At 39.3% G+C, this 72,089-nt stretch overlaps 2 protein-coding genes and 1 long non-coding RNA gene across 3 annotated transcripts; all 3 read left to right on the top strand.

Moving 5' to 3' along the window:
• Positions 1 to 39,029: 39,029 nt before the first annotated feature.
• Positions 39,030 to 45,844, top strand: LOC310872898 (uncharacterized protein; the record flags this gene model as incomplete). The annotated part of the gene is made up of 5 exons (XM_083785081.1): positions 39,030 to 39,295; positions 39,572 to 39,685; positions 44,639 to 44,752; positions 45,153 to 45,162; positions 45,809 to 45,844. The coding sequence occupies 5 exons, from the start codon at positions 39,030 to 39,032 to the stop codon at positions 45,842 to 45,844; spliced, it is 540 nt and encodes a 179-aa protein (XP_083641207.1).
• A 172-nt stretch (positions 45,845 to 46,016) lies between these two features.
• On the top strand, positions 46,017 to 52,932 carry LOC310873193 (protein NLRC3-like; the record flags this gene model as incomplete). Its single annotated transcript, XM_083785515.1, has 4 exons — positions 46,017 to 46,083; positions 47,737 to 49,561; positions 52,085 to 52,261; positions 52,905 to 52,932. The coding sequence occupies 4 exons, from the start codon at positions 46,017 to 46,019 to the stop codon at positions 52,930 to 52,932; spliced, it is 2,097 nt and encodes a 698-aa protein (XP_083641641.1).
• A 557-nt stretch (positions 52,933 to 53,489) lies between these two features.
• On the top strand, positions 53,490 to 55,981 carry LOC310871623. Its single transcript, XR_014570316.1, has 3 exons — positions 53,490 to 53,618; positions 54,620 to 54,669; positions 55,882 to 55,981. It is a non-coding gene; the product is annotated as an uncharacterized lncRNA (long non-coding RNA).
• Positions 55,982 to 72,089: the final 16,108 nt, after the last annotated feature.

The following is a 72,089-nucleotide window of genomic DNA, read 5'->3' on the forward strand; positions in this document are numbered from 1 at the left end:
TGGTATGGGCTATAGCCCATGTTCAAAAATGATGAAAAACGAGGTTATTTTTTTTTCAAAATTTCAAAAAACGATGGGCTATAACCCATGTTTTTTTTGTTTTTTTTCATTTTTTTCAAATCCTCAAAAATGATGAAAAACAGCGTGTTATAGTATGCCGTACGGTATGGGCTATAGCCCATGCTCAAAAATGATGAAAAACGAGGTTATTTTTTTTTTCAAAATTTCAAAAAACGATGGGCTATAACCCATGTTCTTTTTTTTTTTTTTTTTTTTTTCAAATCCTCAAAAATGATGAAAAACAGCGTGTTATAGTATGCCGTACGGTATGGGCTATAGCCCATGCTCAAAAATGATGAAAAACAAGGTTATTTTTTTTTTCAAAATTTCAAAAAACGATGGGCTATAACCCATGTTTTTTTTTTTTTTTTTTTTTTTTCAAATCCTCAAAAATGATGAAAAACAGCATGTTATAGTATGCCGTACGGTATGGGCTATAGCCCATGCTCAAAAATGATGAAAAACAAGGTTATTTTTTTTTTCAAAATTTCAAAAAACGATGGGCTATAACCCATGTTTTTTTTTTTTTTTTTCATTTTTTTCAAATCCTCAAAAATGATGAAAAACAGCGTGTTATAGTATGCCGTACGGTATGGGCTATAGCCCATGCTCAAAAATGATGAAAAACAAGGTTATTTTTTTTTTCAAAATTTCAAAAAACGATGGGCTATAACCCATGTTTTTTTTTCTTTTTTTTTTTTTTCAAATCCTCAAAAATGATGAAAAACAGCATGTTATAGTATGCCGTACGGTATGGGCTATAGCCCATGCTCAAAAATGATGAAAAACAAGGTTTTTTTTTTTTCAAAATTTCAAAAAACGATGGGCTATAACCCATGTTTTTTTTTTTTTTTTTCATTTTTTTCAAATCCTCAAAAATGATGAAAAACAGCGTGTTATAGTATGCCGTATGGTATGGGCTATAGCCCATGTTCAAAAATGATGAAAAACGAGGTTATTTTTTTTTTCAAAATTTCAAAAAACGATGGGCTATAACCCATGTTTTTTTTTTTTTTTTTTCATTTTTTTCAAATCCTCAAAAATGATGAAAAACAGCGTGTTATAGTATGCCGTACGGTATGGGCTATAGCCCATGCTCAAAAATGATGAAAAACGAGGTTATTTTTTTTTTCAAAATTTCAAAAAACGATGGGCTATAACCCATGTTTTTTTTTTTTTTTTTTTTTTTTCAAATCCTCAAAAATGATGAAAAACAGCGTGTTATAGTATGCCGTACGGTATGGGCTATAGCCCATGCTCAAAAATGATGAAAAACAAGGTTAATTTTTTTTTCAAAATTTCAAAAAACGATGGGCTATAACCCATGTTCTTTTTTTTTTTTTTTTTTTTTTCAAATCCTCAAAAATGATGAAAAACAGCGTGTTATAGTATGCCGTACGGTATGGGCTATAGCCCATGCTCAAAAATGATGAAAAACAAGGTTATTTTTTTTTTCAAAATTTCAAAAAACGATGGGCTATAACCCATGTTTTTTTTTTTTTTTTTTTTTTTTCAAATCCTCAAAAATGATGAAAAACAGCATGTTATAGTATGCCGTACGGTATGGGCTATAGCCCATGCTCAAAAATGATGAAAAACAAGGTTATTTTTTTTTTCAAAATTTCAAAAAACGATGGGCTATAACCCATGTTTTTTTTTTTTTTCATTTTTTTCAAATCCTCAAAAATGATGAAAAACAGCATGTTATAGTATGCCGTACGGTATGGGCTATAGCCCATGCTCAAAAATGATGAAAAACAAGGTTATATTTTTTTTCAAAATTTCAAAAAACGATGGGCTATAACCCATGTTTTTTTTTTTTTTTTTCATTTTTTTCAAATCCTCAAAAATGATGAAAAACAGCGTGTTATAGTATGCCGTATGGTATGGGCTATAGCCCATGTTCAAAAATGATGAAAAACGAGGTTATTTTTTTTTTCAAAATTTCAAAAAACGATGGGCTATAACCCATGTTTTTTTTTTTTTTTTTCATTTTTTTCAAATCCTCAAAAATGATGAAAAACAGCGTGTTATAGTATGCCGTACGGTATGGGCTATAGCCCATGCTCAAAAATGATGAAAAACGAGGTTATTTTTTTTTTCAAAATTTCAAAAAACGATGGGCTATAACCCATGTTTTTTTTTTTTTTCTTTTTTTTCAAATCCTCAAAAATGATGAAAAACAGCGTGTTATAGTATGCCGTACGGTATGGGCTATAGCCCATGCTCAAAAATGATGAAAAACAAGGTTAATTTTTTTTTTCAAAATTTCAAAAAACGATGGGCTATAACCCATGTTTTTTTGTTTTTTTTTCATTTTTTTCAAATCCTCAAAAATGATGAAAAACAGCGTGTTATAGTATGCCGTATGGTATGGGCTATAGCCCATGTTCAAAAATGATGAAAAACGAGGTTATTTTTTTTTTCAAAATTTCAAAAAACGATGGGCTATAACCCATGTTTTGTTTTTTTTTTCATTTTTTTCAAATCCTCAAAAATGATGAAAAACAGCGTGTTATAGTATGCCGTACGGTATGGGCTATAGCCCATGCTCAAAAATGATGAAAAACAAGGTTATTTTTTTTTTCAAAATTTCAAAAAACGATGGGCTATAACCCATGTTTTTTTTTTTTTTTTTCATTTTTTTCAAATCCTCAAAAATGATGAAAAACAGCGTGTTATAGTATGCCGTACGGTATGGGCTATAGCCCATGCTCAAAAATGATGAAAAACGAGGTTATTTTTTTTTTCAAAATTTCAAAAAACGATGGGCTATAACCCATGTTTTTTTGTTTTTTTGTTTTTTTTCAAATCCTCAAAAATGATGAAAAACAGCGTGTTATAGTATGCCGTACGGTATGGGCTATAGCCCATGCTCAAAAATGATGAAAAACAAGGTTAATTTTTTTTTTTCAAAATTTCAAAAAACGATGGGCTATAACCCATGTTTTTTTTTTTTTTTCATTTTTTTCAAATCCTCAAAAATGATGAAAAACAGCGTGTTATAGTATGCCGTACGGTATGGGCTATAGCCCATGCTCAAAAATGATGAAAAACAAGGTTATTTTTTTTTTTCAAAATTTCAAAAAACGATGGGCTATAACCCATGTTTTTTTTTTTTTTTTTTCATTTTTTTTAAATCCTCAAAAATGATGAAAAACAGCGTGTTATAGTATGCCGTATGGTATGGGCTATAGCCCATGTTCAAAAATGATGAAAAACGAGGTTATTTTTTTTTTCAAAATTTCAAAAAACGATGGGCTATAACCCATGTTTTTTTTTTTTTTTTTTCATTTTTTTCAAATCCTCAAAAATGATGAAAAACAGCGTGTTTTTGTATGCCGTACGGTATGGGCTATAGCCCATGCTCAAAAATGATGAAAAACGAGGTTATTTTTTTTTTCAAAATTTCAAAAAACGATGGGCTATAACCCATGTTTTTTTTTTTTTTTCTTTTTTTTCAAATCCTCAAAAATGATGAAAAACAGCGTGTTATAGTATGCCGTACGGTATGGGCTATAGCCCATGCTCAAAAATGATGAAAAACAAGGTTAATTTTTTTTTTTCAAAATTTAAAAAAACGATGGGCTATAACCCATGTTTTTTTTTTTTTCATTTTTTTCAAATCCTCAAAAATGATGAAAAACAGCGTGTTATAGTATGCCGTATGGTATGGGCTATAGCCCATGTTCAAAAATGATGAAAAACGAGGTTATTTTTTTTTTTCAAAATTTCAAAAAACGATGGGCTATAACCCATGTTTTTTTTGTTTTTTTTTTTTTTTTTCAAATCCTTAAAAATGATGAAAAACAGCGTGTTATAGTATGCCGTACGATATGGGCTATAGCCCATGCTCAAAAATGATGAAAAACAAGGTTATTTTTTTTTTCAAAATTTCTAAAAACGATGGGCTATAACCCATGTTTTTTTTTTTTTCTTTTTTTTTCAAATCCTCAAAAATGATGAAAAACAGCATGTTATAGTATGCCGTACGGTATGGGCTATAGCCCATGCTCAAAAATGATGAAAAACAAGGTTATTTCTTTTTTTCAAAATTTCAAAAAACGATGGGCTATAACCCATGTTTTTTTTTTTTTTTTTTTTTTTTCAAATCCTCAAAAATGATGAAAAACAGCGTGTTATAGTATGCCGTACGGTATGGGCTATAGCCCATGCTCAAAAATGATGAAAAACGAGGTTATTTCTTTTTTTCAAAATTTCAAAAAACGATGGGCTATAACCCATGTTTTTTTTTTTTTTTCATTTTTTTCAAATCCTCAAAAATGATGAAAAACAGCGTGTTATAGTATGCCGTATGGTATGGGCTATAGCCCATGTTCAAAAATGATGAAAAACGAGGTTATTTCTTTTTTTCAAAATTTCAAAAAACGATGGGCTATAACCCATGTTTTTTTTTTTTTTTCATTTTTTTCAAATCCTCAAAAATGATGAAAAACAGCGTGTTATAGTATGCCGTATGGTATGGGCTATAGCCCATGTTCAAAAATGATGAAAAACGAGGTTATTTTTTTTTTCAAAATTTCAAAAAACGATGGGCTATAACCCATGTTTTTTTGTTTTTTTTTCATTTTTTTCAAATCCTCAAAAATGATGAAAAACAGCGTGTTATAGTATGCCGTACGGTATGGGCTATAGCCCATGCTCAAAAATGATGAAAAACGAGGTTATTTTTTTTTTCAAAATTTCAAAAAACGATGGGCTATAACCCATGTTTTTTTTTTTTTTCATTTTTTTCAAATCCTCAAAAATGATGAAAAACAGCGTGTTATAGTATGCCGTATGGTATGGGCTATAGCCCATGTTCAAAAATGATGAAAAAAGAGGTTATTTTTTTTTTCAAAATTTCAAAAAACGATGGGCTATAACCCATGTTTTGTTTTTTTTTTCATTTTTTTCAAATCCTCAAAAATGATGAAAAACAGCGTGTTATAGTATGCCGTACGGTATGGGCTATAGCCCATGCTAAAAAATGATGAAAAACAAGGTTATTTTTTTTTTCAAAATTTCAAAAAACGATGGGCTATAACCCATGTTTTTTTTTTTTTTTTCATTTTTTTCAAATCCTCAAAAATGATGAAAAACAGCGTGTTATAGTATGCCGTACGGTATGGGCTATAGCCCATGCTCAAAAATGATGAAAAACGAGGTTATTTTTTTTTTCAAAATTTCAAAAAACGATGGGCTATAACCCATGTTTTTTTTTTTTTTTTTTTTTTTCAAATCCTCAAAAATGTTGAAAAACAGCGTGTTATAGTATGCCGTACGGTATGGGCTATAGCCCATGCTCAAAAATGATGAAAAACAAGGTTATTTTTTTTTACAAAATTTCAAAAAACGATGGGCTATAACCCATGTTTTTTTTTTTTTTTCATTTTTTTCAAATCCTCAAAAATGATGAAAAACAGCGTGTTATAGTATGCCGTACGGTATGGGCTATAGCCCATGCTCAAAAATGATGAAAAACACGGTTATTTTTTTTTTCAAAATTTCAAAAAACGATGGGCTATAACCCATGTTTTTTTTTTTTTTTTTTCATTTTTTTCAAATCCTCAAAAATGATGAAAAACAGCGTGTTATAGTATGCCGTATGGTATGGGCTATAGCCCATGTTCAAAAATGATGAAAAACGAGGTTATTTTTTTTTTCAAAATTTCAAAAAACGATGGGCTATAACCCATGTTTTTTTTTTTTTTTTCATTTTTTTCAAATCCTCAAAAATGATGAAAAACAGCGTGTTATAGTATGCCGTACGGTATGGGCTATAGCCCATGCTCAAAAATGATGAAAAACGAGGTTATTTTTTTTTTCAAAATTTCAAAAAACGATGGGCTATAACCCATGTTTTTTTTTGTTTTTTTTTTTTTTTTCAAATCCTTAAAAATGATGAAAAACAGCGTGTTATAGTATGCCGTACGATATGGGCTATAGCCCATGCTCAAAAATGATGAAAAACAAGGTTATTTTCTTTTTCAAAATTTCTAAAAACGATGGGCTATAACCCATGTTTTTTTTTTTTTTTTTTTTTTCAAATCCTCAAAAATGATGAAAAACAGCATGTTATAGTATGCCGTACGGTATGGGCTATAGCCCATGCTCAAAAATGATGAAAAACAAGGTTATTTTTTTTTTCAAAATTTCAAAAAACGATGGGCTATAACCCATGTTTTTTTTTTTTTTTCATTTTTTTCAAATCCTCAAAAATGATGAAAAACAGCGTGTTATAGTATGCCGTACGGTATGGGCTATAGCCCATGCTCAAAAATGATGAAAAACAAGGTTATTTTTTTTTTCAAATTTTCAAAAAACGATGGGCTATAACCCATGTTTTTTTTTTTTTTTTTTCATTTTTTTCAAATCCTCAAAAATGATGAAAAACAGCGTGTTATAGTATGCCGTATGGTATGGGCTATAGCCCATGTTCAAAAATGATGAAAAACGAGGTTATTTTTTTTTTCAAAATTTCAAAAAACGATGGGCTATAACCCATGTTTTTTCATTTTTTTTTCATTTTTTTCAAATCCTCAAAAATGATGAAAAACAGCGTGTTATAGTATGCCGTACGGTATGGGCTATAGCCCATGCTCAAAAATGATGAAAAACGAGGTTTTTTTTTTTTTTTAATTTTCAAAAAACGATGGGCTATAACCCATGTTTTTTTTTTTTTTTTTTTTTCAAATCCTCAAAAATGATGAAAAACAGCGTGTTATAGTATGCCGTACGGTATGGGCTATAGCCCATGCTCAAAAATGATGAAAAACAAGGTTAATTTTTTTTTTCAAAATTTCAAAAAACGATGGGCTATAACCCATGTTTTTTTTTTTTTTCATTTTTTTCAAATCCTCAAAAATGATGAAAAACAGCGTGTTATAGTATGCCGTATGGTATGGGCTATAGCCCATGTTCAAAAATGATGAAAAAAGAGGTTATTTCTTTTTTCAAAATTTCAAAAAACGATGGGCTATAACCCATGTTTTGTTTTTTTTTTCATTTTTTTCAAATCCTCAAAAATGATGAAAAACAGCGTGTTATAGTATGCCGTACGGTATGGGCTATAGCCCATGCTAAAAAATGATGAAAAACAAGGTTATTTTTTTTTTCAAAATTTCAAAAAACGATGGGCTATAACCCATGTTTTTTTTTTTTTTTTCATTTTTTTCAAATCCTCAAAAATGATGAAAAACAGCGTGTTATAGTATGCCGTACGGTATGGGCTATAGCCCATGCTCAAAAATGATGAAAAACGAGGTTATTTTTTTTTTCAAAATTTCAAAAAACGATGGGCTATAACCCATGTTTTTTTTTGTTTTTTTTTTTTTCAAATCCTCAAAAATGTTGAAAAACAGCGTGTTATAGTATGCCGTACGGTATGGGCTATAGCCCATGCTCAAAAATGATGAAAAACAAGGTTATTTTTTTTTTCAAAATTTCAAAAAACGATGGGCTATAACCCATGTTTTTTTTTTTTTTTCATTTTTTTCAAATCCTCAAAAATGATGAAAAACAGCGTGTTATAGTATGCCGTACGGTATGGGCTATAGCCCATGCTCAAAAATGATGAAAAACACGGTTATTTTTTTTTTCAAAATTTCAAAAAACGATGGGCTATAACCCATGTTTTTTTTGTTTTTTTTTCGTTTTTTTCAAATCCTCAAAAATGATGAAAAACAGCGTGTTATAGTATGCCGTATGGTATGGGCTATAGCCCATGTTCAAAAATGATGAAAAACGAGGTTATTTTTTTTTTCAAAATTTCAAAAAACGATGGGCTATAACCCATGTTTTTTTTTTTTTTTTCATTTTTTTCAAATCCTCAAAAATGATGAAAAACAGCGTGTTATAGTATGCCGTACGGTATGGGCTATAGCCCATGCTCAAAAATGATGAAAAACGAGGTTATTTTTTTTTTCAAAATTTCAAAAAACGATGGGCTATAACCCATGTTTTTTTTTTTTTTCTTTTTTTTCAAATCCTCAAAAATGATGAAAAACAGCGCGTTATAGTATGCCGTACGGTATGGGCTATAGCCCATGCTCAAAAATGATGAAAAACAAGGTTAATTTTTTTTTTTCAAAATTTCAAAAAACGATGGGCTATAACCCATGTTTTTTTTTTTTTTCATTTTTTTCAAATCCTCAAAAATGATGAAAAACAGCGTGTTATAGTATGCCGTATGGTATGGGCTATAGCCCATGTTCAAAAATGATGAAAAACGAGGTTATTTTTTTTTTCAAAATTTCAAAAAACGATGGGCTATAACCCATGTTTTGTTTTTTTTTTCATTTTTTTCAAATCCTCAAAAATGATGAAAAACAGCGTGTTATAGTATGCCGTACGGTATGGGCTATAGCCCATGCTCAAAAATGATGAAAAACAAGGTTATTTTTTTTTTTAAATTTCAAAAAACGATGGGCTATAACCCATGTTTTTTTTTTTTTTTTCATTTTTTTCAAATCCTCAAAAATGATGAAAAACAGCGTGTTATAGTATGCCGTACTGTATGGGCTATAGCCCATGCTCAAAAATGATGAAAAACGAGGTTATTTTTTTTTTCAAAATTTCAAAAAACGATGGGCTATAACCCATGTTTTTTTTTTTTTTTTTTTTTTTTTCAAATCCTCAAAAATGATGAAAAACAGCGTGTTATAGTATGCCGTACGGTATGGGCTATAGCCCATGCTCAAAAATGATGAAAAACAAGGTTATTTTTTTTTTCAAAATTTCAAAAAACGATGGGCTATAACCCATGTTTTTTTTTTTTTTTTCATTTTTTTCAAATCCTCAAAAATGATGAAAAACAGCGTGTTATAGTATGCCGTACGGTATGGGCTATAGCCCATGCTCAAAAATGATGAAAAACGAGGTTATTTTTTTTTTCAAAATTTCAAAAAACGATGGGCTATAACCCATGTTTTTTTTTTTTTTCTTTTTTTTCAAATCCTCAAAAATGATGAAAAACAGCGCGTTATAGTATGCCGTACGGTATGGGCTATAGCCCATGCTCAAAAATGATGAAAAACAAGGTTAATTTTTTTTTTTCAAAATTTCAAAAAACGATGGGCTATAACCCATGTTTTTTTTTTTTTTCATTTTTTTCAAATCCTCAAAAATGATGAAAAACAGCGTGTTATAGTATGCCGTATGGTATGGGCTATAGCCCATGTTCAAAAATGATGAAAAACGAGGTTATTTTTTTTTTCAAAATTTCAAAAAACGATGGGCTATAACCCATGTTTTGTTTTTTTTTTCATTTTTTTCAAATCCTCAAAAATGATGAAAAACAGCGTGTTATAGTATGCCGTACGGTATGGGCTATAGCCCATGCTCAAAAATGATGAAAAACAAGGTTATTTTTTTTTTTTAATTTCAAAAAACGATGGGCTATAACCCATGTTTTTTTTTTTTTTTTCATTTTTTTCAAATCCTCAAAAATGATGAAAAACAGCGTGTTATAGTATGCCGTACGGTATGGGCTATAGCCCATGCTCAAAAATGATGAAAAACAAGGTTTTTTTTTTTTCAAAATTTCAAAAAACGATGGGCTATAACCCATGTTTTTTTTTTTTTTTTTTTTTTTCAAATCCTCAAAAATGATGAAAAACAGCATGTTATAGTATGCCGTACGGTATGGGCTATAGCCCATGCTCAAAAATGATGAAAAACAAGGTTATTTTTTTTTCAAAATTTCAAAAAACGATGGGCTATAACCCATGTTTTTTTTTTTTTTTCATTTTTTTCAAATCCTCAAAAATGATGAAAAACAGCGTGTTATAGTATGCCGTACGGTATGGGCTATAGCCCATGCTCAAAAATGATGAAAAACAAGGTTATTTTTTTTTTCAAAATTTCAAAAAACGATGGGCTATAACCCATGTTTTTTTTTTTTTTTTTCATTTTTTTCAAATCCTCAAAAATGATGAAAAACAGCGTGTTATAGTATGCCGTATGGTATGGGCTATAGCCCATGTTCAAAAATGATGAAAAACGAGGTTATTTTTTTTTTTTAAATTTCAAAAAACGATGGGCTATAACCCATGTTTTGTTTTTCAAATCCTCAAAAATGGGCTATAACCCATGTTTGTTTTTGTTTTTTTCATTTTTTTCAAATCCTCAAAAATGATGAAAAACAGCGTGTTATAGTATGCCGTACGGTATGGGCTATAGCCCATGCTCAAAAATGATGAAAAACAAGGTTATTTTTTTTTCAAAATTTCAAAAAACGATGGGCTATAACCCATGTTTTTTTTTTTTTTTTCATTTTTTTCAAATCCTCAAAAATGATGAAAAACAGCGTGTTATAGTATGCCGTATGGTATGGGCTATAGCCCATGTTCAAAAATGATGAAAAACGAGGTTATTTTTTTTTTCAAAATTTCAAAAAACGATGGGCTATAACCCATGTTTTTTTTTTTTTTTTCATTTTTTTCAAATCCTCAAAAATGATGAAAAACAGCGTGTTATAGTATGCCGTACGGTATGGGCTATAGCCCATGCTCAAAAATGATGAAAAACGAGGTTATTTTTTCTTTTTCAAAATTTCAAAAAACGATGGGCTATAACCCATGTTTTTTTTTTTTTTTTTTTTTCAAATCCTCAAAAATGATGAAAAACAGCGTGTTATAGTATGCCGTACAGTATGGGCTATAGCCCATGCTCAAAAATGATGAAAAACGAGGTTATTTTTTTTTTCAAATTTTCAAAAAACGATGGGCTATAACCCATGTTTTTTTTTTTTTTCATTTTTTTCAAATCCTCAAAAATGATTAAAAACAGCGTGTTATAGTATGCCGTACGGTATGGGCTATAGCCCATGCTCAAAAATGATGAAAAACAAGGTTATTTTGTTTTTCAAAATTTCAAAAAACGATGGGCTATAACCCATGTTTTTTTTTTTTTTTCATTTTTTTCAAATCCTCAAAAATGATGAAAAACAGCGTGTTATAGTATGCCGTATGGTATGGGCTATAGCCCATGTTCAAAAATGATGAAAAACGAGGTTATTCTTTTTTTTCAAAATTTAAAAAAACGATGGGCTATAACCCATGTTTTTTTTGTTTTTTTTTTTTTTTTTCAAATCCTCAAAAATGATGAAAAACAGCGTGTTATAGTATGCCGTACGGTATGGGCTATAGCCCATGCTCAAAAATGATGAAAAACAAGGTTATTTTTTTTTTTCAAAATTTCAAAAAACGATGGGCTATAACCCATGTTTTTTTTTTTTTTTTCATTTTTTTCAAATCCTCAAAAATGATGAAAAACAGCGTGTTATAGTATGCCGTATGGTATGGGCTATAGCCCATGTTCAAAAATGATGAAAAACGAGGTTATTTTTTTTTTCAAAATTTCAAAAAACGATGGGCTATAACCCATGTTTTTTTTTTTTTTTTCTTTTTTTTCAAATCCTCAAAAATGATGAAAAACAGCATGTTATAGTATGCCGTACGGTATGGGCTATAGCCCATGCTCAAAAATGATGAAAAACAAGGTTATTTTTTTTTTTCAAAATTTCAAAAAACGATGGGCTATAACCCATGTTTTTGTTTTTTTTTTCATTTTTTTCAAATCCTCAAAAATGATGAAAAACAGCGTGTTATAGTATGCCGTACGGTATGGGCTATAGCCCATGCTCAAAAATGATGAAAAACGAGGTTATTTTTCTTTTCAAAATTTCAAAAAACGATGGGCTATAACCCATGTTTTTTTTTTTTTTCATTTTTTTCAAATCCTCAAAAATGATGAAAAACAGCGTGTTATAGTATGCCGTATGGTATGGGCTATAGCCCATGTTCAAAAATGATGAAAAACGAGGTTATTTTTTTCCAAAATTTCAAAAAACGATGGGCTATAACCCATGTTTTTTTTTCATTTTTTTTCATTTTTTTCAAATCCTCAAAAATGATGAAAAACAGCGTGTTATAGTATGCCGTATGGTATGGGCTATAGCCCATGTTCAAAAATGATGAAAAACGAGGTTATTTTTTTTTTCAAATTTTCAAAAAACGATGGGCTATAACCCATGTTTTTTTTTTTTTTTTTTTTTTTTCAAATCCTCAAAAATGATGAAAAACAGCGTGTTATAGTATGCCGTACGGTATGGGCTATAGCCCATGCTCAAAAATGATGAAAAACGAGGTTATTTTTTTTTTTCAAAATTTCAAAAAACGATGGGCTATAACCCATGTTTTTTTTTTTTTTTTCATTTTTTTCAAATCCTCAAAAATGATGAAAAACAGCGTGTTATAGTATGCCGTACGGTATGGGCTATAGCCCATGCTCAAAAATGATGAAAAACAAGGTTATTTTTTTTTTCAAAATTTCAAAAAACGATGGGCTATAACCCATGTTTTTTTTTTTTTTTTCATTTTTTTCAAATCATCAAAAATGATGAAAAACAGCGTGTTATAGTATGCCGTATGGTATGGGCTATAGCCCATGTTCAAAAAAGATGAAAAACGAGGTTATTTTTTTTTTCAAAATTTCAAAAAACGATGGGCTATAACCCATGTTTTGTTTTTTTTTTCATTTTTTTCAAATCCTCAAAAATGATGAAAAACAGCGTGTTATAGTATGCCGTACGGTATGCTATAACCCATGCTCAAAAATGATGAAAAACAAGGTTATTTTTTTTTTCAAAATTTCAAAAAACGATGGGCTATAACCCATGTTTTTTGTTTTTTTTCATTTTTTTCAAATCCTCAAAAATAGTATGCCGTATGGTATGGGCTATAGCCCATGTTCAAAAATGATGAAAAACGAGGTTATTTTTTTTTTCAAAATTTCAAAAAACTATGGGCTATAACCCATGTTTTGTTTTTTTTTCATTTTTTTCAAATCCTCAAAAATGATGAAAAACAGCGTGTTATAGTATGGCGTACAGTATGGGCTATAGCCCATGCTCAAAAATGATGAAAAACGAGGTTATTTTTTTTTTCAAATTTTCAAAAAACGATGGGCTATAACCCATGTTTTTTTTTTTTTTCGTTTTTTTTCAAATCCTCAAAAATGATGAAAAACAGCGTGTTATAGTATGCCGTACGGTATGGGCTATAGCCCATGCTCAAAAATGATGAAAAACGAGGTTATTTTTTTTTTTCAAAATTTCAAAAAACGATGGGCTATAACCCATGTTTTTTTTTTTTTTTTTCATTTTTTTCAAATCCTCAAAAATGATGAAAAACAGCGTGTTATAGTATGCCGTACGGTATGGGCTATAGCCCATGCTCAAAAATGATGAAAAACAAGGTTATTTTGTTTTTCAAAATTTCAAAAAACGATGGGCTATAACCCATGTTTTTTTTTTTTTTTCATTTTTTTCAAATCCTCAAAAATGATGAAAAACAGCGTGTTATAGTATGCCGTATGGTATGGGCTATAGCCCATGTTCAAAAATGATGAAAAACGAGGTTATTCTTTTTTTTCAAAATTTAAAAAAACGATGGGCTATAACCCATGTTTTTTTTTTTTTTTTTTTTTTTTTTCAAATCCTCAAAAATGATGAAAAACAGCGTGTTATAGTATGCCGTACGGTATGGGCTATAGCCCATGCTCAAAAATGATGAAAAACAAGGTTATTTTTTTTTTTCAAAATTTCAAAAAACGATGGGCTATAACCCATGTTTTTTTTTTTTTTTTCATTTTTTTCAAATCCTCAAAAATGATGAAAAACAGCGTGTTATAGTATGCCGTATGGTATGGGCTATAGCCCATGTTCAAAAATGATGAAAAACGAGGTTATTTTTTTTTTCAAAATTTCAAAAAACGATGGGCTATAACCCATGTTTTTTTTTTTTTTTTCATTTTTTTCAAATCCTCAAAAATGATGAAAAACAGCATGTTATAGTATGCCGTACGGTATGGGCTATAGCCCATGCTCAAAAATGATGAAAAACAAGGTTATTTTTTTTTTCAAAATTTCAAAAAACGATGGGCTATAACCCATGTTTTTGTTTTTTTTTTCATTTTTTTCAAATCCTCAAAAATGATGAAAAACAGCGTGTTATAGTATGCCGTACGGTATGGGCTATAGCCCATGCTCAAAAATGATGAAAAACGAGGTTATTTTTCTTTTCAAAATTTCAAAAAACGATGGGCTATAACCCATGTTTTTTTTTTTTTTCATTTTTTTCAAATCCTCAAAAATGATGAAAAACAGCGTGTTATAGTATGCCGTATGGTATGGGCTATAGCCCATGTTCAAAAATGATGAAAAACGAGGTTATTTTTTTCCAAAATTTCAAAAAACGATGGGCTATAACCCATGTTTTTTTTTCATTTTTTTTCATTTTTTTCAAATCCTCAAAAATGATGAAAAACAGCGTGTTATAGTATGCCGTATGGTATGGGCTATAGCCCATGTTCAAAAATGATGAAAAACGAGGTTATTTTTTTTTTCAAAATTTCAAAAAACGATGGGCTATAACCCATGTTTTTTTTTTTTTTTTTTTTTTTTCAAATCCTCAAAAATGATGAAAAACAGCGTGTTATAGTATGCCGTACGGTATGGGCTATAGCCCATGCTCAAAAATGATGAAAAACGAGGTTATTTTTTTTTTTCAAAATTTCAAAAAACGATGGGCTATAACCCATGTTTTTTTTTTTTTTTTCATTTTTTTCAAATCCTCAAAAATGATGAAAAACAGCGTGTTATAGTATGCCGTACGGTATGGGCTATAGCCCATGCTCAAAAATGATGAAAAACAAGGTTATTTTTTTTTTCAAAATTTCAAAAAACGATGGGCTATAACCCATGTTTTGTTTTTTTTTTCATTTTTTTCAAATCCTCAAAAATGATGAAAAACAGCGTGTTATAGTATGCCGTACGGTATGCTATAACCCATGCTCAAAAATGATGAAAAACAAGGTTATTTTTTTTTTCAAAATTTCAAAAAACGATGGGCTATAACCCATGTTTTTTGTTTTTTTTTCATTTTTTTCAAATCCTCAAAAATAGTATGCCGTATGGTATGGGCTATAGCCCATGTTCAAAAATGATGAAAAACGAGGTTATTTTTTTTTTCAAAATTTCAAAAAACTATGGGCTATAACCCATGTTTTGTTTTTTTTTCATTTTTTTCAAATCCTCAAAAATGATGAAAAACAGCGTGTTATAGTATGGCGTACAGTATGGGCTATAGCCCATGCTCAAAAATGATGAAAAACGAGGTTATTTTTTTTTTCAAATTTTCAAAAAACGATGGGCTATAACCCATGTTTTTTTTTTTTTTCGTTTTTTTTCAAATCCTCAAAAATGATGAAAAACAGCGTGTTATAGTATGCCGTACGGTATGGGCTATAGCCCATGCTCAAAAATGATGAAAAACGAGGTTATTTTTTTTTTTCAAAATTTCAAAAAACGATGGGCTATAACCCATGTTTTTTTTTTTTTTTTTCATTTTTTTCAAATCCTCAAAAATGATGAAAAACAGCGTGTTATAGTATGCCGTATGGTATGGGCTATAGCCCATGCTCAAAAATGATGAAAAACAAGGTTATTTTTTTTTTCAAAATTTCAAAAAACGATGGGCTATAACCCATGTTTTTTTTTTTTTTTTCATTTTTTTCAAATCCTCAAAAATGATGAAAAACAGCGTGTTATAGTATGCCGTATGGTATGGGCTATAGCCCATGTTCAAAAATGATGAAAAACGAGGTTATTTTTTTTTCCAAAATTTCAAAAAACGATGGGCTATAACCCATGTTTTGTTTTTTTTTCATTTTTTTCAAATCCTCAAAAATGATGACAAACAGCGTGTTATAGTATGCCGTACAGTATGGGCTATAGCCCATGCTCAAAAATGATGAAAAACGAGGTTACTCATTTTTTCCAAAAATTCAAAAAACGATGGGCTATAACCCATGTTTTTTGAAATTTTGATTTTTTTTCAAATCCTCAAAAATGATGAAAAACGGCGTGCTATAGTATGCCGAACGGTAGGGGCTATAGCCCATGTTCAAAAATGATGAAAAACTAGGTTATTTTTTTTTTCCAAAATTTCAAAAAACGATGGGCTATAACCCATGTTTTTTGAAATTTTGAAATTTTTTCAAATCCTCAAAAATGATGAAAAACGGCGTGCTATAGTATGCCGAACGGTAGGGGCTATAGCCCATGTTCAAAAATGAAGAAAAACGAGGTTACTCATTTTTTCCAAAAATTCAAAAAACGATGGGCTATAACCCATGTTTTTTGAAATTTTGATTTTTTTTTTAATTCTCAAAAATGATGAAAAACGGCGTGCTATAGTATGCCGAACGGTAGGGGCTATAGCCCATGTTTAAAAATGATGAAAAACGAGGTTAATTTCTTTTTCAAAATTTCAAAAAACGATGGGCTATAACCCATGTTTTTTGAAATTTTGAAATGTTTTCAAATCCTCAAAAATTATGAAAAACGGCGTGTTATAGTATGCCGTACGGTAGGGGCTATAGCCCATGTTTAAAAATGATGAAAAACTAGGTTTAAAAAAAAAATCAACATTTCAAAAAAGTGATGGGCTATAACCCATGTTTTTTGAAATTTTGATTTTTTTTCAAATCCTCAAAAATGATGAAAAACGGCGTGTTATAGTATGCCGTACGGTAGGGGCTATAGCCCATATTCAAAAATGATGAAAAATGAGGTTACTTACTTTTTTCAAAAAATTCAAAAAACAATGGGCTATAACCCATGTTTTTTGAAATTTTGAATTTTTTTTAAATCCTCAAAAATGATGAAAAACGGCGTGTTATAGTATGCCGTATGGTAGGGGCTATAGTCCATATTTAAAAATGATGAAAAACGAGGTTTAAAAAAAAATCAAAATTTTAAAAAAACGATGGGCTATAACCCATGTTTTTTGAAATTTTGAATTTTTTTCAAATCCTCAAAAATGATGAAAAACGGCGTGCTATAGTATGCCGAACGGTAGGGGCTATAGCCCATGTTCAAAAATGATGAAAAACGAGGTTATTTTTTTTTTCAAATTTTCAAAAAACGATGGGCTATAACCCATGTTTTTTGAAATTTTTAATTTTTTTCAAATCCTCAAAAATGATGAAAAACGGCGTGCTATAGTATGCCGAACGGTAGGGGCTATAGCCCATGTTCAAAAATGATGAAAAACCAGGATAACAAATAAATTCAAAATTTAAAAAACGATGGGCCATCGTTTTCGATGGGTTTTTATATCCTCGTTTTTCATCATTTTTGACCATGGGCCATAGCCCATATCGTATGGCATACTATAGCACGCCGTTTTTCATCATTTTTGACCATGGGCTATAGCCCATATCGTACGGCATACTATAGCACACCGTTTTTCATCATTTTTGAGGATTTGAAAAAAAAAAAAAAAAAATCAAAAAGATGGGTTATAGCCCATCGTTTTTTGAATTTTTGAATTTCTTTTTTATCCTCGTTTTTCATCATTTTTGACCATGGGCTATAGCCCATATCGTACGGCATACTATAGCACGCCGTTTTTCATCATTTTTGAGGGTTTGAATTTATTTTTTAAACGATGGGTTATAGCCCATCATTTTTTGAATTTTTGAAAAAAAGAAATTATCCTCGTTTTTCATCATTTTGTATGTAGGACTAGTAGCATGCCAAAGTTTGTGCTATTGCCATAGAGAATGCATTGGGCGTTTAAGTTAAATAACTCATTTCAAAGTAAAACTTTCCAGAATGTACCTCCACAGTAAGCTGGGGAGTTGCACCTAGGTAGCACCTTGCTGGCAAGATGGCAGCCGTGGAAAAGTCCTGTACGTGCCCGTCGGCCACCATACGTACTCTCAGAGTTACAGACCTGTAAGGTTCCATCAATTGGTTCTAGTTCTAGTGAACAGAAATAATTAATAAATAGTTGGTAACCTAACTGTAGGGAGTGCAAACACAGTAAAGAACCTGGGGCTATATGAAAAGGTAAAACAATGAGCAGAAAATAAAAAATGAACCATGTAAATTGAGGAGAGCACTGCAGGGAGTTGAACCCCATTCCGGTAAACCAGAAGTACCACAACCAGTGCCTTGGTTTTTGTTTTGTTTTACGAGGTCCATTCGTTGAAATGTAAATTTTGCCTTTCAACTGTAAATTAATTTCACAATTGACATTGTAGGCAATAATTAATAACGGTATGGCACCAGGCAAAAAGCCATGGGGAGAGAGTATATTTTGCACTCTGAGTGTGTGTGTGTGTGTGTGTGTCCGTCAGTTTGTTAACAGCTAATCTCCAGCACCATTAACCCGGTCCATGCCAAAGATGAACCTCTGCCCCAAATTTTCCAGGACGGCCTGTATAGCACCACACATTTGTGTATGCCCTCCGAGACTATGGACTAGCCTTTAGCTTTCCCGTGATTTTCACCTTTTTTTTCAAATCCTCCGAAATCGTGAAAAACAACATACTATAGTATGCCCTCCGTGACCATGGACTTTAGCCTTTCGCTTTTCCGCGATTTCACCTTTTTTCAAATCCTAAACAATGATGAAGAATCGCGCACTATAGCATGCCACTTAATGACCTTGACCAACATCAATGACCTTGAGCAGTATAAATGACCTTCAATGAGACTAGTAAATGACCTTGACTAGTATACATGACCTTGACAAATACAAATGACCTTGAGCAGTATAAATGACCTTCAATGAGACTAGTAAATTACCGTGACTAGTATACATGACCTTGACAAGTACAAATGACAGTTTGCAGTATAAATGACCTTTACCAGTATAAATGACCGTGACCAGTATATGACTGACCAGTATAAATTACCTTAATGAGACTAGTAAATGACCTAGACCAGTATAAATGACCTTCATAAGACTAGTAAATGATCTTCACCAGTATAAATGACCTTGACCAGTATGCGGTCCGTGACCATGGACTAAAGCCTTTCGCTTTTCCTTGATTTTCACCTTTTAAAAAAAAATCCTCAACAATGATGAAGAATCGCGCACTATAGCGAGCCGCTCAATGACCTCTGAGACCATGGACCAATGCACCATGTAAATACAACACATTGAGCAGGGCACTGCAGGGAGTTGAACCCCGTTCAATGAACCATGTAAATACAACACATTGAGCAGGGCACTGCAGGGAGTTGAACCCCGTTCAATGAACCATGTAAATACAACACATTGAGCAGGGCACTGCAGGGAGTTGAACCCCGTTCAATGAACCATGTAAATACAACACATTGAGCAGGGCACTGCAGGGAGTTGAACCCCGTTCAATGAACCATGTAAATACAACACATTGAGCAGGGCACTGCAGGGAGTTGAACCCCGTTCAATGAACAATGTAAATACAACACATTGAGCAGGGCACTGCAGGGAGTTGAACCCCGTTCAATGAACAATGTAAATACAACACATTGAGCAGGGCACTGCAGGGAGTTGAACCCCGTTCAATGAACCATGTAAACACAACACATTGAGCAGGGCACTGCAGGGAGTTGAACCCCGTTCAATGAACCATGTAAATACAACACATTGAGCAGGGCACTGCAGGGAGTTGAACAGTTCATTGTCATTTGTCACGATCCGAGTTGGCTTTGTCCGCGGCGTAACCGTCTTTAAATAAATACTTAAAGAAAATCCTATGGTCAGAATGTATTGCATTTCATTTCCTGGGCCGTTCGTTGTTCTGAAAGGGGGAGGGACTGCGCCGCTCTATAGCAATGATTACTGTCACAATATAGAGCTATTTAACACTGTTACTGAACACACACTATAGCAATGATTACTGTCACAATATAGAGCTATTTAACACTGTTACTGAACACACACTATAGCAATGATTACTGTCACAATATAGAGCTATTTAACACTGTTACTGAACACACACTATAGCAATGATTACTGTCACAATATAGAGCTATTTAACACTGTTACTGAACACACACTATAGCAATGATTACTGTCACAATACAGAGCAATTTAATTTGTGTAACCAAATGGACCCCAATAGTAGATCTTTACACTCTCAATAGTTCAATTGTTGTTAAGCATCTGCTTAATTTCCAAAAAACGACACAATTAGAGAATGTAGAAGATTGCTACTTTTGATCATTTGATTACATAATGCTGATTGTAGCATAGTGGTTGGTGACTGAGCCTTGTTAACATGAGTGCCCGGGATCGTTTCCCGCCAATTACAAAGAATGTTTGTTGCTTCCCGCCAATTTTCACAGAATGTTTGTCCTTTTACCTACCAAACAATACTTTTTTCACCTCTAGTCGATTATTTATTCGGCATTTGAGCCACGGACCACCATTTGAGGCCATTTAGTCTCTCAGACCCATTTGAGCCACTGACCACCATTGTGAGAGTCTATTAATGTGAAACTGTTGAAGTATTCGACTTATGCCACATATTATAAGTTTAAACTATCTCCTGTTATTGTAGGCCTATTGTATATTTAGTAAGATTTTATATGTCTGTGGTACCTTATAAAGACGCCACACAAGGTTACAGTACAACATGCTTGTTGTTTATTTCCCAAGTGAGAAACAGACTGAAAGCTCAGCTCACCACATCCCTCCTACTGACTGCCTACTAGTCCTAGTCTGGTGTACTTGTGCCCCCTCTTGGCCAGGCCCTGTAACTACATTTTCTACATGCCTAGTAGTACAACCACAACATAATGTCTATTATGTCTTTTGGCCATTTTATTCAGTTTACTTGTTGCTGCAATGCTGTGAGAGGAAAGTAAAATATGTTACCCTTTTGGAAGTAAAATGGAATGTAACAATACAACGTAAAAAATAATAACTGACAATGTCATTCACACAAACAATTTCTATTATTCCAGAAGTCTGTACCACAGAGCAGAGTCTCCAACACCCAGCCTTCTGTCTGTGAAGAGTGACACGTCTAAAGGAGAACCTCCTCTTAACTTCAGTGATGAACCTGGACCTCCTGATAAACAGTATGTCAATCCACCTGTACAATATATACACTATACAATATACACACTATAACACTATACACAATATACACTATAACACTATACAATATACACACTATACAATATACACTATAACACTGTACACAATATACGCTATAACACTATGCAATATACGCTATAACACTATGCAAGTGGTGTTGTCTATTCCACACCCCACTCCTCTAAATACTCTTTATATCTAGATAACTAGACAGATATTCTTCAGTTAACTTCCATGACAGAGAACTGTATAATTTGTACTGATCATCTCTTATTTAATCTGCATTTACAGACTTGCTGGCTGTGGATTCATCAGTAAGACAGATGTTGAAGCTGTGTCTTCAGCTCTCAGCTCTAATCCTTCCCATTTGAGAGAACTGGACCTCAGTGAAAACGACCTGCAGGACTCAGGACTAGTGGAGCTGCTCTGGAGTTCCCATGTAGTTCTTACCTGACTTATTTTTATATTCCTATGTTTTTGCCTTGTTTACTGGTTTCCTTAAATTCCTTATTGTCTTTTTACTTTTTTGTGCTATGTTTTCCTGTTTGGTTTTAACTTGTTGATTGCTTGTTCTGTGTTCTGTTCAGCACCGTGTGACTTTGTCTTGAAAGGTGCTTTACAAATAAAATGTACTTATTACTCTGTGTTTCACTGAAGAGCCCACACTGTAGACTGGAAGTTCTAAAGTAAGATACATTTACCACATTTATTTTCATCACTTCTGTTGTATTATGTACTGTATTATGTGAATATAATATGAATGCTGTGGTGAGAATGTATTAATGAGTCTGAGTAGACGTTCAAATTACCCCAAACATTTTTTCAAAGTGTAATATCCCTTTAAAGGCGAATGTATCGGCTACTTCATCACATAACAGAGTTTCTCACAACGCGCTGAGGAGTTTGAAGATCTGCTATTTTGGCCTGGCGACCCGTTGTAGCTACGCCACAGTTATCAAGCTTCTTAATAATATTATAACTAATATTACAGAGGAATGAGGCAAACATCGTGAATATAGCCGATATGCAAGCTCACAGTGAGGCGTTGTGAGCTTGTAGTTTGGTAATATTTTCACATTAATGTAATGGCTACAATTCCAAGTGCTTCTAAGGCTCAAATATGATTTTATTTTTTGCTCTCAGCTCTAATCCTTCCCATTTGAGAGAACTGGACCTCAGTGAAAACAACCTGCAGGACTCAGGACTAGTGGAGCTGCTCTGTGCTTCACTGAAGAGCCCACACTGTAGACTGGAAGTTCTAAAGTAAGATACATTTACCACTTTTGTAATGATCACTTCTGTTTTATTATGTACTGTATTAATATGAATGCTGTGGTGAGAATGTATTAATATTGATATCATGGTAACCCAAGCCTATATGTGCCTGAGTAGACATTTTTCAAAGTGTAATATCCCTTTAAGGCGAATGTATCGGCTACTTCATCACATAACAGAGTTTCTCACAACGCGCTGAGGAGTTTGTAGATCTGCTATTTTGGACTTGCGACCCGTTGTAGCTACGCCACAGTTATCAAGCTTCTTAATAATATTATAATAACTAATATTAATTACGGAGGAAAGAGGCAAACATTGTGAAAATAGCCGATTCCAGGCACCCTGGCTGGTAATCCTGTCTGGCAGTGTGCCGCGGGTTCGACTCCCGATCCCGACGGCCTTTACTGCCCGTCTCCCCCCCCCCCCCATCTCTCTCCCCATTTCCTGTCAGCCTACTGTCTGTCCCTACATAAAATATATAAAATAAAGGCGAAAGCCACAAAAAAACATAAAAAAAAGAGTCTTAAGGGAAACACTGCACTGTCCAACATGGACACAGCCCAACTCTACTCACTTGCAGTTCTCCAGAACTGAATCATTCACCACGTTGAGGCTCAGGTCCAACTCTCTTAGGGAGGGATTAGAGCTTACAGCTGAGGCCAGAGCTTCACAGCATCTCTCTGACAGGCCGCAGTGAGCCAGTCTGAAACACAAGATGGAAATATACATAAGTTAATGAATTAATAAATAACACATTTACAATATGCATTATTCCTGAATTTAGAACCTGCTTACAGCCATCTGTTAAAACTCTTTCAGCGCCACCTGGTGGTCACCAGTTTAGGCTCTGAGTGCCAATTCTCCCATTATAAAGAAAGAAAGAATTTGTAATTATATTATGCATGTAATGTGCATGATGTCATCACCTGTACACCAGATCAGAGGAACATGTAATGTGCATGATGTCATCACCTGTACACCAGATCAGAGGAACATGTAATGTGCATGATGTCATCACCTGTACACCAGATTAGAGGAACATGTAATGTGCATGATGTCATCACCTGTACACCAGATTAGAGGAACATGTAATGTGCATGATGTCACCACCTGTACACCAGATTAGAGGATTTTTCTAAATATGGATGGAAATAAAATAAAAACATTTTTTAGGAAGATATAAAAAAGGGGATATGTCTTGACGCCCGTGGCATCCATTACCTAATAGGCAATCTATATTTATCTAATTTATCTAAATAACATTCTGTACATTTGCAGTTAAGAAATAAGACATATTGTGACCCACGGGTTGAGAACCCCTGGTATATAATACAGTAATATACAGTATATAATACAGTAATATACAGTATATAATACAGTAAAGGTGAAGGTATAAAAATATAGTGGAGTGCTACAGGGGTTAAAGGACCACTTCACCACTTTTCAACCTATCTTCATATAATGTCCTCACTAATAATCATGAAAAGAATGGAGCAATTTATTTCTACTGTGTCTCATAGGGGGGCTGTGGGCAGTTCAGAAACCAGTCTGTGTCTCATAGGAGGGCTGTGGGCGGTTCAGAAACCAGTCTGTGTCTCATAGGAGGGCTGTGGGCAGTTCAGAAACCAGTCTGTGTCTCATAGGGGGGCTGTGGGCAGTTCAGAAACCAGTCTGTGTCTCATAGGAGGGCTGTGGGCGGTTCAGAAACCAGTCTGTGTCTCATAGGAGGGCTGTGGGCAGTTCAGAAACCAGTCTGTGTCTCATAGGGGGGCTGTGGGCAGTTCAGAAACCAGTCTGTGTCTCATAGGAGGGCTGTGGGCAGTTCAGAAACCAGTCTGTGTCTCATAGGAGGGCTGTGGGCAGTTCAGAAACCGTCCTCCAGTGACATCATCGATGTGGAATACAAGCTAATAAAAACTGAAGGCTTTCTAGTCCTGAAAAGTTGCAATGCGAAAATGGAAGCCATCGTTCTCACGATGATGACAATCTGAAATGAATATCTTTGTAAGAAAATCTTATTTAATAAAGAATCTGCCTAATGAAGATGTCACTGGAGGACGGTTTCTAAACTGCCCACAGTTCTCCTATATATGAGACACAGACTGAGTAGAAAGGAATCGTGCCATTTTATCATGATAAAATGATCTACAAGCTCGTCTACAATGATCTCGTCTCGATCTACAAGCTCGTAGCGCGCCACCTACGAGCTTGTAGGTCTGCTATTTTTTTAAATGAGGCACAAATCTTTTAATATAATATTCTTTCAGAAGACTTTTTTTTTTTTAATTTCGACGTCAGGCCTAAATTAGCCTCGATACCCAGGCTTTCATTTCGTCTGCGCGAAAGATGAAAGCCTGGAAAAAGCCGTGGGCTGAACCAGTCTAAAAGTGGGAGTCAACCCTTCCGGGTGGGCGTCGCTCTAAATGATGTGACGTAGCGCTGCACTAGGGGGGAGAGGAGGGGCCGGGGGTGACGGACAGATCGATGAGATCCAATCAGGGTGCGCGCTTTCCTGAGGCGCGACCCTCCCATCTAGGCCAGAAATGTCTCTGCTTAGGTCAGGCTAGGCCTAAATGGGTTCATCTCATTGCTCTTTTGTCAGGTGTGTTCTGTGAACAAAACACAAATGAGTCAGCCTTTTTGTCAGCCTTATTTCACCGTGCCAAATGTCCTCGACCCGTTCAGAATGAGACAACAAGGAACCCTGACAAAGTACTAACCCCACTCCGCCACATGGTGGCAGCACTGAGTTCACCAGTTCCCTCCTCCTCCTGCCTGCATCGGGGCTCTCTCAGGCAGAAACCATGAACCCGGAAGCAGCGGGACAGAAAGCATCTGATATCTCCATAATCATTTAGAGTTTTGTCTCGTCTCGTTAGGTTGTGTTTACATGTTGCGCTGTGGCACAGCTTCAATGTGTCATAAGTCTGGCGTAGGTGCTGGGTAATTAAATCACACCACCTGCCAATTGTGCCCCAAACAATACGGGGAAGCAGCGTTTTGCTTCCACGGGCCGTCGGCATGGAACAAGCTCCCACTGTACCTTCGTCAGGCAGCCTCTGTAGTTTAACAAACTCCCACTGTATACCTTCGACAGGCAGCCTCTGTAGTTTAACAAACTCCCACTGTACCTTCGTCAGGCAGCCTCTGTAGTTTAACAAACTCCCACTGTATACCTTCGACAGGCAGCCTCTGTAGTTTAACAAGCTCCCACTGTACCTTCGTCAGGCAGCCTCTGTAGTTTAACAAACTCCCACTGTACCTTCGTCAGGCAGCCTCTGTAGTTTAATAAACTCCCACTGTACCTTCGTCAGGCAGCCTCTGTAGTTTAACAAACTCCCACTGTACCTTCGTCAGGCAGCCTCTGTAGTTTAACAAACTCCCACTGTACCTTCGTCAGGCAGCCTCTGTAGACATTTGTAAAGCTCAGCTCAAGACCCACTTCTACAACATTGCTTTTAATTGATCTTTTATTTTTTGTTATTCATGTCCTCACTGTATTGCATTACTGCTTGTTTTTTAATGTCGTTGCCTTGCTTTTATTTTATTCTCCATTGTTCTGTAAAGCACGTTGAGCTGCATTTCATGTCATGAAAGGTGCTATACAAATAAAGTTTTATTATTATTATTATAAACGTGCGTTTCCCTGATGACGTTTGTGACGGTCAAAGGAACGTTTTGATAAATTAAGTCCAGATGTCATTCTGAGTGCCTTTGCCGTCCGGGTGCAGCTTGTGAAAAAGTGGAGATATTTGACTAAAACATTTTATAATAATATATATTTTTTAACCCACGATTTTTGTAACCCATTTTTCACCCCTGTGTCAATCATCTAATGTGATCCTGGGCTCTACACACCCTCCACCAACCTAGTCCCCATATATGGGGGACAAGGGGAGACCAACCTAGTCCCCATATATGGGGGACAAGGGGAGAGCAACCTAGTCCCCATATATGGGGGACAAGGGGAGAGCAACCTAGTCCCCATATATGGGGGACAAGGGGAGACCAACCTAGTCCCCATATATGGAGGACAAGGGGAGAGCAACCTAGTCCCCATATATGGGGGACAAGGGGAGACCAACCTAGTCCCCATATATGGGGGACAAGGGGAGACCAACCTAGTCCCCATATATGGGGGACAAGGGGAGAGCAACGGACTTAAACTCATGCTTCCTTCATGCCTGAGTGTCCAAGTTGTTGCTCCTTTACACCTGACAGGGGGGAGTTTCCCTGGTTGGACGTAGCGCGTGGAAGGAACACGTTATTCCAACCAGACTAAAACATTTTGTGATAATGACTTCACATGGATATGAAAGTTGAGGACCATATCGGACTCCCTTTAGTCTTTATTTCAAAGACTTGGGAGTCAGATGTGGTCCTCAACTTTCATATCTATATCCATTTATTGAGTCAGATATGGTCCTCAACTTTCATATCTATATCCATTTATTGAGTCAGATATGGTCCTCAACTTTCATATCTATATCCATTTATTGAGTCAGATATGGTCCTCAACTTTCATATCTATATCCATTTATTGAGTCAGATATGGTCCTCAACTTTCATATCTATATCCATTTATTGAGTCAGATATGGTCCTCAACTTTCATATCTATATCCATTTATTGAGTCAGATATGGTCTTCAACTTTCATATCTATATCCATTTATTGAGTCAGATATGGTCCTCAACTTTCATATCTATATCCATTTATTGAGTCAGATATGGTCCTCAACTTTCATATCTATATCCATTTATTGAGAGAGTACACACGGAGCGCCGACCACATTTATGCCGCCATGCTGCTGCTGCAAACGCAAGTCTACGGCATTGATCTATGGCTCTGGTATGTGAAACACTGCAATGTATGGAACAGACATTATTGATCTATGGCTCTGGTATGTGAAACACTGCAATGTATGGAACAGACATTATTGATCTATGGCTCTGGTATGTGAAACACTGCAATGTATGGAACAGACATTCTAGGGCTATAATTAGTCACATCTGCCCTTGTGTCACAAAACATGCAGTAATCCTGGTCACTAAACTGCCTCCCCCTGGCCAGCCGGGGCGCCTGATGGAGGGGAAAGGAACTGGTTGGAATAACGTGTTCCTTCCACACGCTACGTCCAACCAGGGAAACTCCCCCCTGTCAGGTGTAAAGGAGCAACTTGGACACTCAGGCATGAAGGAAGCATGAGTTTAAGTCCGTTGCTCTCCCCAGGTTGGTGGAGGGTGTGTAGAGCCCAGGATCACATTAGATAATTGACAGAAATGACACAGGAGTGAAAAATGGGTTACAAAATCGTGGGATAAAAATTATAAGATCATCTGCCTTGTTGTGCAATTTTTTTTTATGAAGCCTAAAAGCCATGAAGAAATGTAAAGTTTGTATTCATACGTGACCACATTTCACTGAGCCTGCCGTCGTTCACATTCCAGCTTTTCACCCGAGTAGAACTTTTTGTCCCCCGCAAAATGAGTTAATAGCACAGGCTGTTTGTCCCCCGCAAAATGAGTTAATAGCACAGGCTGTTTGTCCCCCGCAAAATGAGTTAATAGCACAGGCTGTTTGTCCCCCGCAAAATGAGTTAATAGCACAGGCTGACTCCTCACATACTAGAGCATGTCTGAAATAAGTGTCAGAGCTGAAATCGACATGTAAATATGAAATGAACGCTTAAGCGTAATGTTTAGAGTCCACAGAAGTGAACCTGTCAAGTCTGTTTTCTCAAAACGCGCCGTTTTCTGCAAGACATTACTCTATAAGCCACATCTCCAAAACCGGTGGGTCAAACTGAACAACCAATATGTCAATTTGAAGCCATGATTCCCTGCTAAAAATTCAAAACAAATCTGATGGCAGTCCCTCAGTCAAATATGTTCAACATCAATCATAATTGTTAATTGCAATCATTTGTATGACAATGAATGGTCAACTTTGTAATGGTGACACAGCCCTAGTTTCTACTCCAGCCACATGTAATCCAGGTACGTACCGTGGGGGGCCTTAACATGTTGTAATGGTGACACAGCCCTAGTTTCTACTCCAGCCACATGTAATCCAGGTACGTACCGTGGGGGGCCTTCCGTCGCTCAGGTTGAAGACAGCCGGTATTAATAGAGCCGTGTAGGTTGTAGCACCGTACGCCTCGTAATCTCAGGGAGAGCGTTCGTTGTCACCGTTATTCGTCTCAGCTCAGCCGAGTAGACGCTCTATTATACCAGCCATCTCCTGATGACTGCAGCCAAGGTCACCGCATGACACCAAGGTCACATGATCCACCTGGAAGACACAAACATACGACATGACACCAAGGTCACATGATCCACCTGGAAGACACAAACATACGACATGACACCAAGGTCACATGATCCACCTGGAAGACACAAACATACGACATGACACCAAGGTCACATGATTCACCTGGAAGACACAAACATACGACATGACACCAAGGTCACATGATCCACCTGGAAGACACAAACATACTCCGATTACACTTTATCCACATTTTATCCACACTTTTCCTGGGCTGTGTGTGCTCCAGTTCCTGTTGATTTCATTGGATATCATTGGTCATCTGACCAATGATAATGAAAAGTGAAAAGGTATCAAAATGTACCCATTATGCAGAATGTCCCATTTCAAATGTTTCAAAAGAGAATCTACAAGATCTACAAGCTCACAATGTGTTGCATCACAATGCATTGTGAGCTTGTAGATCAGCTACTTTCAAATGGCCAAAATATGGCTGTAGTGGTAAATTGCAATGTAGCCTAAAGGCTATATATGTTTAGTAATAATAATCCCAATCTATAACTGGCAATTAAAGGTTTCCAGATACTTGTAGTGGAGTATATTGCCCACAGTAGGCCTATAGGGGAGAGCCGCCAAGGATGTAACACTTTGCACGTTTCATTTCTTTACTCAGAGATCCGTTTATCTACACATGTAATATTTTCAGGCAACGGACCTACACATGTCTGCTACCATAAACCACTTCAAGTTATCTTTTTGATAAAACAGGTCGGGAGTTATTAAACCGAACGCGGACGCTGTTCCAGTGTTACATTTGCTGCGCATATCGGATTAATTGTAACGGCATGCATGATAAATGTATAACAACGCTAAAATAAACACCATTAAACATATCGTTTTCAGCTTAAAGCAATTATATTTCATTGAAGTAACTCCTTAGCATTGTTTTCATACCATGGATGTGATAAGAAAATGTATCAAACATAAGGGAAATATTAAATAGTATCGGGTGTACCAGTTTGGGCGTTTGAGTCAGTTCAATGGGAAAATATATTGATTAAACAAACGTTTGATTGATTTGATTGAGTTGTACAATGTTATACAACCCTAAACTAATTTTAGAATACACTCAGTAATGAAGACAGCCGACTGAACATATAATATTGGCCAATATGTCAAATATGTAAATATTACATATAATGGTATTGAATGGAAAGTTTTCTTTGCCGTTGCTTACAGACCAGAATGAACGTGAATTCCGTCTAAACACGATGCTAACTAATGAAGAACATAAGCATGAAGACATCATTGTGGATTTGTATTCACCAACACCAAAGAAAATAATTGTAGCACACATAATACTCCAGGTGTAAAATGCCTGGATGCTTTTTGAGAAAAGGCATGAAAAGGCATGCAGAAGCGACGAAAGTATGACCCAATCAAGACAAAAATGCCAAGAACGCACCCTCCAATACTCCCTACTGAGTAGGAGACAGCTGACTGAACATATAATATTGGCCAATATATATATAGCCTACTCTACTTGGTAGCCCTACAAGCAGAACCCAATGGTACTGAAGTTTCTGACATTATTTAGACCTCCAAATTTCAGAAAAGCTTTATGGAGGGTTCCGAGAGGGGCTATCTACTTGGTAGAGATAGGCTACTGTACCCGTGTAGATTTAAAATAATGTTCCAATAAGGCAAACCCGTATTCTTCCCCTCCTGCCCCGAAGACGCCGAGACGTTCCTTCCTTCGCGACGTCCCGGTGAGATCTCCATATAACCCCGTCCCGGTGCGTCCCGGTGAGATCTCCATATAACCCCGTCCCGGTGCGTCCCGGTGAGATCTCCATATAACCCCGTCCCGGTGCGTCCCGGTGAGATCTCCATATAACCCCGTCCCGGTGCGTCCCGGTGAGATCTCCATATAACCCCGTCCCGGTGCGTCCCGGTGAGATCTCCATATAACCCCGTCCCGGTGCGTCCCGGTGAGATCTCCATATAACCCCGTCCCGGTGCGTCCCGGTGAGATCTCCATATCAGTGATGTTTTTGGCAGCAAATTTCTATTTTAGTTTTTAGTCATTTAGTCTCTTGAATAGTTTTCACTTAGTCTTAGTCACATTTTAGTCACCTGGAATGTTCTAGTGTTTAGTCTAGTTTTAGTCGACTAAATGTCGTACGATTTTAGTCGACTAAATCTACAGTTGATTTAGTCGACTGAAATTTGTTTTGACAGGCCTTGATGTCGTTGTAATGACATATTTTACACTTTGGTTGCATGCTGAAAATAGCAGATCTACAATCTCACAACGCGACGTTGTGAGATTGTAGATCTGCTATTTTCAGCATGCAACCCAGCATAAAACTGGATCTCTTGTCCACCAGTCCCTTCCTAACATTTTAGTCTAGTTTTTATTTGTTGACGAAATTGTCAGTATATTTAGTCTTAGTTATAGTCATCATAGATTCGTTTTCATTTAGTTTTAGTCAGTGAAAAAAGGTAGTCAACAAACATTTTTCGTCTTAGTTTTAGTCGACGAAAACAACACTGCTCCATATAACCCCGCTGGGTGATAAACGTCATGTTCATGTAAGGCCTATCTAGACTTTCTCCACATGAACTTGCCTATAGTTGCACACAGACCGCTCATCAGAACTGTGGTCTTGCCTATAGTTGCACACAGACTGCTCATCAGTGCTGTGGTCCCGAGACGTAAACATGACCTTTTTGTTTGTATTAGTTTGTTATCAAATAAAACATCATGCTGCTGTAGGACGCCGGAGGCCGCCATCTTTGTTTATGCCGTAAATCGTGGTCTTGCAGTGAAGTAAGTTCCTGTGCTGCGAACTGTCGTGAAATACTGCGACACCTGACTGAGTACTGCGTTCTGAAAGGATCTATAGGCAAGCTGCAAAAAGCCTGCCAAAGGGGATCAATGCTCGGGACCTTTAATAGACCCCACATTTATTTAAATGCTTTTGGTTTCTATCCTCTCCTTATTATTTATTTATCGACGAATGTCATTATTATTAATGTCATATATTATTTTGATGAATTGAACAATGTGGACCCTGTTGTAAACAAGTGTAATGCTTAATTGGGTCGTCCACTCACAGTTAACAGTCTTTGTATTGAGTTTGTGCTTGAAATGTACTGTAAATTCTGCAAACTGTTAATAAATATGTCAATCAATCAATCAATCAATCAATGTTATTATTATTATTATGCCTACTATTATTATTATTCATTTTATTTTATTTTTGTTAAGAAAACCACCAGCAAACGTTGAAACTATTTGCTCCAGAGCTATCCCCTGATATATTAATTAAACTATTTGCTCCAGAGCTATCCCCTGATATATTCATTAAACTATTTGCTCCAGAGCTATCCCCTGATATATTCATTAAACTATTTGCTCCAGAGCTATCCCCTGATATATTAATTTTGCAGACTGAGTTCTGCTAGATGCTGAGCTCCGTGTTTGTGTGTGTGTGTGTGTGTGTGTGTGTGTGTGTGTGTGTGTGTGTGTGTGTGTGTGTGTGTGTGTGTGTGTGTGTGTGTGTGTGTGTGTGTGTGTGTGTGTGTGTGTGCGCGCGCGCGCGTGCGTTTGTGTGTGCGTGCGTGTGTCTCGTGCTCTCCCGTACGCTGCTCTTCCCACCATCAGCCCAGCTCAATGTCTTCTATATTCTTATCTTATGCATATACTCATGGTCATAATGCCATTTTTATTTCTATAATCAAACTATGAAAGGTTTACATATTATACATGTTAATTATTATCAGGAGCCTGTTCCTAAAAATTAACCTTTTAAGGGCCTGGGTTGCTTATAACAAATAATAAACAACGTGGTTGACAGACTCTATCCCAGATAATGGTGTGGAACTTAAAGGACAGCTTTAGTTTTTTTCAACCAAGGTTCATGTTGTAGGTTGTTATTAGAGAAACTAAAAGATGAGTGTTCTTTTTTTTCATTTTCTGCTTTCTTTCGTTTTAGGGATTTTAGCTGTTTTTGACAGGGGGGCGGGGGCATTCGAGCATGGGGCTAAATATGTATTTTTTACAACATTTTATAGCGATTTATTTTTTAATTATTTACTATAGTCCTAATAAACCCCAGGAAATTTCATCTGGCCACAAAACATCACGAGATCTACTGAATGTGTCAAACTGACATATTGAGCCTATGACACACAGTGTGGCTTCCCCCCAGTAGGCTACCTTCACATTCAGTAGATCCTGTGATTTATTTGTGGCCAGATGCAATTTCCTGGGGTTTATTAGGGCTATAGTAAATAATAAAATAATAAATCTCCATAATATTTTGTAAAAAAATACATATTTAGCACCATGCATGCTCGAATGCCCCCGCCCCCCAAAACAGCTAAAATCCCTAAAACGAAAGAAAGCAGCAAATGGAAAAAAAATAACTTACTTAACATACTTTTAGTACTTTAAGTACATTTTGATGCCAATACGTTTGTACTTTTACTCAAGTACATTTTAAATTCCGTCATTTTACTTGTAACGAAGTAGTTGTAAATTGCAGTATTGGTACTTTTACTTAACGGACCACTTCACCACTTTTCAACCTATCTCCATAATTATAGGTCCTCACGAATAATCATGAGAAAATGGCACGATTTTGTTCTACTCAGTCTGTGTCTCACAGGAGGGCTGTGGGCAGTTCAGAAACCAGTCTGTGTCTCATAGGAGGGCTGTGGGCAGTTCAGAAACCGTCCTCCAGTGACATCATCGATGGGGAATACAAGCTAATAGAAACTGCAGGCTTTCTATAGTCCTGAAAAGGTGCAAAATGCGAAAATGGAAGCCATCGTTTAAATCTTGTTTAAAAAAAATCTGCCTAACGATGATGTCACTGGAGGACGGTTTCTAAAGTGCCCACAGCCCTCCTATGAGACACAGACTGGTTTCTAAGCTGCCCACAGCCCTCCTATGAGACACAGACTGAGTAGAAAGAAACCGTGCCATTTTATCGTGATTATTAGTGAGGACCTATTATATGAAGATGGGTTGAAAAGTGGTGAAGTGGTCCTTTAAGTAAAACAATTGAGTAGCCTACTTTTTCCACCACTGCATACGTTTCAATATGTCTCCACAGCGAGGCTGCAGCCTACTATCCTACTGGTAGGCAACATGTCAACCAGAATAACCTACATACGTTTCACTATGTCTCAGCCTACTATCCTACTGGTAGGCAGAAACATGTCAACCAGAATAACCCGTTCTGAGTGAAACGCCTCCCTATATGCAATTAACACCATAAAGCATTACACTGTGTGTGTGTGTGTGTGTGTGTGTGTGTGTGTGTGTGTGTGTGTGTGTGTGTGTGTGTGTGTGACTGTGTGTGTGTGTGTGTGTGTGTGTGTGTGTGTGTGTGTGTGTGTGTGTGTGTGTGTGTGTGTGTGTGTGTGTTCACCCACAATGCACCAGAGGGAGTGCAACAAACCATGTACAACCCAGATTCGGCACAAACAAGGGACTAAATTATTTTCGCTCCTATGCCACCAAAATGTGGAACGCCCTACCAACAGTCATTAAGACATGTGAATCCCTTGACTCCTTCAAAAAAAGGGCACCTACGGACGGCTGCAATTCGAAACTGGCCCCCGTAAAATCTGAATCCCCCCCCCCCCCCCCTTTTCCCCTCACTGTATATGTTTATTTCCCCTTTTTGCATCCTTTATGATGAATTCCTGTTCTGTTCTTTAAAGGGACCCTTCACCCTTTTTGCAAAAAAATATATGTTAATGACGTTTAGAAGCTTTAGAACACTTTCCTGGGGGTCTTTATGTGTGTAATATGTGGTTTTAGCTATTTTAGATTGTAGCAGTGAGCCCAGTGTCTCTGATGTCATGGTCTCACTACCTTCCTGGACTACAAATCCCATAATTATTTGGTGCACTGCTCCTCCTTGTGGATAGGGGGAGAGCTGTCTTACTGAGACAACATGTAGTCCAGGAAGGTAGTGAGCCCAGTGTCCATGACATCACCGGGCTCACTGGAATCTAAAATATCTAAAACCACATATTACACACATAAAGAGCCCCAGGAAAGAGTTCTAAAGCTCCTAAACGTCATTAACATATCTTTTTTTGCAAAAAGGGTGAAGTGTCCCTTTAGAAGTGTCTATTTGTACGTCTCTAAATGTTTTGATGAATTGAACATGGTGGACCCTCTTGTAAACAAGTGTATAATGCTTAATTGGGTCGTCCACTCACAGTTAACAGTCTTTGTATTGAGTTTGTGCTTGAAATGTACTGTAATTCTGCAAACTGTTAATACATATTTCAATCAATCAATCAATCAATGTGTGTGTGTGTGTGTGTGTGTGTGTGTGTGTGTGTGTGTGTGTGTGTGTGTGTGTGTGTGGGTGGGGTTTCGCATAGTAGGCCTATCGAGTATCGGGTCTGTCTGAGGCTGAGCACTTTACATTTGGTTTAAAACACAGAACACTGCAGTTGACCGTTTAGATTGTGGACAGCTAGTTGGACACAGACAACTGACTGACCACTATCTGGACTCCATGTATATCCTCGTCTGGAAGAAATCCTATACAGATTAATATCGGGTAAGTGTTTTTTTTATCACTTTGGAACTGCAGTGCCGTTTTTACAGTGTTTATACAATGGCAGAAACAATCCATCGATTTGTTTAGTTTTTCCACATGCCGTAGAATAATATGGTTGCACATTTCAGACGAAATCACAATAAAGACAGTAAACTGCTACTTTATTGTGGACAAAACCATAAAGCACTCTATATTAAACACTATATAATATAAACACTTGTTTTGCAACAGGGGCCACCGTGTTCAATTCATCATAATGGGCTCTATGCAGCCTGATACTTTGACTATATAGAAGTAGTCTATTTGTACGTCTCTAAATGTTTTGATGAATTGAACATGGTGGACCCTCTTAATTGTAAACAAGTGTAATGCTTAATTGGGTCGTCCACTCAGTTAACAGTCTTTGTATTGAGTTTGTGCTTGAAATGTACTGTAATTCTGCAAACTGTTAATAATAAAAATTAAAAAAAGAAAAACTTCCGCGTTCGTCGGAAGCCACTATAATTCAACTGTCAACGTACGGTCGTGATTTTGTAAATTGTAGGAATACATTTCAGTTCTTTAAACCACACTATTTAATTTGATAATGTGATGGCGTAGTTTGTCATAGTTTGATTATTTGTGTTGCGACGTTGACATGACGAAATTAGTTAGAAACGTCTTAATCTCTTAAAAACGAGACTTCTTCATGGAGTTGTTATCGTGTTGCCATGTCCGCTTGTTATAGCGACTTTGGTCTTGTTTTTCAGTAAAGTTGCTTGAAAATATTGACAGTAGGCTATTGCAGGTTGTGTTTTTTTTGGGGCTTGTTCTAAAGTGTAGTTGCTTATTAGGCTTGTTCCCTGATGTTGTTAAACTGTGATTCTGCTCAAACATTGTTATGAAGCCAAGGACCCCATGTATTTGTGCACACGACCCCATCTGATCTGTTTGTATAAAACAAAAACTATTTAGGAAAACATCTGTCTACAAGCTCACCCGCGGACACATTGTGAGCTTGTAGATATGCTATCTCAAGTAGCTGCCCGATGTATAGTATATAATATTAAGTATTATAGACAGTACAGCTCATTTGTGGAGTGGCTTCTTTTCATAGACCTGATTGCTTATTGCTCTCACACAATCTGGCAACACCGGTTGTTACGCTGCTGTGTGTAACAGCTGGAGGCGAGAGGAAGGCGTTTCCAGATTGTTTTTTGTTTTTGTTTTATACAAATAAAAATAAAAACCTGGCACAGAACCATTCTTCAGATCCGTGTGCACAAATACATGGAGGTCCTTCATGACAATGTTTGATCAGAATCACAGGTTTAAACCAACATTAGGGAACAATTAAGCCTATATAATGCAACCTACAACTCGTAAACTACCAATATTTTAAAGCAACTTTACCCGAAACTTCCTCTCATTCCGACATTCTCTACCTCTGGCGAAAACCGCCCCCCCCCCCCCCCCCCCCCCCCCCCCCCCCCTCTCTCTCTCTCTCTCCATTTCTCTCTCTCCATTTCTCTCTCCCTTTCTCTCTCCCTTTCTCTCTCATTTTCAATTTCAAAAGGCTTTTTTGGCATGATAAATATGTTTTACATTGCCAAAGCATACATACAACAAAACAAAAGTCAATAAACATCCCAACAATAATGAACAACAAGCAATACAGTAACAAATGAAAATAAATTAACAAACATAAACATAACAGCAACTTAATGACCCTGTTCAGACAGATATACCTGTCTCTTCTGTCCACTGGCTGTCCCTCAGTCGATGACAACTCCATACATATTTTGCTGCCAAAACTGTGCATTTGGACTGTTCTCCCAGAACATATTGGAGTGATGAGTTATTAATGGTGGATTCAAATTCTTTATATTTTTCTTTAAATTTAGGGAAGAATGATTCTCTGATGTCTTTATACTTGTCGCATTGTAACAGAAAGTGTAGTTCCGTCTCCACCTCTCCTTGAGAGCAGAGTGAACACAGTCTGTCTTCTCTAGGCAGCCAGTTCTGTCTGTGTCTGTGTGTCTGTGTGTCTGTGTGTCTGTGTCAGTTCTGTCTGTGTCTGTGTGTCTGTGTGTCTGTCTGTGTCTGTGTGTCTGTGTCAGTTCTGTCTGTGTCTGCCTGTTTCTACTGCCAGGCGGTGGTCGCTGAGTCTGTACATAGTCAACATCTTCCTCAGTGTTGGATCAGTAACAGTGGTCAGGTAGTTTGCCACTGTGTATTCTCGGTTGAGGGCCAAATAGCATTCTAATTTACTTGGGTTTTTGTTGTGTTTTTCCAATATGTGATATAATGTTCTTGTTGCATTTTGATAATTTGGTTAGTGGAGGTTGTTTTAGTCAGGGGAGGGGTGGTGGGGTAAGACTCAGGACCAGCTGACTGAGGGACTCCTACTCATGTTCTCCTCTTGGCATTTTAAGGCCTGGTGATGGTAGGAGGTGGGGTCACTATTTTTAAGGTGCTTATGGAATTTGAATGCTCTTTTCTGGATGTTAATTAGGAGAGGGAATTGGCCAAGTTCCGCTCTGCATGCATTATTTGGAGTTTTCTTTGAGTTTTTAATATATATTTACAAAATTCTGTGTGAATAGTCTCAATTGGATGTTTGTCCCAATTAGAAAATTCCTGATTTGCCAGGGGACCCCACACTTCACTACCATACAGGGCAATTGCTCAATAATTGATTTGAAAATCTTCAGCCAAATTCGAATTGGAATGTTAATTTTGATAGATTTTCTAATCATATAGAAAGCCCTTCTTGATTTTTCCCTCAGGTCATTCACAGCCATGTTAAAATTCCCTGTGGAACTAATTTTTAATCCCAGGTATGTGTATGTGTGTGTGTGTTCTATGTTGGTGCAGCCAAGTAAAAATGGGTATCTGCTCTCTCCTCTCTCTCTCTCTCCCTTTCTCTCTCCCTTTCTCTCTCTCTCTCCCCTCTCCCCCTCTCTCTCCCCCTCTCTCTCCCCCTCTCTCTCCCCCTCTCCCCCTCTCCCCCTCTCCCCCTCTCTCTCTCTCTCTCTCTCTCTCTCTCTCTCTCTCTCTCTCTCTCTCTCTCTCTCTCGCCGGGAATAGGCTGAGAATAGAGCAAAAACACACCCGTGTGAACAGAGTGGGGCAACTCCCCTCTCCCAGCTTTTTGTAACAGAGCATAATGTCACATTGCATGATCCTTAAATGCAGTGCCGTCTCTACAGGGGGGCATTGGGTGGCATTGCCCCCTCAGATTGTAAATATATACATGTTCAAATTCATTGAATGGTTAATAGAAATACAAGGTAATATATGCATGCAGAAGACACATTATAATGCTCAACATATTTGTATTTCTTTGTTTGTTGTTGGTGCTGCTGCATAATTGTATCCTTTTTCAAGCATCACTTTGTTAATAGGCGACTATTTGTTATACATATGGCCGGGGGGGGGGGGGGGGTCTTTGGAAAAATATCTCTCTCTCTCTCTCTCACTCTCTCTCATTAGAGTCACTACCCCTCTCACTGTTCTGGCGCCCCCTACTGCTATTATTAAGTCACATACTCATGCTCACACAGACAGACACACACACAAACAAGTACGGAGGACAGACACACACAAACAAGTACGAGGACATTGCAAGCTGGTTGTAGGAGTGGTTGCACCACTCAAAAATAGCAGACCTATAAGCTTGAGGAACATTGGGAACATTTGGGGAACATTTTCGATGGATTGACATTGGATGACACATGGATTGGAAATTCTTTGGAACATGAACATCTTCTTGTGACAACAATATAAGTTGTAAAGCGGCTGTGTGTGTGCGCGCCGTGCACCGTGTATATACAGCAAACATTGACTGTTGTCTGGTGTTTTGTGACTATGTGATCTTGACAGGTTTAATACAGTCCAGAGATGAGTCACCGTGAGGAGAGAGAGGAGGGAGCTGACAAACATCTCGTCCACAGAGCAGAGATGAGACGCCGTGAGGAGAGAGAGGAGGGAGCTGACAAACATCTCGTCCACAGAGCAGAGATGAGACGCCATGAGGAGGAGGGAGCTGACAAACATCTCGTCCACAGACCAGTGTCTCCAACAACCAGCTACATGTCTATGAAGAGTGACTCGTCTATACCTCTACCTCCTGACTTCAGTGATGAACCTGGACCTCCTGATGCCAAGTATGTGAATGCACCTATAAATACACTATAATACGTGTACAGTATTTGTGTAAATTATTTGTGTACATTATGCAACATATATATTATATATATATATATGTTTAAAATATCACCTGTTATTGTACTGTATATTTAGTAAGATTGTATGGTTTCCATTATTTTATTGATATTTTATTTAATTTACTTGTCATGCAATGGCAAGAGACGGAACAAAAAACTCTTTAGAAACCCTTTAACTAACTTTTTCATTCACACAAACATTTTCTATGATTCCAGAAGTCTGTACCAGAGAGCAGAGTCTCCAACTCCCAGCCTTCTGTCTGTGAAGAGTGACTTTTCTAAAGACATTCCTCTTAACTTCAGTGATGAATCTGGACCTCCTGATACACAGTATGTCAATCCTCCTGTACAATATATACACTAACACTATACAATATATACACTATAATACTACTGTACAATATACACTATCAGAATCATAAAACACGGGACGTGATGTTAAGACTGTCCATTGTGCCAATAGATGGTGTGGGCTCACATGAGATTGCCTTGATGTTAAGAGTGGCATTAGGAGGTGTATTTCAACTAGGGTATGATGTCAATTTTGGGACACATCCTCAGTAGTGTGCCTTTGAATCAGCGGGTGTTTCGGCCTTCCAACACTATACACCCTCATCAAAGGTGGCCAGCTAAAGGGTGATCAAGCCTTAGCTTGTGTCCCATGCCCAATCATTGAGATTTGCCTCCCACGGGACTATGCAAGGCAGGGGCGTCCTCTTCCCTGAGCCAGCCATACAGCTGACCGCATACCTCATATGCCCTCATGTTTGAGGGGTTTGAATGGAGTTCTCAGATGTGTGTGTGTGTGTGTGTGTGTGTGTGTGTGTGTTGGGGGGGGGGGGGGGGTCATGCTCTTATAGCCCAGCAAGGGTCTTTCCTTTTAATCCAGATCCACTGGCTGCCTCTTTCAGCTGCTTGAGAAAGTGTTCTGATTGTCTGCCGCAGAGCCTGTCCATGGATGCCAAGTTCCTTCAGTAGCCTGATGGTGGAAGAAGCCACAAATCCTCTGCATCCCACTTCGACTGGACAGACTTTTGCATTCCAGCCACGCTGAATTGCGTCTGCTGCCAGCTCTGTGTATCGCAGTTTCTTGCGCTCATAGGCCTCCTCAACAGAGTTCTCCCATGGGACTGTGAGCTCTATTATGTACACAGACTTGCGTGAAGGGGACCAGAGTACCATGTCTGGCCTAAGGTTGGTGGAAGCAATCTCAGGTGGAAAAATTAGTTGCTGGCCAATATCGACAAGCATCTTCCAGTCGCGGGCCATGGCTAGGTGTCCAGTTTCTGGCTTTGTTGAAGGATGCTTGGGCTTTTTTTGTTTTTGTCCCTCCCGGATGAATATTGTCGTTTTGCTGGGATTGCTTGTTCTTGGGGGTAAGGAGTTTGTTGCACTCCTCTTGATCTCAAGTGCTGCAGCCAGGCTCTTGAGGACCTGATTGTGCCTCCAGGTGTAGCGGCCTTGTGTGAGGCTGGTCTTGCAACCAGACATGATGTGTCTGAGAGTCGCTGGAGCTGGGCAGAGGGGGCAGGTTGGATCCTCGCCATACCACTGATGTAGGTTTTTTGGTGATGGCAGCACATCATATATAGCTCTTATGATGAAGCTGATGTTGCTTGCTTCCATTTGCCATAGCTCACTCCAGTTGATCTTTCTCCTCTCCACACCTTCCCACCGCATCCATTGCCCCTGTTTGGAAAGAGACACAGCCTTTGCACTTCTTGCGGTCTCCTCTTCCCTGCGCACCTCCTCGACCACAAGTTTCCTCCGCTCGGATGTTGATGCCTTATGCCAAGTTGGTTTGCTTGCTGCCAGGCCAAAGCCTCCTCTTCCATGCTGGATATTTCCCACAATGTCTTGGTGTCTCAGGGCTGATGTAGCTTGCTGCACAGCATTGGATGGAGTCCATTTCCGTCCCGTTAGTAGGGGGGGTGCAGCCTTGCTGATGGTCTGGTCTTTGGAGTCTTTCAATGTCATCTGAAGTCTTACTTTAGAGCACTTGTACTCCTCCGTCAGACTTGTGAGAGGTAGTTCAAGGACCCCTTTGCCGTAGAGGGCGATGTTGGTTAGACATCGTGGGACACCTAGCCATTTCTTCACGTATGAAGTAATGGTTCGCTCCATCTTCTTCACAGTTGTTATTGGGACCTCATAGACGGTGAGTGGCCACATTACCCGGGGGAGAAGGCCAAACTGTAGGCACCAAAGTTTGAGCTTCCCAGGCAGTAGGGTCTTGTTGATGTTCTCCAGACCATTGGCGATGTCCTGCCTTAATTGCTGCACTTGATCTTTATCCTTGAGGCTTGCATTGTACCATCTGCCCAGGCTTTTGACAGGTTGCTCAGACACGGTTGGTATCGGGTCATCTCCAATATGGAACTTCACATCTTTTAGCTGTCCCTTGACTATGGAGATGCTTCGAGATTTGCTTGGCTTGATTTTCATCCGGGCCCACTGGATGTTCTCCTGGAGTTTTCCAAGTAGTCGCCTGGTGCATGCTGCAGTTGTGGTAATTGTAGTCATGTCATCCATGTACCCTCGGATAGGTGGGAGACGGATCCCGCTTTTAGTTCGCTCGCCGCCCACCACCCATCTTGACGCCCTGATTATGACCTCCATGGCCATAGTGAAGGCCAGAGGTGAGATTGTACAGCCTGCCATTATGCCCACATCCAAGCGCTGCCATTTTGTAGTGAAGTCAGGTGTTGTGAAACACAGTTGCAGGTCTTGGAAGTAGGCTTTTACCAGTGTGGTGATGGGTTCTGGTACATGGAAAAAGTTGAAGGATTCCCAAAGGAGTTTATGGGGAACTGAGCCAAAGGCATTGGCCAGGTCGAGGAAGATGACATAGAGGTCCCTTTTGTCCTTCTTAGCTGCTTGTATCTGGTGCCAAATCATACTTGTATGTTCCAGGCAACCAGAGAACCCAGGAATTCCTGCTTTCTGTACAGATGTATCAATGTACTTGTTCCTTTCCAGGTAAGTGGACAACCTCTTTGCTATTATGCTGAAAAAGATTTTCCCCTCGACGTTGAGAAGGCAGATTGGTCGAAATTGACTGATGTCTGTCGCATCCTTTTCTTTCGGAATTAGCACACCACCAGCCCTTCTCCATGCCTTGGGTATTACTTCTTTCTGCCACACTATCCTCATGAGTCTCCAAAGAAAGCGTAGAACGTCCGGGGCGTTCTTATAGAGCTTGTATGGCACTCCATTAGGCCCTGGAGCCGATGCCGCTCTTGCTCGCCGGACTACATTCTCTACTTCCTTCCATTTTGGAGGGTCAGTGTCCAGGCTGAATTCCGGAGGTTGAATAGGTGGGATATCACGTGGGATGCTCATCTGCTCATCCCTTTTCATGTCCTGGTGGACCGTTTCCAGATGTTCTTCCAGTTCCTGCTTTGGAGTTTTCAGGATTCCGCTCTTCTCCTTAGTGAAGATGTCTTTGAGAAACTTGAAGGGGTTTTTATAGAATCGTGTTCTTGAGTGTTCCTTCTTCTTACGAAGTTTCCTTAAGTTCTCTGCTCTTCGCAAGGTTGCCAGCCGACATTTGATGTCTGCTTGGAGTAGCATGAGACCTTCTCTCTCTGTATCAGAGGCCTTTTTCCACTGCTTTCTCAGCTGCCTTCTCTCTCTGACAAGACTCTCGATCTCTTGCTGCCTCCTAGATTTGGTTGGGGCTGGTGGTGCTTTTCCACTCCTTTTGTTTACTCCAAAGCGCCCTTCTCCGTAGTTGTATATGATGTCTCCCATCTTTTCAAGCTTTTTCTCTGCTGTTCCTACCTGTTGTTCCAGGATTTTTATCAGGTCGTTGTTGATTGTTTCCCACTCTTTCTTTTCAACAGCTTTGGGCCACTTCACATTCGGTCTGTGTCCTTTGATCTTTTCCTCCTTTGGAGGTCTCTGTGGTTGGGTGAGTTCGTCCACCGGTCTTTCTGTACTTGTGTTACTCTCCACGTCCACAGGCATTTCCGTGCTTGTGTTATCCTCCTCAATTACAGGGGTACTGATGCTCTGCGAACTTTGGTTTGCGTCCCGTCGCTGTGCTTCAATCGACTGACTTGACTGGTTGCTTCGTAAGAAGTACCGGTCAATGCGAGGTCCCTGTCTCTGCTCCTCCAAGCACTTTTTCCTCCCTTGGTGGTTCTTCAACCCCCTTTCCGATGTTACTTTCTCCCAACCGCATCTGCACACCTGAAGTGTATGTCCTGCTGCTGCTGTGGTCGTCTCATGTGCTGTGTTCTTCTTAATCGTAGTCGTTTCCGGTCCTGGGTCTGTAGCCGTGTGATCAATCGTTGAGCCATCTTGCGCCCCAGCTCTCGCAGGCTCTAGGGGTATGTTCCTTTGTTGACTTTCTGTAGCACTTAGCGGGTGTCTCCAACATACTGAAGCAGCGTCGGAGACTGCCGGCATGGGTAGCTAGCCCATGACAGCCCCAGTGGGGTCTATTCCCTCCAGTCAGCAGTCTCTCCAAGCTGTCACACAGACTTTCCTATGTTGTCAGCTGTCCTTTCACAGCGGTCACTGGACGAGTCCAGAAAATCAGAATCATAAAACACGGGACGTGATGTTAAGACTGTCCATTGTGCCAATAGATGGTGTGGGCTCACATGAGATTGCCTTGATGTTAAGAGTGGCATTAGGAGGTGTATTTCAACTAGGGTATGATGTCAATTTTGGGACACATCCTCAGTAGTGTGCCTTTGAATCAGCGGGTGTTTCGGCCTTCCAACACTATACACCCTCATCAAAGGTGGCCAGCTAAAGGGTGATCAAGCCTTAGCTTGTGTCCCATGCCCAATCATTGAGATTTGCCTCCCACGGGACTATGCAAGGCAGGGGCGTCCTCTTCCCTGAGCCAGCCATACAGCTGACCGCATACCTCATATGCCCTCATGTTTGAGGGCACTATACAATATACATTATAACACTGTAGTCTTTGCATACGCATGTAAGGTCGTCAGGGCTAGGGCAAGTGCTACGGGCCATGATGGAGTTGTTATCATACAGAATATGTTAACAATAGTAGCCTATGGCTGGTAGAACATGGGTGCAATTTGGGAGGAATAAAAACACTTTTCTTTCTTTCTGTGTGATAAAAATACAAATGAAAAAACATATTTTTGGTCGGACTCTTGCTGGAGCCTCATTCATTCAATGCCACTTTGACCACGCTTCCACCTCTTGGTTCTCCAACATCTCAATGTCACTAAAAACTAAACTTCAGACCTCCCAAAACAACTGAACACATATTGACTTTGACTTTTGTTTCTATGATTCCAGACGTCTGTACCACAGAGCAGAGTCTCCAACTCCCAGCCTTCTGTCTGTGAAGAGTGACTTTTCTAAAGACATTCCTCTTAACTTCAGGGATGAATCTGGACCTCCTGATACACAGTATGTCAAACCTCCTGTACAATATATACACTAACACTATACAATATATACACTATAATACTACTGTACAATATATACACTATGGTCCTCATTCACACAAACATTTATGTTATTCCAGACGTCTGTACCACAGAGCAGAGTCTCCAACTCCCAGCCTTCTGTCTATGAAGAGTGACTTTTCTAAAGACATTCCTCTTAACTTCAGTGATGAATCTGGACCTCCAGATACACAGTATGTCAATCCTCCAATAGCCTACAATTCAAGGTTCAATGTTGTACTTTATTGTTCCATCCTGTGTACACTACAGGTACATAAGAATACAACTTTATTGTTCCATCCTGTGTACACTACAGGTACATAAGAATAAAACTTTATTGTTCCATCTTGTGTACTCTACAGGTACATGAGAGTAAAACTTATTTTGGTTTCAGACAATGCATCAGCATTATATACACAACATTTTATAACACAACCATGTGATCTCATGCTAAGTTATATCAATTCCATAACAAGACATAACATCTAATAATGTCGTATCAACCCTGTTCAAAGTCCATCTACAGATTGTAAGTTACTGTGTGAGCAGTTTGTGAATGAAGTGGTACAAATCACAGTGTGGTGTTCAGTAGACAGGCTGGCTGCTTGTGTGCATGTACAGTATGTGTACAGTATGCCACCTATACATTTAAACTATCACCTGTTAGTGTAGGCCTATTGTATATGTAGTAACTTAAAGACGGTTACAGTACAATATTAAGCTTGATGTTTATTTCCCAAGTGAGAAACAGACTGGAAGCTCTATCGCCACATAATAAAGTCACTTCCTCCAAGCTGGTGGTTTCCTGTTAGACCAGAGCCATAGAGTAAGACAGAGTTAGGACATTGAGGGGCAGAAATCTGTGAGTTCTGTTGGAAAAAAGTAAAAGTATTGTACAGTGACAACTATAAACTCTCTGTAATGTTTATGTTGTACTATTACTAATAATCAATCTAAAATAAAGGTATTTAAGATCATTAAAGCTGAGTCCAGTGCATTCTGCCAACTCCCGGTCCAGGACTTTGTCACTGTTCGCTATGCTCTTCACCAATAGAAGTCTAGACGTAGAAGATTGGACTGAAGCCCCATGAAGTGAACGGAGTTGTGGTAACTCTGTCTTACTCTATGGCTACTACTGACTGCCTAGTCCTAGTCTGGTGTACTTGCGCCCCCTCTTGGCCAGGCCCTGTAATAAAACAATAAGCCACAAGAGGTCTCAGGTTACCATGAATTTTACAATGGAGAAAGGCGTAGTGAGACATGAGCACATCGAGTGTCTCCAATCAGAATCAAGTATTGGGACTATAACCGTCTTAGAACTAAGTTTTTGACATGCCTAGTAAAACCACAACATAACAATTTTTATTATGTTTTTGGCCATTTTATTCAGTTTACTTGTTGCTGCAATGCTGTGAGAGGAAAGTAAAATATGTTACCCTTTTGGAAGTAAAATGGAATGTAACAATACAAAATAAAAAACTAATTGACCGTGTCATTCACACAAACAATGTCTATGATTACAGACGTCTGTACCACAGAGCAGAGTCTCCAACTCCCAGCCTTCTGTCTGTGAAGAGTGACTTTTCTAAAGACATTCCTCTTAACTTCAGTGATGAATCTGGACCTCCAGATACACAGTATGTCAATCCTCCTGTACAATATATACACTATAACACTATACAATATACACTATAACACTATACAATATACACTATAACTAGCCTAGGGATAGAAAAGCCGTTTAGCTGGTTAATTATTAGCCACATATCCAACCCAAAATATAAATGTAATAATTAATCAATCAATCAATGATGGATTTTGGGATCTACATAGGAACCAGGTGGCTCCAATGAGGATGTAAATATGTAATCATGTCCACAGAGAGAGGCGTGGTGAGACTGAGCAGAACCCTGGACTGAAGACCCCCAGTCAAACCACACCTGGACTGAAGACACCCAGTCAAACCACACCTGGACTGAAGACACCCAGTCAAACCACACCTGGACTGAAGACACCCAGTCAAACCACACCTGGACTGAAGACACCCAGTCAAACCACACCTGGACAAAGTAAGAATCTGCACTCATTGAAAATTCATAGTCAGACTAAATGTGACCAAACTTGACTGGGGCCCATTGGAGTTTATGTAATTTTCTTTTTGTTCCATGTCATATGAAAGCAGGGAATCATACCTTCAAGTTGACATATTGGTTGTTCAGTTTGACCAACCAGTTTTGGAGATATGGCTTATAGAGTAATGTCTTGCAGAGAAACAGCGAGTTGAGAAAACAGGCTTGAAAGGTTCACTCCTGTGGACTCTAACATTACACCTAGCTTCATGTTTAAGCATTTATTTTATATTTACATGTCTTCTGTGATCTCTAACATTACACCTAGCTACATGTTTAAGCATTTATTTCATATTTACATGTCTTCTGTGGACTCTAACATTACACCTAGCTACATGTTTAAGCATTTATTTCATATACATTTCTTCTGTGGACTCTAACATTACACCTAGCTACATGTTTAAGCATTTATTTCATATTTACATGTCGATTTCAGCTCTGACACTTATTTCAAACATGCTCTAGTGAAGAGTCTGCCTGTGCTATTAACTAATTGTGGATTAAACAAAAATATTAGTTTTTCTCCTCTGGTGAAAAGCTGGAGGCTGCTCGATGGCAGGCTCTCAGTCAAATCTGGTCACAAATGGTCAAATGATCTGTCTGTATCAATTATATCTAAGTGCAAATAATGAAGCTAAACATTATCAACTCAACAACTGGACAAAAACAGCTGATCTTGTGTTGTTACCTTTGGCAAAATGTTTCTTATCAAAAAGCATATTATCTGGGGGTAATTAATTAGCAATGTGTGCTGTAAAAGATGTAAAGTTATAAATTAACCTGAATGTTTTAAACATAAATGTTCTTCTCATTTCAGATGTCCGTCTGCAGGTTGATTTGAACGATTATAAGGTCAGTTTGGAGGTCAGATCGGACAGTCTTGATGGAGTGAAAAACCACATGACGGAAGAGTCTGGAGACTCCGTCACCAGCACCTACTCAGAGCTCTACATCTCAGCGGGACAGAGTGAAGGGGTTAATAGCCAACATGAGGTGATACAGCTCGAGAGAACTTCCAACATGAAGACCTTCCATGACGATGCAATCAACTGCTGTAAAATCTTTAAGATCATCCTCCCTGGCAGAGAGAAACCCAGCGAAACAGTTCTGACAAATGGCATCGCTGGCATCGGAAAAACATTCTCTGCGCGCAAGTTTGCTCTGGACTGGGCAAGAGGTTTGGAGAATCAAGATATAGATCTCCTGGTTCCCTTTTCATTCCGGGAGCTGAACTTGGTCAGAGATAAGCAGTACAGTCTTCTCAACCTGATCCATGATTTCCACCCAACGTTAAAGAAGGTCACAGCAGAGCAGCTCGCTGCCTGGAAAGTTTGCTTCATCCTCGATGGCCTCGATGAAAGCAGGTCTCCGTTGCACTTTGACGAAAATGAAATCATCTCTGATGTCACAGTGACATCATCGGTGGATGCTCTGTTGACAAACCTCATCAAGAGGAATCTGCTCCCCAAGGCCCTCCACTGGATAACCACCAGACCCGCAGCAGCCAATCGGATCCCTCCTGCATGTGTTGACATGGTGACAGAAGTGCGAGGGTTCACAGACCCCCAGAAGGAGAAGTACTTCAGGAAGAGATTCAGTGAAGAGAAGCTGGCCGACAGAGTCCTCTCACACTTGAAGACATGGAGGAGCCTCCACATCATGTGTTACATCCCACTCTTCTGTTGGATCATTGCTACCGTTCTGCTGGACATGTTGAGGACACACACCACGATAGGACAGCTGCCCAAGACCCTGACTGAGATGTGCTGCCACTTCCTGTTGGTTCAGACAAACACCAAGAAGCAGAAGTATGACGAGACTCGTGATGTGAACAAGAAAGAAACAGAAAAGGGGACTCAACAGCAGCTCACTAAGACTGGCAGGCATGTTCTTCTGAATCTGGGCGAGCTGGCTTTTAAACACCTGAAGAAAAGTAGCATCATGTTCTACCAAGAAGACCTGGAAGAGTGTGGTCTTGATGTGAAAGACGCCGCGCTGTACTCAGGAGTGTGCACACAGATCTTCAAAACAGAGAGTGTGCTGTTCCAGAAAACGGTCTACAGCTTTGTTCATCTGATCTTCCAGGAGTTTCTGGCTGCAGTCTACCTGTTCCACTGTTTCACACAGAAGAACATGGAGGTCCTGAAGCCATTCCTGGGAGATAAATACAACAGTAACAGCTCCCTCTCAGACTTCCTGAAAGCTGCCGTGGAAAAATCCCTGGAGAGTAAAAATGGCCACCTGGACCTCTTAGTCCGCTTCCTTCATGGCCTCTCACTGCAGTCCAACCAGAGTCTGTTAGGAGACCTGCTGGGTCACACAGAGAACAGTCCAGAAGAGATCCAGAAAGCCATCCAGAACCTGAAGAAGATGTTAACTCATCGTAACACCTCTCCTGACAGATGTATCAACATCTTCCACTGTCTGATGGAGATGAACGACCACTCATTACATCAGGAGATCCAACAGTTCCTGAAGTCAGAGAACAGAACAGAGGAACTGTCTGAGACCCAGTGTTCAGCTCTCGCCGTCATGCTGCAGATGTCAGATGTTCTGGAAGAGTTGGACCTGGACAAATACAACGCATCAAAGGAGGGGCGAAGGAGACTGGTGCCAGCTGTGAGGAACTGCAGAAAGGCTCGGTTAGTAGTTAACACATTGACTTGACTGCCAATCACGTCATGTTACGTCGCATCGAATCCATCGCTTGACTGCCAAGCACGCAGTATTGTGTCCTATGGTCTTTTCAGTGGATTAGTATAGATGGCGCTCTTCATCAACGTACTGTACGAATGATGCTAGGTTGCTAGGCAACAGATAAAACCAGAAATGAACCAGAAGTGAAAGTCTGCCTCCCGTCCGCCTCAATTTAAACAGAAATGTGCTTTGGATGAAAGTGATACATGAATGCACCATTTACAATGACACAGCATTTTATACAGCCGGTTCCATGTTTTCCCGATCTCAACCCTGTCTGCATGCACAGGACTGCTTCAATGTCAACCCTGTCTGCATGTACAGGACTGCTTCAATGTCAACCCTGTCTGCATGCACAGTACTGCTTCAATGTCAACCCTGTCTGCATGCACAGGACTGCTTCAATGTCAACCCTGTCTGCATGCACAGGACTGCTTCAATGTCAACCCTGTCTGCATGCACAGCACTGCTTCAATGTCAACCCTGTCTGCATGCGCAGTCAGTACTGCTTCAATGTAAATCCTGTCTGCATGCACAGGACTGCTTCAATGTCAACCCTGTCTGCATGCACAGCACTGCTTCAATGTCAACCCTGTCTGCATGCGCAGTCAGTACTGCTTCAATGTCAACCCTGTCTGCATGCACAGTACTGCTTCAATGTCAACCCTGTCTGCATGCACAGGACTGCTTCAATGTCAACCCTGTCTGCATGCACAGTACTGCTTCAATGTCAACCCTGTCTGCATGCACAGCACTGCTTCAATGTCAACCCTGTCTGCATGCGCAGTCAGTACTGCTTCAATGTCAACCCTGTCTGCATGCACAGGACTGCTTCCGTAAGATTGCATTGGGGAAACATGCTGACTTCAGTGTTGTCCCTGAACGCGTTCAATGAACAATCGTTCACAAACACGTTCATATTTTAGGTGAACTTACTGTATTTCTGTTTGATGAACGTCATTGTGAACGCGTTCATCTCTGCCGTGTGTGAACGTCACTTTCTCACGTTCAACTTCGTTCAAGAGTGAGTGTTTCCTTAGAGCCTTCCAGGCGAAATCCCCACTAAGACACACCCTAAACAGGCCTTAATATCTAACGGAAAACCCACCAATAAGTCCTTATGTGACACAATTTAACGAATCTTTCTCAGCCGTACAATTTCACTGGAGCGTGCAGCTCGCATCTCTGCATGAGGATCCTGTCATGCACGCAGACACAGAACATCTCGACTCCCGACCCAAACACTGGAAACTTATAGTTGTTTGATTAAACATAATGTGCCACGAAAAATAGCTTCCAATAGGTTGCTATTTTTGCGTCGAGGAGGTATTTGTCCATAATGATCACCTCGGTCGGCCAACTAAAGACATCTCCCTCCACAGAAGTGCAGTGATGCCTGATTTATTCTTCGTCGTACAACGTGTTCCATGCTGAAAATGGCTGATCTACAAGCTCACAACGTGTTGCGTCTGCGACGCGTTGTGAGCTTGTAGATTAGCATGTGAAGATATGCAGGCTGTGAGAACTGAACTGATAGCCTTCACAATAAAAGCATGCAGCTTTCACAAGTTGGCCCATAATTAGGACAAGGAAAATGATTAAGAATTCTGTGGCATTCCACATGGCAAAAGAGCTATTTTTTCCAAAATGTAAAAAAATATATATAATAAGGAATTAATTTGGTTAATGGTAATGGAGAAATTGTAAAAGTTGTATCTTTATTAATCCCAAAGTTATTCCCAATAGGAATAAATTCTGTGGTTCTATGGCTATGGGCTGCGGCAATCATTTAGAAAAACAAAAAGCAAAGAAAAAAAAAGGAAATAATTAAATTTGTTTTGGAACCATGAACTTTAGTTCAAAATGTTGAATGATGAACTATGAACTGAACTAGTTGATGTTTAATGAACTGTGAACTGAACTAGTTCATAACAAATATGAACTTTCCCAACATATGGCTGACTTCATAAGCAATTTAAACGCTCGTTTCAATCCGTCACTTAGATGTTCTTGGCCACAAAGAAATAAAACATCTGAGAGCATACTTGACATTTCTTTTATAATATTGGGGAAAATCAAACTAGTCTTAATTTCACACCTTATACTGCTGGTTGAAATCTATGATATCTAAATGTCGATCTCCCTCTGTTATTCTAGTTGTGTTGACTATTCCAGGGGTTCTCAACCCGTGGGTCGCGACCCCTCGCGGGTCCACAAATTATTTTCCAAAACATAATTTGCACTTCAGTTTGTATTGGGGGTGGGGAAGCGGGGTGGGGGGCGGGGGTCGCGAGACATGGCCAAAGCATCCCTGGGGGTCCCCAGCCAAAAAGGTTGAGAACCCCTGGTCTATTCCACAATACTGTTTATGTCTGGATAACTAGATAGGAGATGTTTTAGTTAACTTCCATGACTGTGAACTAGGTATCAATTGTTTTGATCATCTCTTATTTAATCTGCATTTACAGACTTGTTGGCTGTGAGCTCAGTAAGACAGGTGTTGAAGCTGTGTCTTCAGCTCTCAGCTCTAATCCTTCCCATTTGAGAGAACTGGACCTCAGTAAAAACGACCTGCAGGACTCAGGACTAGTGGAGCTGCTCTGTGCTTCACTGAAGAGCCCACACTGTAGACTGGAAGTTCTAAAGTAAGATACATTTACCACTTTTATTATGATCACTTCTGTTTTATTATGTACTGTATTATGTGAATATAATATGAATGCTGTGATGAGAATGTATTAATAAGCTTGATGGTGAGACATGGTAGGCGAATAGGGGAAAAAAGTTAACTAATAGCTATCTCAATGAAACTTCTCCAGTTGATTAATTACCCAAGCCTATGTGTCTGAGTAGACGTTAAAATTACCCCAAACATGTTTCAAAGTGTAAAATCTCTTTAAGGCGAAGGTATCGGCTACTTCATCATATAACAGCGTTTCTCACAACGCGTTGAGGAGTTTGTAGATCTGCTATTTTTGTCTTACGACCCGCTGTAGCTACGCCACAGTTATCAAGCTTCTTAATAATATTATATTAACACTTTAAGGGCTATAGAATAATATAATCAGACCACCAAGGCTGACGGGATTGATCAATTACCTTTGGAGCATAACGCATATACTGTAAGTATTTGCAGCTTTGATTCACGAAACCCGGCGTAAAATAGTCCCATGGTTTGTTGTTGAAGAGAAAAACATGCTGCCATTACGATGCGAAACGAAAACAGCCTCCACAGCATGTTGTAGTCCAAACAAACCCCGTTCACTTGCATCAAACTCATTTTCCCAGAAGCCCTAGCAGCCCAGAGCATGGCTAGATTTCCAGTTTCGTCATCATAACGCAACGGCCTCGTCACCAGGTCCACGACAAATCCGCTCTTTTATAATTATTAAAAAACGGCGAATTAAACACATTAAACAAATAGCGGGTTTAGCGTATTACGCAGCGCAGACACATGGATTAAATAGCGGGGAACACGGGTTAGGCAGTAGTGTTAATTAATATTAATGTTACGAAAGAAAGAGACAAACATTGTAATAATAGCCGATCTGCAAGCTCACTGTGAGGCGTTGTGAGCTTGTAGATTTGTAATATTTTCGCATTCATGTAATGCCTACAATTCCGATTGCTTCTAAGGGTAGTTGGGGGAGGGGGGGGGTCCCCAGTTCAAATATGATTACGGTATGTTGGAGGCCAGGGTTTGTTTTAATGGAACTAAAGCATCCAGGTGTGACGGCACCCTAAGTGGGACAAGAGAGTCCTTTAATAGATGCTGGAAGCTGGTTCTAAATCCAGGAATAATGCATGTTTAAACGTGTTATTTATTAATGAATTGATTCATTTATTTATGTATGTTTTAATCTGGTGTTTCAGACTGGCTCACTGCAGCCTGTCAGAGAGATGCTGTGAAGCTCTGGCCTCAGCTGTAAGCTCTAATCCCTCCCTAAGAGAGTTGGACCTGAGCCTCAACATGGTGAATGATTCAGTTCTGGAGAACTGCAAGTGAGTAGACTTGGGCTGTGTCCATGTTGGACAGTGCAGTGTTTCCCTTAACAGTGTATCTCTGACACAAAGGGCCCTATCTTGCGTCAGGGGCACTTTCTCCGTAATTTGTGGATTTAGCATTGTGTAAGAGGCGTTAACCCATTAAATTAGCTATCTTATGCCACAGTCTAAATCCTTAAAACACCTCCGCTACCCGTTACATTATGCATAGGTGTGGTTTGGGCGTTACGCAACATAAACCAATCAGTGTGCCAGGTACCATAATCCATTATACCTGGAGTGAACCTTATGGAAGAGCAACGCGTGCTGCCTTGGAATACATTTAAATTAGATACAGAGGGTTGTTGTGTGTGTTCACATTACGGGTGGTTTGAAGAGACGATTTCCGTTGTCCTAAACCTGTGTGCATAAGATAGCAAATATAGGGAAAGCACATCAACACGCGTACAGACACACCTCTAGCCACAAACATGTATAGTGGGTTGTGTGGCCGCAAGATAACGTTTACGCATAGTGGAAGCTCCTAAATGAGTAATTCACGTAAAGTGTTTAATGCTTGCGGGTAAGGCATGGGATACGATACAGCCCAAAGTCACAAATCATGAGAAGAACAACAACACAATGCAGTGCCTCAAAGAAACTTGATGCATTGTTGTTCTACTTCCTACAGAGTGAAACACTGTAGTGTCAGCTAGTGGAGACGTTGTGTTAGACAGTCAGACATTGATGCATTGTTGTTCTACTTCCTACAGAGTGAAACACTGTAGTGTCAGCTAGTGGAGACGTTGTGTTAGACAGTTAGACATTGATGCATTGTTGTTCTACTTCCTACAGAGTGAAACACTGTAGTGTCAGCTAGTGGAGACGTTGTGTTAGACAGTTAGACATTGATGCATTGTTGTTCTACTTCCTACAGAGTGAAACACTGTATTGTCAGCTAGTGGAGACGTTGTGTTGGACAGTTAGACATTGATGCATTGTTGTTCTACTTCCTACAGAGTCAAACATGGAGGAGAAGATTGGCTTAATTCTACACTCATTACAAAACGTGAGTATCTGTGTCTACATTAACATTTTATATACTGTTGTATACTTGGTTGATGTTGTCCTGAAAACTCTTGTGCTCTCTACTCTCTGCTCTTGGCCTGGTCCTTAACACATCAAGATGAGGTCATGTGGTCTGACAGAAACAATGGGCCTCATTCACTAACCTGGTCGTAAACAACATGTATTTCGTCTATATTGGCATAAGTTCAGTTCTGACGTGCGATGCATGAAAGGTGGTGCAGAGCCGTGATGTGTGCAGATCACAGGTGGATCTCGTTTTGGTTTGAAAGTCACAAGTGATCTCCCGTGTCGATCATTGGCATGGTTCCACGCTCCATTTAACACCATACAAGACAACTGGAAATATAAATCACACGTGTGTGAACTGAGCGGTGCAACTATACATTTACTGTTACAGTTACTGTACTGCATTGTGCTCTGTACTGTATTGTAGTGTACTGTGCTCTATGCTGTACTTTGATTATTTTGGGGAAAAATAGTTAGTTACCGTGTGTTAGACGACACGTACACAGAGAGACAGACAGGTACACAGAGAGACAGACAGGTACACAGAGAGACAGACAGGTACACAGAGAGACATACAGGTACACATAGAGACAGACAGGTACACAGAGAGACAGACAGGTACACATAGAGACAGACAGGTACACATAGAGACAGACAGGTACACAGAGAGACAGACAGGTACACAGAGACAGACAGGTACACAGAGAGACAGACAGGTACACAGAGAGACAGACAGGTACACAGAGAGACAGACAGGTACACATAGAGACAGACAGGTACACAGAGACAGACAGGTACACATAGAGACAGACAGGTACACAGAGAGACAGACAGGTACACAGAGAGACAGACAGGTACACAGAGACAGACAGGTACACAGAGAGACAGACAGGTACACAGAGCGACAGACAGGTAGAGACAGACAGGTACACAGAGAGACAGACATTTTAATTGTATTGAGTCTTAATTTAGTCGACTAAAACTAGACTAAGATAAATAATGTACAAATGACTAAAATAGGACTAAATCTGTTGCCAAAATTAACACTGCAGTGAGTTTGTGTGTGAGTTTGTGTGTGTGTGTGTGTGTGTGTGTGTGTGTGTGTGTGTGTGTGTGTGCGCGTGCGCGTACATGCGTCAGTCAGTGAATGATGTATATAATGTTTACTGTGTTGTTTTCTCATCAGATTTCCAGCGTCTCACACTGGACTCAAACACAGCACACTGTGACCTCTCTCTGTCTGAGGACAACAGGAAGGTCACAGGGGGGTCACAGAGGTCAGGGGGTCAGCGTCCTCCTGATCACCCAGACAGGTTTGATGTCTATGTACAGGTTCTGAGTTCACAGAGTGTGACTGGACGCTGTTCCTGGGAGGTAGAGTGCAGTGGAGATGTTCAGATAGCAGTGGCTGACGGAACAATCAGCAGGAAAGGACGTGGTGATGACTGTTTGTTTGGATACAATGATAAGTCCTGGAGTCTGCTCTGTGATGGTGATCTTGGTCTCAGTTACTCTGTCTACCACAACGGACATGTGACTGCCCTCCCTGTCAGACCCTCTAAAGGCTCCAACAGAGTATCAGTGTATGTGGACCGTCCCGCTGGGACTCTGTCCTTCTACACAGGGTGCTCTGACTCACTGAGACACCTGTACACCTTCCAGACCAGGTCCACTGGACCTCTCTATGCTGGGTTTGGGTTCTGGTTCAGCTCCTCCTCAGCGCGTCTGTGTGAGCAGTAAGTATAATGACACACACACACACACACACACGTAACACACACACACACACACACACACACACACACACACACACGTAACACACACACACGTAACACACACACGTCACACACACACACACACACACACACACACACACACATAACACACACACACACACACACACACGTAACACACACACACACACACACACACACACACACACACACACACACACACACACACACACACACACACACACACACACACACACACACACACACACACACACACACACACACACACACACACACACACACACACACACACACACACACACACACACACACACACACACACACACAGGGTTCTGGTTCTCCTCCTCCTCAGCGTGTCTGTGTGAGCAGTAAGTATAATGACACACATTTAATTGTAGTCCTATTTTAGTCATTTGTACATCATTTAGTCTTAGTCTAGTCTTAGTCGACTAAATTAAGACTCAATACAATTAAAATGTAATGTAATGTAAAAAAGATCGTCACTGTCGGGGGCAGAATGTCTTAACCCATTTTAGGCGGGAACCCATTTTGGTGTCAGCATCATGTCGTGCTTTAGCTATTGAAAAATAGCAGATCTACAAGCTCATAGCGCGCTACCGAGTGGCGCGCTACGAGCTTGTAGGTCTGCTATTTTTGAAAGAGCGAACAGCGACTGACATAGAAGACATTTTTAGAATCTGATCTCAGGTCAGAATGGAAAACTGTCAGTATATAGAAGACATTTTTAGAATCTGATCTCAGGTCAGAATGGGTTAATAACAACGCTATCGGATGTACAGAGCACAAGCTGGAACAACATATTATTTATCAGATGGGGGTCGGCGGCCAATTACATATAATTGTTGGGGTCCTTGACATGAAATATTGAGCACCACTGATACAGAAACATGAGGTATTTCAGAAAACTGTCAGAATTTAGAAGACATTTTATAAATTTCGACGTCAGGCCTAAATGGGTTAATTTTTTTTTTTTTTACAAGTTACAAGAGAATGGAGCTTTCCGGGCCATTTGAATCATTATAATTCATCCTCCAATGTTAATCTACAGATGAATGAGAACCTTTGTGAACCTGTACATATTTATTAATGAATTGAATTGAGGAACCCCAAAAATCATATTTGAATTGAGGACCCCCAAAGTAATCATACCCCCCCCCCCCCCCACACACACACACACGCACGCACACGCACACACACACACACACACACACACACACACACACACACACAGCATTATGTCACTCAAAGTTAACATTGGAATCTATAATTGATGTGTGTGTGTGTGTGTGTGTGTGTGTGTGTGTGTGTGTGTGTGTGTGTGTGTGTGTGTGTGTGTGTGTGTGTGTGTGTGTGTGTGTGTGTGTGTGTGTGTGTGTGTGTGTGTGTGTGTGTCTCTCTCTAGACCCTCTGGACTCCATCATTCCAACATGGACACAGTGAGGACAGAACCCTCTAGACTCCATCATTCCAACATGGACATAGTGAGGACAGAACCCTCTGCTCTGCACAATAATCACAGTGACTGAACACCAGGAAAGACACTGATCGTTTCCCGTCTGCTTTGTTGTGTCTTTCAGAGCCATTTTGAACCCAGTGTGCACGCAGAGCAGTCGACCAATCAGTACAGGTGAGTTATCCTAGTCAACCAATCAGTACAGGTGAGTTATCCTAGTCAACCAATCAGTACAGGTCAGTTATCCTAGTCAACCAATCACTACAGGTCAGTTATCCTAGTCAACCAATCAGTACAGGTCAGTTATCCTAAACACAGGACAGTCAACCAGTGTTGTTTTTGGCAGCAAATTTCTATTTCAGTTTTAGTCACATTTTAGTCACCTGGAATGTCTTAGTGTTAGTCTAGTTTTACTAGTCGACTAAATGTCATAAGATTTTAGTCGACTAAAGTGTATTTTGAACTTGTGAAATGGGACATTCTGCAATACGAGTACTTTTACTTTTAGTACGTTAAGTAAATTTTTATGCCAATACTTTTGTACTTTCACTCGAGTACATTTTTAATACGGGACTTCTACTTGTAACGGAGTACGTCTACATTGCAGTATTTATACTTTTACTCAGTACTTTTATTTCACCACCGGTCACAGGTTCAAGTTCTCCAGGTCGGGGCTGTTCCAGTGCAGCGAGACAGCGTTGGTGTTTGAAACGACAGGCGAAGGAGAGGTCCTCTACAGGACTGTTCAGTGGGAGGAGAGATGGTTCCAGCCAACAGGAAGGACTCCTGCAGGTCCTCTGTTTGACATCCAGTGTCCTCAGAAGTCTGTCTGCCAGCTACACCTGCCACACTGTGACATCACACCTGGTGAGTTATAGCTACACCTGCCACACTGTGACGTCACACCTGGTGAGTCAGCTACACCTGCCACACTGTGTGACATCACTCTTGGTGAGTCAGCTACACCTGCCACACTGTGACATCACACCTGGTGAGTCAGCTACACCTGCCACACTGTGACATCACACCTGGTGAGTCAGCTACACCTGCCACACTGTGTGACATCACACCTGGTGAGTCAGCTACACCTGCCACACTGTGACATCACTCTTGGTGAGTCAGCTACACCTGCCACACTGTGACATCACACCTGGTGAGTCAGCTACACCTGCCACACTGTGACATCACACCTGGTGAGTCAGCTACACCTGCCACACTGTGACATCACACCTGGTGAGTCACTGTTGAGACTTGGATGGTCAGAGCGGCGTGATTACATACAAAGTCAATGCAAAGAGCAGAAGTTGCGCGGACGGGCATGGCGCGAACAAAGCTAACAGCCACCTGGTGTCTATATCTATATATAGATTTAAATGTTCCAGTTCATAGCCTACTGCAGGCCTGGTTGACTATAGAGGATTTAAATGTTCCAGTTCATAGCCTACTGCAGGCCTGGTTGACTATAGAGGATTTAAATGTTCCAGTTCATAGCCTACTGCAGGCCTAGTTGACTATAGATTTAAATTTTCCAGTTCATAGCCTACTGCAGGCCTGGTTGACTATAGATTTAAATGCTCCAGTTCATAGCCTACTGCAGGCCTGGTTGACTTAGCGGAGGGTGAAGTGGTTTAGACATTGTGTTCAGATTAGGTTTACATGGAGTGGAATCTATAACGTGATGTTATTTCCCCCACAGGTGATCTGTCTGTGGCCCACATCACAGACGAGGGTCTGGAACTCTTACAACCGCAGAGAGTGACCCAGACTCATGTGGTTGTAAATGTGAACCATCTGTCTCTCTTTGGGATCCTCATGGAAAGAGTCTTGAGCTTCTTTCAGCCCACACCAAAACGTGCTCAGGTGTTGCTGTTCCGTCAAGAGTCACCGATACGGAGGACGATGAGTGTGTTACTGCTGCCCAGTAATGTGCCTTACGGAGAGGTAAATATATCTGTTAAGTAATGTGCCTTACAGAGAGGTAAATATATCTATTAATATATGTCATTTAATTTGGCTCCTGACAAAAGTCAGCTCTGCCTACATACCTGATACCGGCCACTATGAATGAACCATCTGATCAAACTGTGTTGGTGTCATTATAGGTGAAAGTATGAATGAACCATCTGATCAAACTGTGTTGGTGTCATTATAGGTGAAGGGAGTTCATGAAAACAAGCAACTCATCGAGGTCACCTCCGACTGTGTTCTCATCCCAGACCAACGCTACAGTCTGTCAGTGTGTCCTTCACAGAAAGTACAACCTAAGGTACATATTAAACCTACAGTCTGTCAGTGTGTCCTTCACAGAAAGTACAACCTGAGGTACATATTAAACCTACAGTCTGTCAGTGTGTCCTTCACAGAAAGTACAACCTAAGGTACGTATTAAACCTACAGTCTGTCAGTGTGTCCTTCACAGAAAGTACAACCTGAGGTACATATTATACCTACGTTGTCTGTTTATTGTATGGTAAAGCAGTGTGAGTCAAGGAAACTGATATTTTCACTCCTCCACCACTGCTCTAGCAGCTGCTGTAACTAGGCTACTAGTTACTAGGCTGCTGTAACTAGGCTACTAGTTACTAGGCTGCTGTAACTAGGCTACTAGTTACTAGGCTGCTGTAACACAATTAACACAAGTCTCTGTTTTCAGGCTGCAACTTATTTTGGAGACAATTTTGGACCAAATTACCATCCAACATTCATGGTGAATATGGACATCAATGCAGAAAACTTCTCAATGGAATTACTGAGCCCCGACTCTGGACCGGTCTGGCAGCAAGACATTACCCTGGAAGGTAAAGTTATGGACTTTCATTCAACCTTGGGATGTAGCAAGCCGGTCTCACCCAAATACGGAGAAATGGCACAGATTGGCAATCCAAATACACACACCTAGAAAACCCCCAAATCCGTATATATTACACTGACACTGAAATGCTATTCATAAGGGCCCCTCCTCATAGGGGCCCCTCCTCATAGGGGCCCCTATCTCCTCATGTACTACTGTAATGGACTGTACACCACCCTTAACTGTTCCTCTATTCACAAACTACAATTAATACAGTATTCTCACCAATACAAACCGCAGAGCACACATAACATAACACCGGTACTGGCAGAACTACACTGGCTCCCTATCAAATCCAGAATCCATTTTAAAATCCTTGTAACAACCTATAAAGCACTGAATGGCCCCTAGCCCCAGTTTATATCACAGACCTACTGGTGGCAAAACCACATGTAAGACCCCTCAGGTCCTCTGACCAAAACTGAAAACCAAGGGGGACCGGGCCTTTGCAGTGGTTTCTCCCACATTGTGGAACGCCCTACCCTTATCCCCTCCTCATAGATCTCCTCATAGAGGCCCCTATCTCCTCATAGGGGCCCCTATCTCCTCATAGGGCCCCTATCTCCTCATAGGGGCCCCTATCTCCTCATAGCGCCCCTCCTCATAGGGGCCCCTATCTCCTCATAGAGTCCCCTATCTCCTCCTCCATTTCAATGGAAGTTGCTCAGTGGCGTTTTGAAGCACCCGGAAGACTGCCGGAAGTACCGTTCTAACTCAACGGCTCCAATGAGCGGAAGTTAAGCCCGGGATGACGCACCGTTACGCACATGACGTCACCGAACGTCACGTCCACTTCCATGGAACGTGCTGCAGTTCCACTTTTGGCCAGTAGGTAGTAGGCAGCGTCAACGTTGGATTAGCCTTACTGGGGGGGCGTGGGGACGCCACCGAGCACGCTGAAGCGCGCCAGTTGGGGTGCAGTAATTAGTTTAGACAGTTTTTGGTTTAGACTAGTCATTGGTTAGACCAGTCATTAGTCCTACAACTACAACCTATCTCAAACCCTCACCCTAATCCTAACCTTAACCCTCACCCTAAACCTAACCTCCCACGAGGCAGGGGAGGCATACTTTGGTTAGACATAGCATTGGTTAGACATGGGTTACGGTTAGGTTTAGGTGTGCTGCCTCACCTAACCGTAACCCATGTCTAACCAATGCTATGTCTAACCAAAGTATGCCTCCCCGCCAGTTGTCGCGTGGAACTTTGTGAAGTTCGGTAGAGCCGACTCAGCCCCGGTCGAGTTGCAACCGAATCGCAAACCCGAACTCACTCTCCCTCACGCGGTGAAATAGCAATCTGTCGCGGTCAAAACAGTAGTAGTGTAATATGTAGGGATTGTGGGGGTTTATGTCGGGACTTGCCAGTCCGTGCCATTTCACCGTGGTGAGATGGGCCTCGGTGGTTCGTTTCTGTTCATAATTTGAACACTTATTTTTTCCTGCACAATCTACAGGAGCGGCTGCTTCCATACCAGCACAATCTGCAGGAGCGGCTGCTTCCATACCAGCACAATCTGCAGGAGCGGCTGCTTCCATACCAGGTGAGTCTCTAGCTTGTAGATCTGTTGTTACTTCCATACCAGGTGAGTCTCTAGCTTGTAGATCTGTGGTTACTTTGGATGTTTTAGCGTGACGCTGTAGTGAGGTCAAGTAGGACGTTAATTCATGAACAAACACGTTTAAATAAGGAGATAAGAGATTTCTGCAGCAACGATCTATAACGATATCTATAACGCACACACACTGTGTGTATATATATATATATATATATATATATATATATATATATATATATATATATACTATCAGCACAAACTTTTTGAATAAGAATTGTTAGCTCCTATATGGCACTTTCCATTTTAAAACAATGTCAAATGAAAACCAACAACTCAACGTTCAATCCTCCTTAACTTCAGCGAAACACTTTGTGGACCAACATCGGCGTTCCCTGGTTGACAAGGTGAGGAATGTGGGTCCCATCCTAGATGTACTCTTTGAGAAGGACATCATAGACAATGAGGGCTACAGCAATGTGGAGTCCAAGCCCACCACTCGGGACAAGATGAGGGCAATCTATGCTCTCCTGACCTCCAGCAGAGGCAGAGACACTTTGTACAAAGCTCTCCAGGAATACGAGCGTTCTCTCCTTGAAGATCTGTAAGTCATTTGCATTTAATTAAACCATTTTGGGGCGGGGGCGGGAACCCCTTGTGGTGTTTTAAAGCATTATGTTATACTTTAGCTGTTGAAAAATGGCAGATCTACAAGCTATACGAACTTGTAGGTCTTTTTTTTGTTAATCGTGAGAATGTGCCTCGAATCTTTGAATATATATTATTACAGAGTGAACATTTTAACTCAAATCTTTGCTACTGGGGAGGTCCCTGGAACAACATATTATTTTCAGATGGGGGTCGATGGCCAATTACATATAATTGTTGGGGTCCTTGACATGAAATATTGAGCACCACTGATACAGAAACATGAGGTATTTCAGAAAACTGTCAGAATTTAGAAGACATTTTATACATTTCGACGTCGGGCCTAAATGGGTTAAATTGTTTTTATTTTTACAAGAGAATGGAGCTTTCCGGGCCGTGTTATTTGAATCATTATAATTCATCCTCTTGATTCCCAAGAGCCCCACACTTTCATTACAATGTTAATCTACAGATTAATGAGAACCTTTGTGAACCTGTACATATTTATTAATGTACGATCAGCCCTTAAAACAAGGCTCCAGACCTCCCAAAACAAACTGGTCAGGCTACTACTTGGCCTCACTCCCCGAACCCACCTCACCCCTGCCCACTTTGACAGGCTGGAATGGCTTAGGGTTGACGACAGAGTACAACATCTTGCAATAATGGGTCTGGTCCACAAGATTCACTACACCACCAAGATACCCGTATACCTGTCTAAATACTTCACTAAGATACCCATGTACCTGTCTAAATACTTCACTAAGATACCCATGTACCTGTCTAAATACTTCACTAAGATACCCATGTACCTGTCTAAATACTTCACTAAGATACCCACGTACCTGTCTAAATACTTCACCAAGATACCCATGTACCTGTCTAAATACTTCACCAAGATACCCATGTACCTGTCTAAATACTTCACTAAGATACCCATGAACCCGTCTAAATACTTCACTAAGATACCCATGTACCTGTCTAAATACTTCACTAAGATACCCATGAACCCGTCTAAATACTTCACTAAGATACCCATGTACCTGTCTAAATACTTCCTTAAAGGACAACTTTAGTTTTTTTTCAACCAAGGTTCATGTTTTAGGTTGTTATTAGAGAAACTAAAAGATGAGTGTTCTTTTTTTTTTCATTTGCTGCTTTCTTTCGTTTTAAGGATTTTAGCAGTTTTTGACAGGGGGGCGGGGGCATTCGAGCATGGGGCTAAATATGTATTTTTTTACAACATTTTATAGCGATTTCTTTTTTAATTATTACTATTATATACTATAGTCCTAATAAACCCCTGGAAATTTCATCTGGCCACAAAACATCACGAGATCTACTGAATGTGTCAAACTGACATTGAGCCTATGACACACAGTGTAGATAGATAGAATACTTTGATAGATAGAATACTTTATTGGCAGTTTAAGAAAATTACAGAAATTGACATCATTTTTTTTTTAAACGCCAAATGGACTTAGACACAAAAAGCCTTCGCTTGTTTCCATTGTGGTCCTATGACACATGATGACACACAGTGTGGCTTCCCCCCCAGTAAGCTACCTTCAGATTCAGTAGATTCTGTGATATATTTGTGGCCAGATGCAATTTCCAGGGGTTTATTAGGGCTATAGTAAATAATAAAAAAATAAATCTCCATAATATTTTGTAAAAAAATACATATTTAGCACCATGCTCGAATGCCCCCGCCCCCCTGTACAAAACAGCTAAAATCCCTAAAATGAAAGAAAGCAGCAAATGGAAAAAAAATAACACTCATCTTTTAGTTTCTCTAATGACAACCTAAAACATGAACCTTAGTTGAAAAAAACTAAAGTTGTCCTTTAATGTAAATTAACCCACAACACCAGAGGGAGTTCAACAAACCATGTGCAACCCAGATTCGGCACAAACAAGGGACCAAATTAATATCGTTCCTATGCCACCAAAATGTGGGACGCCCTACCAACAGTCATTAAGACATGCAAATCCCTTGACTCCTTCAAAACTGCCCTCAAAGGGCACCTACGGACGGCTGCAATTTGAAACTGGCCCCCGTAAAATGTGAATGTGTGTTTCTGCACAGATATGGTTATTCACAGCAGCGGTGTTGTTCTTCTCCTGTTAGGCAGTAAGTGATGCTGTTGATGGACCAGGAGTGCTGTGCTTCCCTGCTTGGCCACCAGATGTCCCCCTTCGTCAGGGGGGTGGGGGGGGACGCACATTGTGATTGGCCGGAATGAGATGGTGTAAAGTATGACGACGAGAGCGCCCCTCGCTTCACACAGGTGTGATTTTTATTGCTCTGTAAAGCTCTTTGAGCTGAACTTGAATGTCATGAAAAGTGCTGTACAAATACATGTATGTAAATAATAGATCATTATTAAATATCACTGTCAGATGCATTCATGTATGTTTGATTTGTGACATTTCACACAAACTGTAACTCACAATAATAGTTATGCCAATATAGGGTAGAATGGACTGATTTTACAGGACTTGACTTAATTGGACTAGACTAGAAGTGAATGGTGTGCATTGTGTAACGATATGAACAAATCATATTTACTTATGGATGTGTTGTATCGATCTGTGTTGTTCGATTCATGGGTTAATTAGTCATGTTTGGACTACATACGCCCTACCAACAGTCATTAAGACATGCAAATCCCTTGACTCCTTCAAAACCACTCTCAAAGGGCACCTACGGACGGCTGCAATTCGAAACTGGCCCCCGTAAAATTTGAATCCCTCACTGTATATTTTTCTTTTCCTTTTTTACCTCCTTTATGATGAAATCCTGTTCTGTTCTTTGACTACATAGAAGTGTCTATTTGTACGTCTCTAAATGTTTTGATGAATTGAACATGGTGGACCCTCTTGTAAACAAGAGTAATGCTTAATCGGGTCGTCCACTCACAGTTAACAGTCTTTGTATTTAGTTTCTGCTTGAAATGTAATGTAATTTACTAATTCTGCAAACTGTAAATAAATATTTCAATCAGTACAGAACATTCTCCTTGGGTCCTGTGGTTTTATCCTAAACCTCAGAGAGGTGCCAGGACATGTCGCGCTTCTAACTGTACTAGTAAAGAACGTCTACTTCTTCAACGATACAGTTTAAAGGCATGTTTGCATACATCACGTTATAGCATTATCTCACCACCAGGGGGAGGTATAGAAGGGCTGATTACTAGCCTTGCTCAGGCTGTGTGGAGGTCCCATCGTACCTGCTTCCACATGGTATAGGCTACATGGTACTAGTATTTACCTGGTTCCACATGGTATAGGCTACATGGTACTAGTATTTACCTGGTTCCACATGGTATAGGCTACATGGTACTAGTATTTACCAGGTTCCACATGGTATAGGCTACATGGTACTAGTATTTACCTGGTTCCACATGGTATAGGCTACATGGTACTAGTATTTACCTGCTTCCACATGGTATAGGCTAAATGGTACTAGTATTTACCTGCTTCCACATGGTATAGGCTACATGGTACTGGTTCCCAGATACTACGATGATAACAACATATTATGATGTCATCATGAAGCTACAGAGCAGGCTAGTGCGAGGCAGTGCAGAACAAACAGGATAAATCCAGGGTTTAATGAGGTTCAACTTTCCCACAGATAATGAACTCAGGTGTATTTAATGAACTCAGGTGTGTTTAATGAACTCAGGTGTATTTAATGAACTCAGGTGTATTTAATGAGGTGTATTTAATGAACTCAGGTGTATTTAATGAACTCAGGTGTATTTAATGAACTCAGATGTATTTAATTAACTCAGGTGTATTTAGGCCAACATGAGGCAGTTTGCAAAGACAACACCAAACGTCCCAAAGGGAGAATAATGTCCAAACAGTGACTACCTTGTCTCCGGTCAGTCCTTGGGGTCCAGCTCCGTCCAGCCCTCAGCTCTCTGTCCGTCCTTGGACTGTTTGTTTGCTCTGCCATGTGCTCTCCCAGCTCTGCTGCTGCACGGCCCTCTGGGAGTTGGAGTTCTCTCCCGGCTCTGCTGCTGCACGGCCCTCTGGGAGTTGGAGTTCTCTCCCGGCTCTGCCTCAAACACCTACACCTGTCCAAAGAGATTCTACATAAAGAGGCGACACTCCCATTAAGTCCCATATAGTAACAGAGCGGGATGCACAGGTAAAAGAGAAAAACGGATCTACAAGCTACAATGCATGTCTGTTTATAGCTTGTAGATCTGTTCTGTTTTTGCATGTCATGCAACCATGTATTGCTACAGAGTGCATAACTGACCGAATGAACAAGAACAAATTACACTCATTTGTAACGAGTAACTAGTAAGGAACTAGTAAAGACAGCCTTGAACAATATGGTCTTATATGTTAGCTTAGACGACAAACTAATAACAAATAACAAACTAATTAAGAAAGTAAGTGTGAACAATTTAATAATCAGCCAAATTCCACATTCTCAGTATTTAAACCATATAATTATTATAAATTACAAATTGATCATCTTTGTATTGTGCATATTCAATAGGGTTTACATATTTGAATAAATCAGCAATTTGAAGGCAGCGACACATCATTATATTGATTGATTGATTGATTAACAGATAGGTTGCATTGGAGTGCGTATGTAACAGTTAGTGACAAATTTGCAATACTATGTAAAAAACATAAACATCATATAGAGGGTATGCGCATGCTTAAAATGGCAAATTGTGGTGGAAATGGTATTGATTCATTGAATGTGGCCTACTAGTAGATGATACTCTACACTCTAATTAATTTAATGTAGCCTACTAGTAGATGATACTCTACACTCTAATTACCACCTGTTCCTCACTGACAAACTCATTAGAGACTGCCCACTCATGTGAACCTATTTCACACTGTGTGAGTTAACTATAGAATGGAGTCCATTTAACACTGTGTGAGTTAACTATAGAATGGAGTCCATTTCACACTGTGTGAGTTAACTATAGAATGGAGTCCATTTAACACTGTGTGAGTTAACTATAGAATGGAGTCCATTTAACACTGTGTGAGTTAACTATAGAATGGAGTCCATTTATTTCACACTGTGTGAGTTAACTATAGAATGGAGTCCATTTAACACTGTGTGAGTTAACTATAGAATGGAGTCCATTTAACACTGTGTGAGTTAACTATAGAATGGAGTCCATTTAACACTGTGTGAGTTAACTATAGAATGGAGTCCATTTCACACTGTGTGAGTTAACTATAGAATGGAGTCCATTTAACACTGTGTGAGTTAACTATAGAATGGAGTCCATTTAACACTGTGTGAGTTAACTATAGAATGGAGTCCATTTCACACTGTGTGAGTTAACTATAGAATGGAGTCCATTTAACACTGTGTGAGTTAACTATAGAATGGAGTCCATTTAACACTGTGTGAGTTAACTATAGAATGGAGTCCATTTATTTCACACTGTGTGAGTTAACTATAGAATGGAGTCCATTTAACACTGTGTGAGTTAACTATAGAATGGAGTCCATTTAACACTGTGTGAGTTAACTATAGAATGGAGTCCATTTAACCCTGTGTGAGTTAACTATAGAATGGAGTCCATTTCACACTGTGTGAGTTAACTATAGAATGGAGTCCATTTAACACTGTGTGAGTTAACTATAGAATGGAGTCCATTTAACACTGTGTGAGTTAACTATAGAATGGAGTCCATCTATTTCACACTGTGTGAGTTAACTATAGAATGGAGTCCATTCTATTTCACACTGTGTGAGTTAACTATAGAATGGAGTCCATTTATTTCACACTGTGTGAGTTAACTATAGAATGGAGTCCATCTATTTCACACTGTGTGAGTTAACTATAGAATGGAGTCCATTTATTTCACACTGTGTGAGTTAACTATAGAATGGAGTCCATTCTATTTCACACTGTGTGAGTTAACTATAGAATGGAGTCCATCTATTTCACACTGTGTGAGTTAACTATAGAATGGAGTCCATCTATTTCACACTGTGTGAGTTAACTATAGAATGGAGTCCATTTATTTCACACTGTGTGAGTTAACTATAGAATGGAGTCCATCTATTTCACACTGTGTGAGTTAACTATAGAATGGAGTCCATCTATTTCACACTGTGTGAGTTAACTATAGAATGGAGTCCATTTATTTCACACTGTGTGAGTTAACTATAGAATGGAGTCCATCTATTTCACACTGTGTGAGTTAACTATAGAATAGAGTCCATTTAACACTGTGTGAGTTAACTATAGAATGGAGTCCATTTAACACTGTGTGAGTTAACTATAGAATGGAGTCCATTTAACACTGTGTGAGTTAACTATAGAATGGAGTCCATCTATTTCACACTGTGTGAGTTAACTATAGAATGGAGTCCATTTATTTCACACTGTGTGAGTTAACTATAGAATGGAGTCCATCTATTTCACACTGTGTGAGTTAACTATAGAATGGAGTCCATCTATTTCACACTGTGTGAGTTAACTATAGAATGGAGTCCATCTATTTCACACTGTGTGAGTTAACTATAGAATAGAGTCCATTTAAGGAATGACCATCTCTTGTTACTCCTGAAACTCTGTACACTGCTGAAAGTATAACATATAAACTCTGTACACTGCTGAAAGTATAACATATAAACTCTGTACACTGCTGACAGTATAACATATAAACTCTGTACACTGCTGAGAGTATAACATATAAACTCTGTACACTGCTGAGAGTATAACATATAAACTCTGTACACTGCTGAGAGTATAGAATATGTGTGGGGGATGTGTGTGGGGAGTTAAAGTAAAGAATAGAATATGTGTGGGGGATGTGTGTGGGGAGTTAAAGTAAAGAATAGAATATGTGTTGGGGATGTGTGTGGGGAGTTAAAGTAAAGTATAGAATATGTGTTGGGGATGTGTGTGGGGAGTTAAAGTAAAGTATATAATATGTGTTGGGGATGTGTGTGGGGGAGTTAAAGTAAAGTATAGAATATGTGTTGGGGATGTGTGTGGGGGAGTTAAAGTAAAGTATAGAATATGTGTGGGGGATGTGTGTGGGGAGTTAAAGTAAAGTATAGAATATGTGTGGGGGATGTGTGTAGGGGAGTTAAAGTAAAGTATAGAATATGTGTTGGGGATGTGTGTAGGGGGTTAAAGTAAAGTATAGAATATGTGTTGGGGATGTGTGTGGGGAGTTAAAGTAAAGAATAGAATATGTGTTGGGGATGTGTGTGAGGAGTTAAAGTAAAGTATAGAATATGTGTTGGGGATGTGTGTGGGGAGTTAAAGTAAAGTATAGAATATGTGTTGGGGATGTGTGTGGGGAGTTAAAGTAAAGTATATAATATGTGTTGGGGATGTGTGTGGGGAGTTAAAGTAAAGTATAGAATATGTGTTGGGGATGTGTGTGGGGAGTTAAAGTAAAGTATAGAATATGTGTTGGGGATGTGTGTGGGGAGTTAAAGTAAAGTATAGAATATGTGTGGGGGATGTGTGTGGGGAGTTAAAGTAAAGTATATAATATGTGTTGGGGATGTGTGTGGGGAGTTAAAGTAACGTATAGAATATGTGTTGGGGATGTGTGTAGGGGAGTTGGGAGGGAAGCTCTGTAGAGAGACACTAGTCTCTCTCTGGACTGATGACATATACAATAAAAGAATGGAGTTCGAATCCTGATGGTTGAGTCCTGCTTCTTCCTGATGTTGCTTAATTACTAATAGTGATCATTAATTTCCATTGCAAAATCGAGTGTCAAAGCAACATGCAAAGTGAGTTTAACATTGTTTAACGTTGTTTAATGCAATCAGCAAGCAGTCAGAACTGCAGCATCACTCCCAATCATGAGTAAGGGGAGAGGGGGGGGGGGGGGAGGTTTCGCCAGAGTTAGAGAATGTCACAACTCGCAATGAGAGGAGGGGGAGGTTTCTTTCTTATCTTTGGCGCACGCCCCCAGCCAGTGTAAAATACCCGGTAACCTGAGACCTCTCGTGGCTTATTGCTTAAGTTTACCATCGTGTGTGCGTGTGCGTGTGCGTGTGTGTGTGTGTGTGTGCGTGTGTGTGTGCGTGTGTGTGTGTGTGTGTGCGTGTGTGTGTGTGTGTGTGTGTGTGTGTGTGTGTGTGTGTGTGTGTGTGTGTGTGTGTGTGTGTGTGTGTGTGTGTGTGTGTGTGTGTGTGTGTGTGTGTGTGTGTGTGTGTGTGTGTGTGTGTGAGTGTGAGAGAGCGTGTGGGTGGGGTTTCGCATAGTAGGCCTATCGGGTCTGAGGCTGAGCACTTTACATTTGGTTTAAAACACAGAACACTGCAGTTGACCATTTAGATTGTGGACAGCTAGTTGGACACAGACAACTGACTGACCACTATCTGGACTCCATTTATATCCTCGTCTGGAAGAAATCCTATACAGATTAATATCGGGTAAGTGTTTTTTATCACTTTGGAACTGTGCCGTTTTTACAGTGGCAGAAATAATCTGGCTCTATATGGGCTCTATGCAGCCTGATACCTTTGACTATATAGAAGTGTCTATTTGTACGTCTCAAATGCTTTGATGAATTGAACATGGTGGACCCTCTTAATTGTAAACAAGTGTAATGCTTAATTGGGTCGTCCACTCACAGTTAACAGTCTTTGTATTGAGTTTGTGCTTGAAATGTACTGTAATTCTGCAAACTGTAAAAAAAAAAAAAACTTCCGCGTTCGTCGGAAGCCACTATAATTCAACTGTCAACGTACGGTCATGATTTTGTAAATTGTAGGAATACATTTCAGTTCTTTAAACCACACTATTTAATTTGATAATGTGATGGCGTAGTTTGTCATAGTTTGTATTATTTGTGTTGCGACGTTGACATGACGAAATTAGTTAGAAACGTCTTAAATCTCCCGTTATCGGTGTTGCCATGTCCGCTTGTTATAAGCGACTTTGGTCTTGTTTTTCAGTAAAGTTGCTTGAAAATATTGACAGTATTGCAGGTTGTGTTTTTTTGGGCTTGTTTCTAAAGTGTAGTTGCTTATTTAGGCTTGTTCCCTGATGTTGTTTAAACCTGTGATTCTGCTCAAACATTGACATAAAGCCAAGGACCCCCATGTATTTGTGCACACGGACCCCCATCTGAAA

Source organism: Protomyctophum parallelum (genome assembly GCF_964188405.1).
Source record: "Protomyctophum parallelum genome assembly, chromosome: 1".
In the NCBI taxonomy this organism is placed as follows: domain Eukaryota; kingdom Metazoa; phylum Chordata; class Actinopteri; order Myctophiformes; family Myctophidae; genus Protomyctophum; species Protomyctophum parallelum.